Source organism: Delphinus delphis, chromosome 14, assembly GCF_949987515.2.
Source record: "Delphinus delphis chromosome 14, mDelDel1.2, whole genome shotgun sequence".
Taxonomy (NCBI): Eukaryota; Metazoa; Chordata; class Mammalia; order Artiodactyla; family Delphinidae; genus Delphinus; species Delphinus delphis.
The window spans coordinates 26,269,958-26,342,046 of record NC_082696.1 but is presented as its reverse complement, the minus strand read 5'-3'; the positions used below and the strand labels follow the sequence as shown (position 1 = coordinate 26,342,046).

The window sequence follows — 72,089 nt, the reverse complement described above, 5'->3', positions numbered from 1 at the left end:
AAACAAATATTTATTGAATACCACCTTCTAAGCACTAGGCACTATTTTAGGAGCTGGGGACACAACAGTGACACAACAGATAAAATTCCTGTTACAGTGGAGCCCACATTCTAGTGTTCAAACAGAGATTAAAATCTTAAGCTAAAGGGAGATCACACAATTGTTTCTATAGATGTCAACCAAGTAAGTGGAGGTGCATCTGTTCTTCTCATCACCGAGAAGGTGGTTTGATAGCTCACTGAATAAAAAAGGTTCTACTGATTGCCACCACATGCCTGTATAGGCCACTCCAACGGCTTCTGAGAGCCTGCTTTCTTCATATCCATTTTTGCTCTCTCCAATCTGTTCACATAGCCAAAGAGATTTTTTTAAAAGCAAATCTTATAGTAAGAGAGAAAAACAAATCTGACTCCATGTTGGCTCTGTTTATTTAACTTATCCTATTGCTTTTGCTACAAGTTGATCACTAAAGGGATGTTGCCTAGAGCTTAAAGTAGACATAATGGCCCATCTCCAGGAGCCCTGCCTCCTATGCCTGAGCATTAAGCTAAAATATCTTTGTTTAGATCACAGAAAACATGCTGACCAAGCCCACCTGTGAATGGCTCCAGGAAAGAAGAAATTAACACATCCCCTCCAGAGTCTGGCAAGAAACAGAAAATATTTGCAACACCTTATCACCTTTTTTTTTTTTTTTTTTTTTACTATACCTCCTCACCTCCTCCTCTTTGTTCTATAAAAGAAACTAGCATCCAAACCCAGGCAAGATGGTTCTTTGGGACACTAGTCCGCCATCTTCTCAGTCTGCTGGCTTTCCAAATTAAGTCGCTGTTCCTTGCCCCAGCACGTTGTCTCTCAATTTATTGGCTTCTGTCGTGCATACGAACTTGGATTCAGTAATATTATCTTTTAGCTTTCTTGCTTCAAACCCTTCAATGATTTATCACTGCTCTTAAGATGACAACAAGGTCTTTACCACGGCTGAGACTTATCCCCTGCCTATTCCTCTAGGCTCACCAGGCGCCATTCTTCCCCTTGTTGCATTTCCACTCTCTAGAGATTCATTTCCCAGTTCTTCTCATTGCCAGGCACTTTTGTGCATCAGAGCTTCTGTAGATGCTGTTTCTTTTGGCTGGAAGTCTCTTTGGTAACCATCCCTCATTCCCTGTCACACACACACACACACACACACACACACACACACACTCACCCTTAAGTTTGGCTTGAACTCCAATCACTTCTGCAGTGAAGTCAGTCCCACTGGATTAATCAGGTTTTCCCTATTCCATAGTCCTGATAATGATGCTGTCCATGGTACCTCTCAGATGCCTGAGCCTGTGCACTGCCCTGCATGTTATCCCATTCAGTTCACCACCACTGGACATTTTGACAATTGACTGCTACAATGTACCAGGTTATCAGTTCTCCACATATGACTCTTTGTAGGGTCCTCATTACCAGCCGGCCAGCAGGCCACCTATCTCCCAAATCCCAAGTTAGAGTCTTATTCTTAGGACCATTTCTGTAACCAACTGTCTTTGGTTGGGTCCCCCGGGAACAGCTCTGAAATGGAGATTTATGGGTAGTGGTTAATTGGTTAGAACTCCAAGGATTAATAAGGCTAAGGAAGCAAGGGAAGCAGTGTTGGTGGAGTGAGGTTAAACTTTTGTGTAGTAGCTGCAACAGGGGTTTCAGCCAATCCCATGAGGAGCTCTGGATCTGGGAGGGGTTATCCTAATTGAGGGAAGAGGCTGATGGGCCTTGTAACCTTGCATCCATCAGTCACTGGGTTCCAACTGCTCCAGGAGAGGGGAGCACAACCTTGTGTAAGGCAGCTCTGTTTAGCCAAGGGCAGTTCCCTGGGAGGGACTCAGCTGTGACAACCAACACTTCTGGCAGCTGGAAAAGAAACGCCTCAGTCTGAAGTGGGGATGCGAGTGGTGTGGAATAGCATCCCTTACGGCAACCCAGCCAGGTTTTCATACGGTGGGGTTCAAGAAATTATCGATGGATTATTTTCTCTCTATTAAAACATGAACCTGCTACCCTGACCCTACTTTGCTACTTGCTCTGCTCTCAGATTTAATCTTTGTTGACTCATTATCTCTGCCTTTTATTCTTCCAAACCTAAAACACACGTTCCCTTGGCAGAAAAAAACTTGACTAGAAAGCTTACTATCTATCAGGCACTGTGCTGGGTATGCCCTTTTTCAAACACTAACCTTTATTTCTGTTCTCTTCCAAAATTTGTTGAACACTGAATTCTACCTCTTTGTTTTACCTTTTTATTTCTGAGATGTTCATAAAATTGTTCTGAAGCTCTGTTTCTAAATGAAGACTTATAGTGATCGTGTGTGCGCTAATTGCAGTGATAAAATGAAAACTAGACAAAAACCGAAAAAAGTTATTTCCACAGTAGTATTTAACTATATTATGAGTTATTTTATTGTTTTTTAAGTTGCTAAAATGGATTCATCCTTATTATTTAACATTAACTTCGAAAGGCAAGAGCTTTTAATAACTGTCTTATAAATTTATACATGCATATGTTATCTGTAAATTTCTGCAAACAGTAATTGCAAACAAGAATGGATTTTTAAAAGAATCATTTCACAGCTCTCCACAAGCCCCCTAAATCCTATATTGTGTGCTTTATAATTCTTTTGTGTGTGTGTGTGCTATGCGGGCCTCTCACTGTTGTGGCCTCTCCCGTTGCGGAGCACAGGCTCCAGACGCGCAGGCTCAGCAGCCATGGCTCACAGGCCCAGCCGCTCCGCAGCATGTGGGATCTTCCCAGACCGGGGCACGAACCTGTGTCCCCTGCATTGGAAGGCGGACTCTCAACCACTGCACCACCAAGGAAGCCTTATAATTCTTAATGAGATATTTATTTCTAGTCTCTTGAAGCCCCAACTATATAGTAAAAAATGAAATAAATGTCACTTAGATTGCCATGATATTCTTTTATCTGTTTGACCTAATGATCTCTACAAACCTTAGATTATTATATTTTCATCTTAGAATCTTCTCACTGTTTTGACCTTCTTCCTCATATGGTTTTAGCTATCCCAATATTCATTCTAGAGAGATTAGCACAATACTAGAAGTAAAACAGACTGTATTCTAGAATGAGTTTTAGTTTTCTTATATGTGAAACAGAATTAATGTTAGTATATTTTGCTGTGAGAGGGATTAAGAAAATCTATGTAGAAGTGCACTGAAAGCAGTAAGATGTTTTAAAAATAAAAACATTTTTACTAAAAAGAGAAAAATATAGGAAGAAAGAAACATGAAAGACATTCATTGGCTGTGCACTGTGTTCCAGGTGCTTAATATAGGTTATTTCACAACTGTGCTGTGAGGTAGGTATTGTTATCCCTGTTTTAAGGATGAAGACACTGAGGCAGAAAGAGGTTAAATAACCTCTTAATGCCACTGGCTCGAATGTCTGAGTCACGATTCACACCTAGCCTTTTGGATATTCCAAGCTGTGCCTTCTTTTCACTGCACCAAAGCTGACTCTCACTTAATTGTGTATAATCCATGGAGATTAGTTTACTACAGTCCACCCTCAGTATACATGGGGTGATTGGTTCAGGACCCTCGTGGATACCAAAACCACGATGCTCAAGTCCCTTATATAAAATGGTGTGGTATTTGCATATAACCTATGCACATCCTCCGTATATTTTAAGTCATCTCTAGATTACTTATAATACCTAATACAATGTACATGCTACATAAAGAGTTGCCAGTGCATGGCAAATTCAAGTTTTGCTTTTTGGAAATTTCTGGAATTTTTTCCCAAATATTTTCCATCAGCAGTTGGTTGAATCCCTGGATTTGGAAATTGTGGATATGAAGAGCCAACGGTATTGTGCATTTTTCCCTTTATTCTCCCTCCTATCTCTTTCCTTGTCATCTCTGGTAGTGTCCCCTGGAATCTTAGGGAGGCAATGGATTATAATTAACACTTGTTTTTTGGCAGTTCAGTTTATCTTGTTTCCCATGTTTGTTTTAGATGAAGAAATCTGAACTTGAAAATACGTGCTATCACTGTGAGCTGTGTGTATTTTTATATATCTAATTTTAATCCTTAAAAGGAAGAAATTGTTTTCAGGATGCATCTCACAGGTCACTTCCAGAAGGTCAGGAGGTGCAAATGAACTGAGCTGTTGATTCAGCTGAGGTAATATTGATGAGCACATACTTGCCTGTGGTTCTATAATGTGGTTCATCTCCGTAAAATTCCAAGCTTTATGGGTTTGAAAGCATTAACTCATGTTTTAGGAACATTCCACATAGATTATTATAATTCTTGGTGTGCTGCCTGACCATCTGCTTACCTATAGGAATTACAATCAGATAGAATGGCCCCATTCAAATCTAGCTCAGAAAAGAAATATGAGAATACCTGAGTCTTTTTCTGTTTTGTTGAAGCAGCACAATTTTTTTACACTCTGCCAATCACAATAATAAAAGTACAATAATTTGTGACTTTTCTTGCTTCAGGGTGATTAGAGTAAGAACATAGTTATCTTTCCTCCCTCCTGTGGTTCTGTGAGAATGTATCAGTGATCTCGTGCAGCATGCCTGCAAGTTAATCATACTTAAATTCTTGCTGCCTTGCATCCTGTCAGGACTTCTCCTCAATTTCAGTTTGCAGATTTAGCTAAATCACAGCAGAAAATATATGGCAGCTCTATTGGGTCGCCTAGTCATGGCCTGAATGAAAGAGAGGGAAAGTGTGAAGCAGAATGACTAGATTCCCTTTATTAAACCAGACACATTATAGATAAAGTATTATTTTCATATTACTGATGAGGAAACTGAGGCTCAAAAGTATTGGTGTACCTAGTTTAAGATCTCACAGCTAGAGATTTGGTGTGGGTAAGAGGGGAACTGGAATTCAAACCCAGACGGTCTGGCTCTGAGTCTATCCTCTGAACCATTAAGCAGCATCTCCATAAATGGACCTCCAATATGTCAAAAGCCAACTTCTCACCATCCTGTTTTGTTTTCACCTGCAGGCACCTTCAGCTAGGATGTCATGTGACAGGTAATTTATACTAAGCCCAGATACACTGAAAATAAAGTCTTACAGTCAGAACGGCCATCATCAAAAAATCTACAAACAATAAATGCTGGAGAGGGTGTGGAGAAAATGGAACCCTCTTGCACTGTTGGTGAGAATGTAAATTGATACAGCCACTGTGGAGAACAGTATGGAGGTTCCTTAAACAACTAAAAAGAGAATTACCATATGACCCTGCAATCCCATTACTGGGCATATACCCAGAGAAAACCATAATTGAAAAAGACACATGCACCCCAATGTTCATTGCAGCACTGTTTACAATAACCAGGTCATGGAAGCAAGCTAAATGCCCATCAACAGATAAATGTATAAAGCAGTTGTGGTACATATATACAATGGAATATTACTCAGCCATAAAAAGGAATGAAATTGAGTCATTTGTTGAGACATGGATGGATCTAGAGACTGTCACACAGAGTGAAGTAAGTCAGAAAGAGAAAAACAAATATTGTATATTAACGCATGTATGTGGAACCTAGAAAAATAGTACAGATGAACCATTTTGCATGGTAGAAATTGAGACACAGATGTAGAGAACAAACGTATGGACACCAAGGGGGGAAAGCCACAGGGGTGTGGGGATGGTGGTGTGATGAATTGGGCAATTGGGATTGACATGTATACACTGATGTGTATAAAATTGATGACTAGTAAGAACCTGCTGTATAAAAAATAAAAATTAAAAAATAAACTAGGGATAGAAGGAAAGTACTTCAACATAATAAAAGCCATATACAAAAAACCCCATAGCGAACATCCTACTCAATAGTGAAAGGCTGAAAGCTTTCCCTCTAAGGTTAGGAAGAAGAAAGGAATGACCACTTTCACCACTTTTATTCAGCATAGGAAGTCCTAGACAGAGACATTAGGCAATAAAAAGCAATAAGAGGTATCCTAATTGGAAAAGAAGAAGTAAAATGATCTCTGTTCACAGATGATATGATCTTATATGTAAAAAACCCTAAAGATGCCACAAAAAAATTGGTAGAACTAATAAATGAATTCCACAAAGTAGCAAGATACAAAGTCAACACACAAAAATCAGTTGCATTTCTCTACTAAACTTCTCTACTAACAGAAGAGAAGTTCCGAAAAGGTAATTATGAAAACAATTCCACATACAATAACATCAAAAAGAATAAAATACTTAGGAATTAACTTAATGAAAGAAGTAAAGCATTTATACAATGTTAATTACAAACCATGACTGAAAGAAATTAAAGAAGACATAAATAAATGGAAACACATCCCATGTTCATGGGTTGGAAGAAATAATAATGTTAAAATGTCAATATTACCCAAAGTGATCTATGGATTCAATGCAATCCTTATCAAAATCCCAATGACATGGAGTATTTTTGGCTGAAAACCCATCCTAAAACTTATATGGACTCTTAAAGGACCCAAAATAGGCAAAGCAATCTTGCAAAAGAAAGAACAAAGCTGGAGGACTTGAACTTCCCGATTTCAAAATTTACTACAAAGCTAAAGTAATCAAAACAGTGTGGTAGTGGCATAAATACAGACATATAGGTCAATGGAATGGAATAGTGAGCCCAGAAATAAACTCTTACATATATAGTCAAATTGTTTTTGACAAGAAGTCAAAACCATTCAATGGGGAAAGGACAGTCTTTTCAACAAATGGTACTGAGAAAACTGGATATCCATATGCAAAATAATGCAACTGGACTCTTACCTAACACCACATACAAAAATTAACTAAAAATGGTTTAAAGGTCTAAATGAAAGACCTAAAACTATAACACTCTTAGAAGGAAACACAGGGCAAAATCTATGGCAATGATTTCTTTGATGTGAAATCAAAGGCACAGGCACCAAGTGACAAAGTAGACAAATTGGGCTTTGTGAAACTTTTAATGTAAAATGGTACAGCCAGTATGGAAAATAGTATGGCAGTTCCTTAAAAAATTAAAAACAGAATTACCATGTGATCCAGCAATTCCACTTCTGGGTATACACCCAAAAGAATTGAAAGCAGGATCTCAAAGAATTCATAGCAGCATTACTCACATTAGCTAAAACATGAAAGCAACCTAAGTGTCCATCGATGGATAAACAGAGCATGGTGTATACATACAATACAATATTATTCAGCCTTAAAAAGGAAGGAAATTCTGACATATGCTGCAACATGGATAAACCTTGAGGACATTATTCTAAGTGAAATAAACTAGTCACAAAAAGACAAATTCTGTGTAACTCGTATTAGATGAGGTACTTAGAGTAGTTAAAATGATAAAGACAGAAAGTAGAATGTTGCTTACCAAGGTTTTGACAGAGAAGGAGGTGGAGAGTTATTTGTTTAATGGGTATAGAGTTTCAGTGTTACAAGATGAAGAGAGTTATGGAGATGGATGGAGATGGATGGTGGCACAACTCTACAGGTGTATTTAATACCAGCGATCTGTACATTTAAAGATGGTTAAGATGGTAAATTTTATGTTATGCATATTTTACTTCAATGAAAAAAAATGAAAAAAAAAACCAGGTGTAAGTATAAATCGTGATATACCCATACAGTGAAATTCTACTCAGTGATAAAAAGGAATGGATTACTGATACACAAAAATAAGTTGATGAATAATTAAGCTGAGTGAAAGAAAACAGGCAAAAATAGTGCATGCTATATGATTATATTTATATAAAATTTGATAAAATACAAGCTAATGTATAGTGAAAGAAAGCAGATCAATGATGCCTGGAGACAGAGAGGTGGATAGAAGTGATGGAGGGAGATAATACAAAGGGACATAATGAGACTTTTGTAGATGATGGACATGCTTTGTATCTGGACTGTGGTGATGGTGTCATGGGTATATACCTTTGACATAATTTATCAAACTGTACACTGTCAATATGTGCAGTTTACTGTATGTCAGTTGTGTGTAAATAAAGCTATTAACTTTACAAAACCTTGCTAACATTTCTGGGATACTTGTTTGCTGCTGTGGGTGTCTGACAGGCGGTAAGCACACCTAACTTAAAGGTCAAAGGTGGCATGGGCAGCCATCACCATTGCCACTGTTGCTGCTGATGGCATTGTTCCTACGACGACCTGGGGATCCTGGGTGATAAGAAGTACAAATGAGAGACAGTGGACAGAGTTACAGCTTCTGCAGTGTGGGGATTCTGAGTCAGATCTCTTTTCCCACCTGGTCCTAGGTGCTGGCCACCCTGCCAAGGGCCTGGAGGAACTTCTGTCATCAATTCCCTCCTTCCTTCTCCCCATTTCTCTCCAGGACTGTGCACGGGCTCCCAAGCCCCACAGCTCAGGTTCATTTTCAGCCTTCACCACTTAGGAGCTGTGTGACCTTACACAACCTAGGGCCACCTAACAAAGTACCACATACTGGGTAACTTAGAATAACAGAAAATTATCATCTCACAGCTCTGGAGACTAGAAATCCAAAATCAAGTGTCAGCAGGGTTGGTTCCTTCTGAGGGCTGTGATCTGTTCCAGTCCTCTCCCCTAGCTTCTGGTGGCTTGCTGGCCATCTTTGGTGTTCTTAGCTTGTGGCAACATAACTCCAGTCTTTACACGGCATTCTCTCTGTGTATGTGTCTGTCTCTTCACATGTCATTCTTTTTATAAGGACACGGTCATACTGGATTAGGGGCCCATCCTCCTGCAGTATGACCTTCTCTTAACTAACTACATCTTCAATGACCCTATTTCCAAGTAAGGTCACGTTCTGAGGTGCTGGGTATTAGGACTTCAACATATGAATTTTGGGGAGACACGATTCAACTCATAACAGCAATTTATTTAACTTCTCAGTGCTTTAGCTTTGTCATCTGTAAAACGAAGCTATTACTAATACCTACACTGTGGGGTTGATATGAAGATGTAATCATTAGAGCACGTAAAGCATTTTGAGATGTCCTGTCCCCAGCACACGGTGAGCCGTTGTTACGTATCAGCCGTCACTGTTGTTCTCTTTTCATACGTGTGCAGATTCCAGCCCTGGAAAGATTTTCTGCTCTGGGTTTACAAACCCACATTCCCTCCCACCCAGCAACCACCCAAAGTTTTTACCACACACATGAGATAATACAAAACAGCATCTGCTAAGTACTAAAGTCTAGAAGGAGTGAGATTTCTGTGGGCCAAATAGTCATAGGAGCCTTCATGGAGATGTTAGCAGACCTTGGGAGGAAGATTTGAATCCTTTTCTCAAAATCTGTTTTTATTCATCTCACTTGGGGTGGGGTTGGGAGGAATTACTGATCTTTGAACTTAAACTTCTCATCTGTAAAATAGGCATAACACAATTATTGCACTGATTAAATGAGACAATGGAGGGCAAATGTTTGTCAGAAGGCCCAAATAGGAAAGGTGCTCGGTGAATATAAACAAACAATACAGACGTCGTGCTGTGGGTAGAACTGGGCGAATCCTCAGGATGTGGGCTGTGGCTTTCGAGCAGAGCAAAACTGGGCTTATTAGCTCAGTGATTCCACATGCCAGTACAATGACAACCAGTTTCCCAACGATGACACAGGAGCACAGGGACCATGGCACTCAGGGGACCTCTCCTGCTGTTGCTGTTTGGCCCTCAGAAGCAGCTGGGTTTCAGTTGAAGACGGCACTTTGAAATACGGCCACAGGGGGTCAGTAGTGTTCTGTGAGGTCACCAAGAGGTAAAAAACTGCACCTTCTCTGCTCTTTCATGCATAGATTCCTTCTTCTTAACGAGGAGCATCTGTTCCTTCCATACCTGCAGATAGATTGATAGAGTAGCTTGAGGAAAGTATGTTTGCAGCTTATAAAATAGCAGAGGCACTAATCTCTTCTTAAAGATTCATGTACTACGATACCAGTGTGTCTGAGGAAATGGTGTTCTATTAAACCTATGTTTTGGTTAAGGGTGTTACCACCTGGGTCACATTTAGATCACCACTGTTCAAAGAAAATACATTCTGTATATGTATAATTGGATCACTTTGCTGTACACCTGAAACTAACACAATGTTGTAAATCAACGATAGTCCAATGTAAAATAAAAAGTTTAAAAAACCCAAAACATACACAAACACATCTATCATTAGAATTAGAGTATGCATAATTTCAGATTTCTTTGATGTTTGGGATAGCACTTCAGTACCTTGGATCTCATCCTAATGGACACCTGAACTTATCTGAGCCTCAATTTTGCATCTTTAAAAATGGGGATAATACAGTTATTGTCATAGTTAAATGAGACAATGTAGGTAAAGTGCCTATCATAAAGCCCTAAAATTTGTGGCTGTGGGTGCCCAGTGTCCTTCCTATTTGGGGAGAATCCAAAGATGGATGGGAGACAGGGCTTGCACAACCCCAGTGGAGGCCACGGGAGGCAGATCCATTTTCTACTCTTGACCCCTGACTGCTAGAGCATGGGTGGGTGGCCAAAGGGTGGCCAGTCAGATGCTCTCACTGGGAGCATCAAAGGCTTGGGACCACTTAGATATTATTTGTAATGGCAGCTGTGAGGCTGGTGGCCCGGCAGCGAGGACCTAGGAGGAGCGGAGTTCAGCAGGACGTGGGCTGGGCTTTGCTGACCTTAGTTTCTGCCTAAACACAGTTCTCCCAACAATTCCATGAAGTAATTTATAACCTTTGAGCAAATGCCTGTTTAAATTAACCAGAAAATTTGCTGTTGTTTGCAACCAAAAGCACTGAAGGGTGTGAGCTTCAACTTTAATTTTACAGGAAATATGCAAAATTACTAGTTAAAGAAGGATTCTGGTTAGTGGATTGTTGAGTTTCTCCTGAGTTTTATTCCACAAAACAATCAACGATTGTGAAAGAAAAGCTGGATAATTCAAAAGAAGCCTAGTTTCTTGATATTCCAATATAAAAAATATTTCCTAGGCACAGAAAGCAGGGTTTCAACCATACTGTAGAAAATTGTCTGAGAAATAGAGTCACAGATGTAGAAAACTAACTTACGGTTACCAAGGGGGAAAGGGTGGGGGGAGGGATAAATTGAGAGACTGGGACTGACATATACACACTACTCTATATAGAATAGATAACTAATTAGAACCTACTGTACAGCCCAGGAAACTCTACTTGATACTCTGTAATGACCTATATGGGAATAGAATCTAAAAGAGAGTGGATATATGTATAACTCATTCACTTTGCTGTACAGCAGAACCTAACACAACATTGTAAATCAACTGTACTCCAAAAAAAATTAATTAAAAAGTAAAAAGAGAAGTTGAGGATGGCTGTGGGTACTCATCCTGAGCTGCCTGGATGAGTTAGCTGGATCCCAGGTGGCTTACCTTTCTTCCAGATCAAGGGGCTGCACCCAAGCTCCGTTTCCCATAGAAGCAGCGACTTCCTCTCTCATTTCCCCACCCCCACCAGACCTCAAAGAGACTGAATGGAAATACCTCTGAAATCCATTAGTAAGAGGGCAGCAGAAATATTGTGTACGCTTGTGTGTGTGACATGCCTCAGTATTAAAACACAGATCCATATGGCCACTAGCCATTGTATCTGAAGGTAACTATTTACCCTTCAAATGATGTTGAGGGTCATTTGTTCAGTTTTTTGTTTGTTTTTTGCGGTAGGGCCTCTCACTGCTGTAGCCTTTCCCGTTGGGGAGCACAGGCTCCGGACGTGCAGGCTCAGCGGCCATGGTTCACGGGCCCAGCCGCTCCACAGCATGTGGGATCCTCCCGGACCGGGGCACGAACCCGTGTCCCCTGCATCGGCAGGCGGACATTTTGAGACACTTCTGTTTGTTGCAAGTGTAGGTAACAGCTGGGTCACATTTATAGCATTCCACTCAAAACATGCTTCAGAGTCCAGGTTTAGAAATTCAGATTTGCAATTTATAGGCATACTTGCCTCCAGGTATCAGAAGACTTTGAAGTTGGATAAAATCATAGCAAACAAGGTATATCATTCTACTGCAAATTTTTTAAACTCTTTTTTTTATGCAAGTCAAGTATTACTATTAGTATGATAGCTCTTTTTCATATTGCTTTAATTTAGAATAATCTTAATATCTTAAATCCTCCTCCTTCCTACCAATCAGAGTCATTCTTAGCCATTTCTTTCTATACCTACCCCAAAGTACAAAATGCAACCCTGCAAACAATTGAAAACAACTTTTTAATGTGGAATATTGTTGAATTTTATGATGAGTCTTGTTGAATTCTCCAGTCTTTGGAGCAGAATGTGTTGAGAAAAACATGGTCTGTGGATTCTGACCCACCTTTGTTCAAACAGTAGTTCAGTTAGATATCCCTGCACTTGACCTCAGTGAGCCTTGTTTCACTCTTTCATGAAATGGGTAAAACAATGCCAACTTTACAGAGTTGTTTCAAGGATTAAATGAGAATGACAATAATAGCTAAGATTCATGAAAGAATTTCTACATGTCAAAAACTGTTGGGGAGGAAAAACCTTTCCTCTATTCTCTTAGGTTCTGTGTCTGGGGGCCTGTGAATTTAACTGATAAAAGACAGATTAACAAGAGAAAACAAATACACATTTATTAATATTTTTACATGCACAGGAATTCACAGAAAAGAAGTGAAACTCTTTTGTTATGTAACATTTTAACTTATGTAACATTTTAACAAACAAAAGAGGGTTTGGACTTCAAGGGACTATAAATTGTGGGGAAGTAACAAGGAAATGTATGAGGGAACTAGTGGAAGATACAGGTTATTTTAGTAAAGTTTGTTTATGCAGAGTCACCTTGGTGTTGACTGTCTCTCGTAATAAAGGTCGCTTTCCTCATTCTGGAGCAGGAACATGGGGAGAACTTAAGCCACCCCTCACAAAGGGAAATTTATGCCCTGCATGTAGGCAAGTAAGGGGAGGGCAGAGAAGTCTTCCTGTGTCTGTTGATTCTTAATTTCCTCTAGCTCAAAATAATCTTTATGTCAAATTGACATATCTGGGGGTGGTATACCTTTATTCCTTTCAATACTGTGTGGAAAGCTTCACATAGGCTGGACACGATGCAGATCAAATGCCCATGGAAAAGGTGCCACATTAATTAGGCCAGAGAAATGTGAATTTATTCCCCCTTCCTATGTCATTACAAATTCTTGTAAGAATGATTTTTAATGAGAACTTAATAGCCTAAAGGACACATCCAATATACTTTGCCATTTCCCCATAGCTGAAGAGCATTTAGATGGTTTCCACTCTTTGTTTTGCTATTAAACTTACACTGTAGTCAATATCACTGTGCCTGAATTTACACCTGCATTTTGAAATTTTCACCCTTAGTACAGAGGCCCAGAAATAAAATTTGAGTCAAGGGATCTGAACACTTTGAAGCTAATTGGTTTTCCAGATTGATTGCCCCATTTATCGATGTCATCCCATCCTTGCTATTATAATTTAATCTTTCCTAGCTGATAGGTGTAGAATGGTACCTTGTTTCAACTTAAGATTTTAACATTACTAATGAATTGTGCAAAACAAAAATTTACTGACAATTTGTATTTTCTCTGTTGAGAACTGTTTAATTCTGTCTTTTTCTTATTTATCTGTTGCTTTGGTGTTTTCCTTGTTGATCCCTAAGAGTTTTCCATATGTTAAGATTATTCTTTGTTCATTATCTGTTGCAAAAAAAAAAAAAAGAAAATCACACCATGCTGTTTGTCTTTTAATTCAGGTTGTGCTAAATTTGGGAATTTAGAAAATTTAAAGTTTTATGGGATAAAATCTATCAATCTTTTTCTATTATAATGTCTTCCCTTGTTTTTATAATCTAAAGTCCTTTACCTTCCAGAGATCAGAAAAAATTGTTAAAGCATTTTCTTCTAATTTTATTTTTTGTTTAACTTTTTTCCATTTAATTCTTTGGTCAATCTAGAATTTGTTTTGATGTGTGGCATGAGGGGAAGATCGGAGTATTCTTTGGGCTGCACCACAAAGATGGACCACATAACTTGGGCCACATTAAAAATAAACGAACAAAGACATTTAAAGCCAAACACCCAAAGCCAAGTAATCAATTAATGGATTTTTTTCTTGGAAAAACTGTCTTTACAAAAGAAACTTAGAAGACTTTTTTAACCTCAGATTTAGCTCAAGATTTAAAAACACAAGAAAGCCTCTTTCCTTTTTATCTTAATTATTCAAGGCATATAAAACATTACTTCTACCTTATTCTAGAAAATCCATATCTTGGTATGTAAAGACTTGGAGGCTTATATTTCTATATCTGTATCTATATCTGTATCTATATCTATATCTAGTCTTTATTATCTACATACATGCATGCATTCCTTATTTGGCCACTACTCACCTTCTAAACCTTGTGAAAATAAAATGATCCTCCAGATGAATGAGGAACTTATAGTCATGATACAAAGGACTTGCTGGGTTAATTCTCTGCCACGCTGCAAGTTAGGACCTCAGGAGGGTATCCTGATTGAGACTGAAGCATATACATAAATAAATCCCTAGCCAATGCTTGATTTGAATAGATATATGGGAGTTGGGGACGGAATTGACCAGATGCTGGACCATGTGATAAACACAGAGGGTCATGGTGTGGTATAAAAACTGGGCATTTATATGGTACAGCTGGCTGTGCATAATCTTCTACTAATTTATAAGGCAGGAGCATCTGGTCTCTAGCTGCCACTCTTTCCAATTTTCTAACGGCCTTCTCCTTGAGTCTCTTGTTTAATCAAGCAGCCCCCCTGAACGTGCTGCAGGAAAGAAGGGCGGGCGGTCACAACACGGAAAAACAACATGGTCCTGAAGCTGCCTTTCAGAGAAGAAAGGGAGAAATATCTCCAGGAATATTCTTGGTCTCATTCTAAATAAGACTTCTTTCTAGGATGGTGGCATTTTGAAAACGGTCTTTTAAATGGAGCATCTTGGTTGCCATCATTGGACCAGGGCTTTCTCTATAAGGAGAAATTTCTCTCTGCTGCTTAATCTATTAGAGGAGAATTTAGGCTGAATTAAAGCCTCACATTGCTTTCGGACAGAATTCGTTTCTGTTTAATATGAACTGACTAGCATTACTGGACACTATGTAGGTAAAATTGGGAAGCAGGAATTGGGATGGTCTCCTTGCCCTACACCTCCCCTCAAAAAATACCTTTGAGGGGATTTGCCTTTCTACTCACTGTTCTTTCCTTCTGTTACCATTTTTCTTTCTACTTCCTGCCAGGGTGTGGTGCGGTTACGGTAGTGGCATATGCTTTGTTACCTACTATAGTAGACCCAGCTTTCTACTACCTCTCTACTTAACTCCACAGATGTATTAGTTGATGGAGGCTTAGAATATTTTTATTTTAAAAATAAATAAAAAAGGAATGAACATCTTCATGACAGAATTTTTGTTTTCTGGGATACATGGATAATATAATTTAAAGAGAAGGAACACTTTACCTTCAAATAATACTATTTTGGAAGAAACCCATTGGTCTAGGGTATAGAAGAGGCTTCAGTTCTGATTCACAAATAGCACTGTGATGTTGGTCATGTCACTTAGGCTCTCTGAGTCTGTTTCCAGAATGTCACAGTGGGGATAAGATCTTCAACTCATTTTACAAAAAATGCCTTTTAAGATGTAAGGCATTAGACAAATATAAGTGACTATGACTAGAATTATGGACGTGTGGAATTTTAGAGCTATATGTAATTTATATAAGTAATGTAAGTTATTAAGCCAGGATACTTTTGAGAGAGAATGGGGGTGAGGACTGCACAGGAAACTGAGATAATAGTAAATTGTCCGGGGAAAACCTGGAAATATGGTCTCCCTGGCCATAAGAGGCTTTAGAAGCCATATGCTCTAATGACTCATAAGACCAGGTTTGTCCCTCATGTAAGAGAGGATACAAAAGTAAATAAATAAATAAATAATAAAAGGCTTTTCCATTGATGTGTTGTTATATGTTAGGGAAAACCAAGCACATTCAAAACACTCAATGAATGCTGCATTTGATGACCTTCCAATATTGCTCTCTAACCCTGTATCTATCACATTTTGGCCATTTGTCCTCCCTGGAGCCTCCTGCCCTTCCCATCCAATAGTACTGGTAGAGTAGTAAAGAAGCATGCCAAGTGGTTGAGATGATTTCTGCAGTGCTTTACACCCAGTGGGCAGGGGTCAAGGCAAAACTGTGCCCCTGATGATCCCTTCTCATCCCCTCCTTCAGCTTTACCCATTTCTTCTGGGGCTGCATGCTGTCCTTGATTGTCTGTGATCTCCCCACCATGCCCTGCTCCAACCTAACACCATCTTCATTGATGGTCCCCTGAGTTTTTATGCAATGAATTTTCTTAAACTCCTCTGATCATAAGAATCACTTGGGGTGCTCTCCTGGTGCTTCTGAGTTAGGAGGTTTAGCGTAGGGCCTGCTGATCTGTATATTTAACCAAGTTCTCAGGTGATTTTTATCACCACATGAGTCTGAGATACATGGATTTCGTATTTAATAAATACGAAAGTAGAAAGATGTCCTCAAGATCCTTTAAGCCAGTGGTTCTCAAAGAGTGGCTTTCCAACCAGCAGCATCAGAATCACCTGGGGACTTGTCAGAAATGCCAATTATTGGCCCTCTGTTGAGTAGGAACTCTGGAGGGGGACTCAGTAACTTGTGTTGTAACAAGCCCTCCAGATGATTCTCACATAGACTGAAGATCCAGACCACTGACTTAGACCAACCCTTTCCTGTTGTCCTCCATTTTATAGATGAGAAATGTTGGCACTCTCGTCTCTCACTTTGGGACTTTGAGTGTTTAGGGAGGGATAGTGCTATAATCCCTAGATGATTGTGAACGGGGTGGGATGATAGAAGGTTAGGGAGCTATTGAGATGGGGCATCAGTGAATATGACCCTTAATTCCCTCTCCCTACCTCCAGAGTGAGGGGTCTTGCTCATGTTTGTCAAGGGGATTGCTGAAAGACACAAGCTTCTGAAGAGCCACGCCCCTGTGGTAAACCAGAGCCTGGTGTTAATAGTGACTTCCCACCTAAGAAATCCCCTGAGAACCCAGACACCAAGAAGCCCCAGTTCCCTCTAGACAGACATGTTTCACTCTTGCAGATGTTTCAGCTCTGCTTTTGGTGGTTAGTCTCTGCTCATTCTCAGGGTGGTTGATGAAAGACTTCTAATTAGTGCTGACTAAGAATCATCTGAAATTGTAACTTATGGGTGGACACTGATGTGGTCTGGTCACATATCTTCCCACGTCACACCGGTGAGAAAGAATGACATCCCTGGTAAGCTCAAAAGCAGTGTTCCTGGATTTCAGTCACTGATTACAATTTTCACAGTGTTTTCAATCCTCCAGTACAATATGTTCTATAATTTATTTAACATTTCTCATTTACTCAACTTTAAAAAACGCTTTTAAAATAGTTGTACATTTATAAAAATTTTATGAAGATAGTGCAGAGATTTCCTATATACCCTACACCTGATTTCCCTTATTATTATCTTACTCTGGTATTGTATACTTGGCATAATTAATGAACCAATCATGATACATTATTATTAACTAAAGTCCATACTTTATTCAGATTTCCTTAGTTTTTACCTAATGTCCTTTTTTTTTTTTTCTGTTTCTCGATCCCATTTAGGATACCACATTAAATTTAGTTGTCATATTATAATTGGGTCCTAACCCAGACCTATTCTTTTTTATAACTTATTTATTTATTTATTTTTGGCTGCGTTGGGTCTTCGTTGCTGCATGTAGGCTTTCTGTAGGTCCGACGAGTGGGGGCTACTCTTCATTGTGGTGCCCGGGCTTCTCATTGCGGTGGCTTCTCTAGTTACACAGCACAGGCTCTAGGCACGTGGGCTTCGGTGGTTGTGGCATATGGGCTCTAGAGCACTGGCTCAGTAATTGTGGGGCATGGGCTTAGTTGCTCCATGGCATGTGGGATCTTCCTGGACCAGGGCTCAAACCCACGTCCCCTGCATTGGCAGGCAGATTCTTAACCACTGAGCCACCAGGGAAGCCCCTAACTGAGACCTACTGAACAGTGAAACTGATGCAAAATGATGATACTCTGGCTAAGGCTACTGCTGTGAATGTTAAAGCTCTTTGTCTCTGACCCAGGAGTCTCATGTCTGCTGCTAGCATTGAAAAAATGTTGACAGGCTAACTTGTTAGCTTCTGAGCAGGGTAAGCTATCAGACCTCTTACAGTTCTTGACAACCTGTGTGTTATACAGTTGAGGTGTTCAAAAGGATATGGAATATATTAAATTTATAAATATCTAAAATCATTCATTTAAATTGTAAAAGCCCTCTTAAAAGTGATTGCTGAAAGTTGCCAGATTTATAAACAAGAGTAATAAGGTTTATGAGTTGAACTTAAAAACAAAGAATAACAAGGGATTTGAATTTGCAGTTTTCATAAATCAAGAATTAATTAAAAACAATCCCAATATCCCCTGAATAATTTTTTTCTGGCAAAAAAAGCCATTGCTAAGGATGCCATAAACCTCATATAAATAATCCCAAATTGTGTGATCTTGGGTTGCTGTCCTGTGAGAACCCATCCTAGAAATGAATTTACTCCATGAACACCAACCTCAACCCTATATTGAGAACTCTCTAAAATTCCTTGTCATCAAAGTGGGTATGTTTTTTCACATTCCCAATTTCACTCCCTCTCTCCTTTTAAAGAAAACCTGGGGCGGGAATTCTGGACATGACCACTATCCAAGGAGAGCAAACAATGCCTAGGAAGTGACACTCAGTTGGAGGAAGAAGCAATTACTCCAGAATAGCTCTGCTCAGAATTGCCCAAGACCTTATCTCTGCTTATCTCTGTCGTTGCATTTCTGTAAAGAATGGCTCACTCTCCCACACCAACCTGTGGAGGAAGATAGGCAGCAGATTGTACAAAGTGATAAGAAAAGCCTCCTCCCCTGTCCTCCTCACCAACTCTCTCATGATGTCAGTGGTTCCACTCTTGCTTCATTAAATTATCTCACAAATATTAATTGAGCATCTGCTACGCACTGGTTCTGTTCTAAAGGATGAAGAGACAGCTGTGGGAACAGAACAAAACAAAGCAAAACAAAATGACAGAACCGCCTTTACATTCTAGTGGAGGAGGGAAAGACAAACAATAAACAAGATGAACAAGTGAACGACAGTGTGTCAGGTGGTTTAAGTGCTGTGAGGGAAAATGAGGGATAGAGAGAGTCACAGTGGGTAGTTTGCCATTTTAAATCGAATGGTGAGGGAAGCGTCACTGATAAGGCAACCTTGCAGCAAAGACCTAGTGTAGGTGAGGGCGCCAGCCTACGGACTGCTGGTACAGCTTTCCAGGAAGCAGCTGGTAGAGAGGACCTCAGGCCAGAACATTTGCATTTGAGGGCCAAGCAGCAGGGTCAGTGTGCTGGAACAAAGTGAGAGTGGCCAGAATTAGGGACTGAGGCCTGAGAGATTAGGAGAAAAAGAATCAGATCATCCAGGGCCTTGGAGGCCATGGGAAGAACTTTGGTTTTTTACCTTTATGAGACGGGGAGCCAATGGAGGGTTAGGAGCAGAAGAGTGACATGATCTGATTTATGTTCAAAGCATCACCCGGCCACCCTGCTGAGACCAGACTAGAATGAGGCCAGAGCAGAGAGGGAGACCAGCCAGGTGTCTCTAGAAATCATCCAGATGAGAAAGGGTGTTGGCCTGGAATAAGGTAGGTGTGAGAAAAGTTATATTTTGGAGTTTAGAGCCAGTAGAATTTATTGACAGATTGAATATAGGATGTGACTGAAAGGGAGGAAACAAAGATGTCCCCAAAGCTTTTGGCCTGAGAACCTGTAAGAGTGGAATTGCCATTTGATCATAGGGCAAGATCAAGGAATGCCTGAAGTCCTGCTCAACACTGTTTGCTCTTTTCTGGTTGGAACTTAGTGTAGGTCTAAGAAGTCTAATTAGGATTTCATCTGACAGAATTTACAAGTCTATCCTTTAAAAAACCCAAGTAACAGATATGTCAAAATACAAAGCAAAAAAATTAAAAGATTTATTGAAATAGTACAATATATTCCTAACACGATGACGAATGTAACAGTTATCATTTTTTACAAAGTATTTTACTCTTGCCTAAGCATGAAAGCAAAAATAAAGTACAACAAACATAAAATAAAACTTGATGCTACCTAATAACTTTCATGAGGCAGCCATAACTGTTTTTAGATCAGTCTTCAGGACTATTGAATTTCAAAAACTTAAATGCTGTTGGCCACACACAATCCTTACTCCATACCCATCCCATTGCTCTTAATTCCCCCTCAAAAGGACAGCAAGCAAAAAAAAAAAAAAAAAACAGAAAAACAACAAACTGTAATTCAAAAACATAGATTAAAGTAATTTTTATCTCGAGATGTGTGCTCAAATTCATTTTTTTTGACCACATGGGAAAGCGGTGAAAATAATTCTCTAGCTCTTTCTCTGTCTCTTACTATCTCCCTCCACACATTTCTGAATTTTTAATCAGTTTATTATTGTGTATAATTGTATATAACTAGAAACACTTAATATATTTTTGTCACATTTTGTAGCAATGTTCATGAGGAATCGTACAAATGTTCTCCAATTCATATCTCTTCACAAAAAAGGACAGCCTTAAACACTGAGCCCAAGGTGAGGAAGGTAGCTTTCTGTTGCTACATGGAGCCTGAGCCCATAGACCTTCACTTGTTGTGGGTTGGAGCTGCTAGGAGATTGTTGGTGGGCTTTAACTGGCTCTACAGTCTCTGCCAGCACCAGCCCCTCTCTCCAATAAACCTACCACCCATGCTATGCTTTCAGCTGCAAGTCAACTTCTTTACCTGGTCCCCAACCATACCCTATGTCCCCAAACAAACTGTCATTCAAAAGATCGTTGTATGTAGAGATTATGAAGATGCCACTGGCAAGGGACTCTTCACCAGGAGGATTGAGTAATGAGTGTGGTATAAATTAGAGTTAAATGTTCTTTTTTACTTTGTTGCTGAAAAATCTTATACCTGACTTTGAGAATAAAGATACATTCTTCTCAGGCAATATTAAAAAACAAACAAAAACAGAAAAGAAAACCTTAATGTGAGTATGTGTTAAATGAAGGAAATTGTATTGAGTAGGCATCCTTTGGTATTTAGATGTTATTGCTGATAAACTTAACCTAGATATTAATCCAGAGATCATGAGAGGCTTTTTTTCAAATATTATTCTTATTTACATAGAATAGAATTTAAAAGAAAATATTGGTTCATTAAGTAAGAATATTATATAATAGAAAATGAATGTATGGAAAGTATATTCATATAAAATAGAAATGTATGGGAAAATGCTCATTCACATAAAAATTCCACTTATGTGAAAGTTGAAATATCTATGTCAAGTTAACTGTCAATAGATAGTGAAAAAGGATTGCATCAGGATTGCTTGTCTGTGATGCTATTTTAAAAAATTCATTCAACATTTAAAAACATGCCTACTGCTCCTTGGTTCTTTAATTTTTACTTAGCTGACTTAGAAGAATGGAGATTATGTTAGAGATGTTACAGTCAGAAATAAAGTTCTGTATTTCACAGAGCCCTTTGTTTTCTGCCTCTTCTTTAATTCTAATTTTTTTTTTTTGCGGGGGGGAACTGCTTAAATTTAGTTTACAAATAAAATATAAAGGAAGAAAGAATGATTAAACAAAGAGGTCTGTGAAGTATAATGGTGAACATTGCATTAAGAATATATAAAAACTAACTAGCACAACATTGTAAATCAACTGTATTTCAGAAAAATATATATATATAAACAACTTTCAATGAGATTCTTCAAAACGAGCCGTCCTATTCTCAGAGAGTTTGGATTGCCACTCTGCAGAGCACTTCAAGGACTTTCCACACATCTCTCTTGGCTTCTCTGACTTCTTCTGTCTAATGTGGGCTGATACATTTCAGCCACTATACAGTAACCAGTGTGAGGTGTTAGTGCTTCAATTTCAACAACTCTGTGAGCTCCTTCATATACCTTTTGCTCCTACACACAAGGGGGAAAAATGAGATGAAAAATGGTTTCCAGTAAGTCATTGACTTGCTCTATTTTTGATAAAACTAAGTTGTTCATGACAGTTTAGATGGGCTGTAGGGTTTCTTCCGAGACACATCCTCCTTCTCCAGAGTCCTAGCTCACAGACTGAGAAAGGGACAGGTCACATGGCTGTGGAGGAACCACATGACTTCTCCCTAGTGATGCTGATTGATTGACCCAGTGGTCAGAGTCTCTTTTTTAAGAATTTGAACTGTGCAGTGAGGAGAATGGAGTAGATTTGGAGACAGTTGTAGACATGTGGCATGTGACCACAGAGAAACAGAGTGAGATTCTTTACAACTTGCTTCTCCATTTCTCCTTTCCAGTGACTGCAAAGCCTGGCAGCACTTTATTTCTTGCTTCTGGCTGTTGTAAGATTGATCATTACCTCTGAGTAAAAATCCTCCTCTCCCCTCCACTTTTCTATTTGAACCAGTTTGAATGGGTTTCTGTTTTCTACAGCCAAAGGAACCCTGTCTTAGATGGACACACAAAAAAAGGAACATTCACCAAACCAAAATAAAGTCACCAATGGAGGATTATAATATCAGAGCAAAACTGGCACTAATATATAATGCTCCGATCCAAAAGCCACTTTAAAATAAGGTGTGTAAAGTCCATAAAAATGAATATGTGTGACAATCAAATGGAATTAAATATTGTTAATACCAATCTTTAGATATGCAGGGAAAATCAAAAGGAAACCAGCTGAATGACGGAAAAGGTGCAAACACACGTACACACAATTCTGATGGCGATGGTAACCACTAATTGCTTATCAATGAGGGTGAAAATGAGAAGGAACTAAAAAACGATAAGGAAAAATAAGAGGGGATAGAGTAGCAAAAGACAGGACCTATTTTATGGCTAAAATGTTGCTTAAACAAAAGAAAAAATACCAAACTTATCTATTCATCTGAACTTACCTTTTCCAGTGAATTGTTAATTACAAAGACTCGGTATACTAGCCCATAGTATTCCATTGATACATTTTTTCTTTTTTGGTCCCTATATGGTAAGTTGGGAGCATGGAGATTCACCAACAAAGATCCATTAACTTGGGTTATATTCATGAACGGAGGATCTATTTTTGCTGAGGAAAAATAGGAAAATTTGACAATATCACCCCAAAATGTAATATTTCATATGGACACATTATGCGTAATAACAAATCATTATTAAGCTCAGGGATCTGGCAAAAATCATTATGAAGAGATATTGCTAACAACTAAAATATAAATATCTGAGAAGTTTCTTTGCAGATGATTCTTTATTTGCAAAGACATATATTCTGAATCAGCTTTAAGAGGACCTTTATCAATCATTTCCACAGCCTGCAGTGATTGTTTTGGAAAATGAAGTATAAAAAGTTATTTGGGTGAAGATCTTAGTGTAAGGCAAATATTTTGTAGGTCCTTAAAGATGTAAAATTTCAAAGCAGCTTGAAAATCATTTGAAGACTTGTTGCTATAAAATTATTTCAACAGAATTATGTTATATACTATGGAATAGCAGGAGAAGGATCAAGAGAATTTTTGTTTCTTGCACTTGATATCAATAATCAGATGACCGTTAACTAGGAAAGAAAACTAAATAAATTAATAGTCACTTTAATTTCCTCCAGATTAACTATGGGAATTCTAAATGATTTTATTCATTAATGGGTTTTGTTTTCTTGTTCGGCATTCATTATGTATTTTTAGTTTGTAGATACATATCTTTTATAATTCTTGAAAACTAGCCATGATCAATCAACTTAGAGATAGATAGAGATAGAGACAGAGACATACATGCTTTTATTCTAGAATTTCAGTTCAACATCTGTTAGCATTTCTCATTCGATTTTCCATATGTCATTTTCTTTTTTCCATCTTTTTTTTCTCAGTGGAGTATTCTGAAGGGTTTCTTCAGAGCTGTCTTCCAGTCCATCAGTTTACTACTTTGTCATGTCTAAACTGATCTTTAACCCCCAAATCAAATTTTTGAATTTCAATGGTTATATTTTTTTCATTTCTATGAGCTCTATTTGGGTCTTTTTCAATCTATTTGGTCTGAGTAACATTTTGTCCTTTGATTATGTTTTTATTCCCTCTGTTATTTCTTTAAGCCTATTTAATTTATTATCTGCTTCCAATATTACAAAACCTTGAAGCGCTGGTCCAGCCAGTACTTGTTTCTTCCAACCTTGCTTGTGTTGACCTGCTTCCTTGTGTTTTTATTGTGAACACATGTTGAAAGTTGATGCTTTCTTTTTTGTTGTTTAGTTAGAATTTAAAAATTTTAAATACACTTTTTATCAACTTATAAGATAGATACAGACAAATAAATCGTGAGGATATGGCTCAACAAATCTTTACAAATAAACACTCCTGTATAGCTACCACCCAGAACAAAAAACAGGACATCACCAACACCCCAGAAACCGCCTTCACATTTCCTCCAATTACTTAACCCTAGAGGATAACCACAATTTTCCTAACTTTTATTGCCATGTACATTCATTTTTGGAATCATACAATATACACTTTTTTGTGTGTCTGCCTTGTTTCACTCTTTCACTTTTATTTGTATATATATAATTATGGGCTGAATTGTGCCTCCCATCAAATTCATAGGATGAAGTCCTAACACCCAGTACCTCAGAATATGACTGCATTTGGAGATAGGGTCTTTTTTAAAAAAGCATATGGCTTTTTAAAAAATGAAGTCATATGGGTGGTATGGGTGGTCCCTAATCCAATATGACTGGTGTCCTTATAAGAAGACACATACAATTGAACACAGAGGGATGACCATGGAAGGACACAGCAAGAAAGTGGCCAAGGAGAATGGCTTCAGAAGAAACCAAACCTGTGGACACCTTGATCTTGGACTTCCAGCCTCCAGAAGTGTAGGAAAATAAATTTCTCTTGTTTAAGCCACCAAGTCTGTGGTATTTTGCTATGGTAGCCCTGGCAATCTAAAGTCTATACATCTATCCATGTTGCATGTATCAGGAGTTTGTTCTTTCGGGGCTTCCCTGGTGGCTCAGTGGTTAAGAATCCGCCTGCCAATGCAGGGGACACAGGTTCGAGCCCTGGTCCGGGAAGATCCCACATGACGTGGAGCAACTAAGCCCGTGCGTCACAACTACTGAGCCTGTGCTCTAGAGCCCATGAGCCACAACTACTGAGCCTGCGTGCCACAACTACTGAAGCCTGTGCACCTAGAGCCTGTGCTCCTCAACAAGAGAAGCCACCGCAATGAGAAGCCCGCACACCACAATGAAGAGTAGTCCCACTCATCGCAACTGGAGAAAGCCCGTGCACAGCAAAGAAGACCCAGTGCAGCCAAAAATAAGTAATAAAATAAAATAAATAAATTTATATATATATATATAAAAAAAGAATGCTATAAAAACATTTAAAAAAAAGAGTTTTTTCTTTTGATTGCTGTGTGGTATTTAATTGTATGAATAACACAATTCATCCATTGTGTTATTCACAAACTTTTAGGTTGTTTCTAGTTTTTGGATATTCTGAGTAAAGTAGCAGGAACATTCTTGTATATGTCACTTGGGAAACATTCATTTTGTTGGGAATATAACTAAGAGTGGAATTTCTGGGTGATAGAGTTTATATGTGTTTAGCTTTTGTAAATTCTGCCATTTCCCCACAGTAGATACACCAATTTATATTCCCTTCAGCAGTGTATGAAAGTTCCCATTTTTTTCACATTCTCTCTAATACTTGGCATTATTATTTTTAAAAAGTTTAATTTTGGCCATTCTGGTAAGTGTGTAGTACCAATTTATTGTGTTTTTAAGTTGCATTTCCCTGATGACTAATGGAATTTCATATGTTCATTGGCCACTTGAATATTCCCTTTTGTGAAAAGCCTGTTCAAGTCTTTGCCCATTTTTTAAATTTGTTGCCTTGTCTTTTTATTATTGATTTGTAAAAGTTCTTTGTACATTCTGGACATAGTCCTTTGTCCCAAACATGCACTGTGAATATTTTCTCTCTATGGCTTGCATTTTCAACAGGGTGCCAAGATCATTCAATGGGTGGGGAATACCTTTTCAACAAATGATGCTGGGACAACGGGATAGCCATATACACAAGAATGAAGTTGGACCCTTACCTCACATCATATATAAAAATGAACTCAAAATTGATCAAAGATTTAAATGTAAGAGCCAAAACTATAAAACTCATAGAAGAAAGCTTAGGATAAATCTTCATAGCCTTGGGTTTGGCAAAGAATTCTTAGATATGACCCCGAAAGCATGAGTAGCAAGAGAAAAAATAGGTAGATGGGACTTCACCAAAGTTAAATACTTTGGGGCTTCAAATGACACCACTGAGAAAGTGAAAAGACAAATCACAGAATGGGAGAAAATATTTGAAAATCATCTCTCTGATAAGGTAATGGTGTCCATAATATACCAAAAAAACTCAGTAATTAAAAGACAAATCATTCAATTTAAAAATGGGCAAAGTATCTGAACAGACAATTTTCCAAGGGAGATATACAAATGGCCAATAAACACATGAAAAGATGCTCAACATCACTAATCATCAGGGAAATGCAAATCAAAATCACACGAGATACCATTTCACATGCACTAGGATTGTTATAATCAAAAAGTGACATAGTGGTGCTAAGGATGTGGGGAAATAGGAACCCTCATACACTGCTGATCGGAATGGAAAATGGTGCAGCTGCTTTGGAAAACAGTCTGGCAGTTTCTCAAATGATCAAACATACAGTTACAGGGTGACCAAGTGATTCCACTTCTAGGTATATGCCCAAGAGAAATAAAAACATGTCTACACAAAAACTTGTACATGAATGTTTATAGGAGCTCTATTCACAGGAGCTAAAATGTGGAAACAACTCAAATATCCATCAACTGAGAAATGGATAAACAAAATGCAGTATATCCGTGTACTGCAATATTATTCAGGCACAAGAAGGAACGAAGCACTGATACATGCTACAAAAGGGACAGACCTTGAAAACATTATGCTAAATGAAAGGAGCCAGTCACAAAACATCACATATTATATGATTCTATTCATATGAAATATCAAGCTGAGGGAACTCCTTAGAGACAGAAAGTAGATTAGTGTCACCTAGGGCTGAGAGGTTAAGGAGGGAGAGAATAGGAGGGTGATAGCCAAAGAGTATGGAGTTTCTTTTTTGTGGTGATGAAAATGTTCTAAAATTGACTATGGGTGATGGTTGTACTTATCTGTGAATAGAGTAAAAAATTATTGAATTGTACACATTATATGAGTAATCGTAAGGGATGTGAATTTTATCTCAGTAAAGCTGTTTAATAAATCTAGGTGGAGGCAATGCCCATACACTTGATCCTTAATTCTTCTGGGTTATAACAACAATATTTTCAAAGAATTGGAAGTTGAGGCTGCCTCCTGAAGGTTGGGATCTCTTTATGCCATTTAACCAACAAGGAGGAAATGCGGTACTTCTGTTGTCTAGGGTGACTGGTTCCAATTATCAAAGGGAAATAGAATTATATGTACAGCGGGGTCAAGTATGCTTGGTATCCTTGGAGGTGCCTCTTAGAACTCCTATATTCAGTGATAAAAATTAATTTAAGACTATGTTAAGCTAATATGAAAAAGATCAAAAGGACTCAAACTCCTCAAAAATGGAAAGTTGAGATGCTGGCTGAAAAGAAAGAGAACGTTGAGTTAAATCATGAGAAAAGCAGTTATAAATATTAACTACAGCTTCATGACTAGTTGCCATTGTGAGGACTGTAGTAAATACCCATGTTTTCTGTCTTGTTATGCATTTCTTTGTACATATACATTAAACTTTTTTTCTCATACCTTTTGTCTATTTTTTTTTTTTTTTTTTTTTTTTTGCAGTACGCAGGCCTCTCACTGTTGTGGCCTCTTCCGTTGCGGAGCACAGGCTCCGGGTGCGCAGGCTCAGCGGCCATGGCTCATGGGCCCAGCCGCTCCGCGGCATGTGGGATCTTCACAGACCGGGGCACGAACCCGTGTCCCCTGCATTGGCAGGCGGACTCAACCACTGCGCCACCAGGGAAGCCCCTTATATAAGGTCTGCTGGCAATGGCTCCATTTATAATTTACATCATAGATTATAGTATATTATTCTGACATTATGACTAAATTAGAAGAATATACATCATTGAGAAATGGATACAAGAGAGCACTTTTTGTCTCCTCTTTTGGACAGGTGACTAAAAGTCTTAATTTCCTCAATAGAAAGTTTTTCTAATGTGTATTTTCAAGAACCTCACCGTCGTGCTTAGGAATAACCCCATATGGCTCCTTTTCTGCTATCTAAAAATACTTCTTTTTTCTAGCAGGCAACATCCTGGCAGTGGGATAGAATGTCAGCTCTGAATCAGAGGCAGCCAAATTTGAATTCTGAGACCTGGGCTACTACTAAAGTGTCTGTGCCCTGACTTCCTGGGCTGTAAATGAGAATAGTAAAAGCCATCTGTAGAGCTGTTCTGAGAATGACATCAAGTGAGACGATGGTGTGGACCTCACCAGAGCACAGGGCCTGGTAGCTAGCTAACCATGCTCCATGAGGGCTATTCAAGGGCAGGAAAAGCAAATGCAAAGAAACTCCATGGAACTCACTTTCCCACCAGGGAAAGAACCGCTGTGTCATGGTCCAGCCTGAGTGGACCCCAGCCAGGGTCGTCCTCACTCTCCCGTAGTAAGGTTCCCATATGTCTGACGTTTCATTGGTAAGGTCACAGAAGAACTCTTGAATACCCCAGCAGTCCTCTTTATCTTTCCATTGTCTCTGTCCATACCTACAGAAGGGAAAAGACAAAAATCTGCATTCCTTTATTCCATTGAAGGAGTTTTCAGTTTTTTCAGTCTATTCAGTTTTCAGACTGGCTGAAATTTGTCCTCCAATATCAGCACCACTGTGAAAGCTGACAGCTGTTCTTAAGTATCTTTAAAAGTTTTAAATTAATTGAAGTGCTATCAAAGTGCTATCTCGTTGAAATATAAACTCAAGCTTGATACCTTCTGTAACACTAGCATGAGGGTTTTTGGATTTTTAGTACTTAGTGAAGTTTTCCTTCTGGGGTCTGAACCAACTTCCATTCTTGACTACGAGCTCTCCATGTCCTTCAGCCTCCTGAGGTTCAACACTTTGTGGTTTTCCTCACTTCTTATCAGCTTGCTGTTGAGTAACGTGGCTGATTCTGAGAAGTTGCTACCACTTTTCATCTCAGGTGACACCCAACACATAACGTCAATCTCTTTTTTGACAACTGAACGAGGGTTGTAGGAAGGGCTCTTTAAGGAGTTTTGTAATTAGAGGCTGGCAGAGAATGGGGAGAACCCAGGAAGAAAAGGTAATGAGGCAAAGCACCAGATACGTTGATTCAGCCTAAGACTGTGGGATGGTGTAACAGCAAAAGGGAGGATTAATGCTTCCCTTCCTTACCAGTCACAAATCAAAGAAAATGCAATAAGATGATGGTGGGAACAGAGCAGGAATTAGAGGCTGGGGAGAAAGCTACCAAAATATTTGTTGAAGGACTTGAAATATAACTTTTTAGCCATATAATGAAGAGCATTGCTGATGTCTGTACTCTGTAAACTATATGCTGACAGCAGTTTCATTATATCAGAAGACACCATAAGAACATAACCAACAATATATATTAAGCACAATTTAATGTTTTCTAACTCTTATTAGACATTGCCTTTCCTAGCTGAATTTAGCTGTGATGACTGGTTTCTTTTTTAGTGTAATACTTCATTTTTTGTCCTGTCCTACATGGGACAAAAACTGTCAGTAGACCCATGAGAACTGGATAGACCCAAAACGAAAGATTTTGAAAATATAAATCTGCATTGTGCTATTGAAAATATCACATAGGTAGGAATGGATCCAGGTATTCTGAAATGTATACAAATTTAAGAGCTCTATTTAAGAAAACGTATTACAACTATGAAATGTTTCCATGGGGCCCTAAAGTTTAATCTTCATTAATTTCATGGAAAAACAACATCTAATCCACTGTTTATGTTGAACCGTAAATAGACCCACTTTGGATATGTTTATACTGCCTACAGGGGAGAGATAAAAAGATCACCAATCCCCACTTCCTACAGGGAAGCATTTCCAACGATGCACACATCTGTTTTGGGAGTGGAGAAATCTTTATTGTAAAGATTTGTGAAGTTTACAGTTGCTACACAAAATATGTTGAGAAAAGCAGCAGTTAAAGACTGAGAAACTTCTGGAAATAGTCCTTCTGAAGTTAGTGAGAGCTTGATAAACGGAAAAATCTGACTTTAGATCTACCCCATGCTGGAGAGACATGAAGGAATTTATGGCACAAAAATTGCTACTTTGGTCCATAGCTACATCTAATCTTCTGAATTTCTGAATAGAAAATCATAAAAGCTAAACTATAATATCTCCTGTCTCATGTTCAGCCGGAATCTCAATCTACGTAAGAGAAGGAAGCGCTTCAACTCCTCTCTGCATACTCCCACCCCAGCCCCCTGAGCAGAGATGTGTGAAGGGGAAAACCTGCCATTTGCAAATCAGGAGCTTCTGTTTCCAGGCTTCAATTCAGGAAAGGAGTGGGTTATATCTGAGTTTTGGCAACGATCCACTAGAATTAGTCTCAAGATCACACAGGAGGAACATGCCTCAGCGTGTTCCAATTTGCATTCATGCTTACAGGAGGCGTTCATTTTTGAAAGGAATTTTCTAAATAGTAAACCCACTCTAAAGAAATGAACTTTAAATTGAAAATGTAGTTTACACACTCACATCCATGTGTCCCACAACTTCTTTTTCAACTATCAATAGCGTCGATTTAATTGAGGACCTATTAGGTGCTGAACAAGTCGCTTCTAACATTCAGTTGGACAAATGTTTATTGAGAGTCTCTGTTGTGAAACCAAAGGCTGACCCTGTGAAGCCTCAGTGCTGGGTCTCTGAGGGATGAAGTATCTCCCGTCACAGACTACACGTCATCATGCATTTTGTGTCACCTTCAGGGAAGACACACTCCTGCCTCCACCCCTGCTTCTTCTCAATCCTTCTGAAACTGACAAAAGTTCAGATCCTAACACTCCATCGCCTTCTAGAACATGGAATCTTAGTGGCCATCTCTACTAGCTGGAGGAAGCTCAGACTACTTACGTTTTATACTGCACAAAATAGATACTGCTGTTGCCGGGACAAGCCCGCCCAGGCTGCCAGTGCAAAATGTTGTGAAAATTTTGGGACTGAAAATGTACTCGTTGAGGTTTCAGAGACTCGTGGGCTGGCTGAGTTTCTAAAACAATAAGAAACAGAGCAACACTGAACATTGATATGAGCACCATCGTTATTAGCCATAAGTTTCAATGTAATAATACCTGCATCAGGATTCCTTGAAATAGTTGCTACAGGTGCAGATGGTGGAAGTGGAGCCCAGAAATCAACATTTCTGATCTTTGATGTGATGATTTTGATGCATGCTAAAGTGTCAGGACAGTGGTGATCCAGACTATAAAAACATACGTGATAAACTCCCACCCCACTCCTAAGCTGGAGAGGAAGTAACAGTAGTGAAAAGATAGCATTGTCCTTGATTCCACCCCTGGTGGTGATGGAATGTAATGACTGAGATGAAAGGCCTCACCAGGGCCACTTTGCCCACCTTCCTAGGAGACCCTGCGTTTCTGCTCCTCTGAGGCAAGCTTTTGCCTGGATTCTATTGTGCCTCCAGGACCTCAGCCTGGAACTCATTCCTCCTTTCTCTGTTTTTTTTTTTTTTTTTTGTGGTACACGGGCCTCTCACTGTTGTGGCCTCTCCCATTGCGGAGCACAGGCTCCGGACGCACAGGCTCAGCAGCCATGGCTCACGGCATGTGGGAACTTCCCGGACCGGTGCACAAACCCGTGTCCCCTGCATCGGCAGGCGGACTCTCAACCACTGTGCCACCAGGGAAGCCCCTTTCTCTGGTTCTTGCTTCATCTCTTCTTCCTACTTCATTGTCCCTCACCTCTCTCAGCTGACCTGGCTTTATTGCATGTAGGCCGGTTCCACTCCTGAGAGGATGCTCTTACCTGCCTGCATCCTGGTTCCAAGTGCCCGAGCATAACTGCTCAGGTGGAATGGTCCGGGCTGTGGAGGGAAACTGCCCAAGGGCTTGCCATGGAACCCAGCATTCCCGAGAAGAGTCTCAACAGGAGTCATGGCAGGAAGGGGGATAATTTCGCACTGGCATAGTTTGTGCTTTCTTGGTCAATTCATGCAACATGAGAACTCAATCTCACCTACATTCAGTCCACTGGAGGCAACAGACCTTTGACAAAATTTATTCTAGGGTCTGAAGGAAACCAGAATATATTACCCCCAAATATGCCTCTTTGACATAAAAATTATTTTGAGCTGAAGGCAATTAAGAAGCAGCAAATGCAGGAAAAGCTCTCTTGACCTCCCCCCTTTTCCGCCTAAAGGCAGGATATATAAGGCTGGCCAAAAATTTCGTTCGGGTTTCTGGCAAGCTCTTGCAGAAAGACCCAAACGAACTTTTTGGCCAGCCCAATAAAGTCTCCTTTTACTTTGCTGGAGACAGATTCTTATCAGCCCAAAGAAGGCACCAGAAGAATCTGCAAATGAAACTTACTCCATTAGTTTTCTCCCACATATTTACTTTCCCGCAGTTTCCTCCCTTGGAAGACTAAAACTGCTTTCCTCTGTCCTATCGTGTTCCTACAGGTGTATCGTGCTTTGTTGAAGATGCTACAGAAGCTGGAATTCTAAGCCGCTATTTTGAGTTTCTCTTCATATAGGATCCCCCTGGTGTTGGGCGCTGCACTCATTAATAAACTGTTTTATTAATCTGCCTTTTTGTTAAGCCGACTTTTTTATTGAATAAATCTGACATGTAACACTGTGTAAGTTAAAAAAAAAAAAAAAAAAAAAGAGTCCCAGCTGAAAACCTAAAATGGGCAGAGGTAAAGCTTTGCCTCTCCAATAGGCCCAAAGTTTCTGCTAAGGGATAGGTGGTGAGCAGGAGAAATGAGGAAGCACATCCCCTGTCTTTTTCTCATCTTCTACCACTTGCTCCCTGGCTTCTCCAGAGTGACCTCCTTTCTCCTGGTCCACCATGCTGGGAATGGCCCCATCCGAGGTCTCTGCCTTGGCCCTTCCCTTCTCCTAGAATACTCTTCCCGGGTGTCCCACATGCCTCATTTCTTCATCTCCTTTAGGTCTTTGCTCAAATATCAGTAAGACGGAAGCAAATTCTCCTAAGCCCATGGTCTCAGCTCTGAACATTCAAGATGTGTTATTTTCTAATGAATGGGGCTGTTTCCTTAGGTAGTTATTTTTACCAACCAAATAGTGTCATTACTGTTATTTGGTTTTTGTTTGTTTTTATTTTTATTTTTGGACCTCCTTCAGTGCATCAAGTGGTGATGTGTACTTGGAAAGAGTCAAATGCCACCATTGGTTTTGTTCACCCAGATCACTACCCGATCAATCGTATTTAGCACATAAAATTGTACTTAGCAGAAATTTTCAGGAGGTGACAAGCACGCACATTTTCCGGAAGATCCTTCCTAGAGTCGATTTGCTGTCCTGAACATAGATAGTCCAGTGTCCTTTACCTTGTCTGTCTTCAGATTTCTTCTCTCATTTTTGTAACACCACTGCTAACCTCCATCAAAGAAAATAGCAATCCCTCTGTAGCAGACAGAGAGGGGATTTTACCTGTCTTCACTGAGTCTGCCCAGCTCATCTGTGCAAAAGATATTATTGCGGTCTTCCTCTTACAGACCAAAATCCAAGTCTTGGAGAAGTAAAAGAGCTGGTGCAGCTGCAGACGGTGAGGTTGATTTTGTAACCAGGCTGTCTGGTCCTGGACCCTGCCTCTCACCCGTCACAGCAAACCCACAGAAGAGCCTCAGGAGAGAGGAGCTAATGGAGCAAGCAGAGCAACGAGAGGCTGAAGATATTCCTTCTTCTTTCCCTCCGCCTCCTCCCCCTGGCCGGCCTTCATTAATCACTGAACGTATTTGAACCTTAAATGTATATCAGGCCCTGTGCTCAAAGCTTTACACCTTCTTTCATTCTCACAACCACCCAATAAGGTAGGTATTTTTATTAGTACATTTTACACGTGGGGAAACTGAGGTCTAAAGAAGTTGTGTATCTTGTCCATATGGTTACAGGTCTGGTAAGATGCAGAGCCGAGGTCATTTGGGTACCACTTGAATTCCTGCCGTATTCTGCTAATGGAGTTCTTGGTCTGACCAAAGACCAAAGTCATAGTCTACTCAGATCCACATATTTCTGGGAAATGGAGGATTGAATTGTTGTTATGTTATCAGTCACTGGGCAACTGTACAGTCTTGTGAAAGTTACTTGAGACACTTATACTGAGAGGTATGCATCTGTTAACTGGGGGTCCTAATGACCTTGCTCAGAGGTATGTTGGGATGATACGATGCCCTCTGCTCTTGAAGAGTTCTCCATGAATACCCACAGCAAATTCTCACATGTTGTTTATTTATGGTCTATTCTGTGCTAGGCACTGCTCTAAGCACTTGTCATGTATTAACTCATTTAATCCTCACAGTGACCTACAATCCCCACCTTACAGATGAAGTAACTGAGGCAGAGGGGCTTTAAGCTAGTTGCCCCAGTTTTTCTAGATAATAAAATGGCAGAGTTGAAGTCCAGATTCAGGCAGTCTGGCTTAGGAGCTATGCTGGTAACCAGTATGCTATCTTGTCCTTGAAGGCGAAAGAAAGGCTAAGGAGACAGAGAGGGGTGTACGTTTGTCCTGTGCGAAGTTTTTGCACCCACAAGAGCGCCTCCTCTTTAGTAGCTACTCGTGAAGTCCGCATGCAGTTATTCAGGCTGCAGAGGGAAACGGACCCCATGTCTGTCCGGACCAGTTAGTGACAGGAGAAAGCTGAAATTTTTACAAAGCCCAGAAATGCACCACGGCCATGTCTGACAGTCCCCTTGAGCAGACTCAGATGACAAAGCTGTGAGCAATTAAAAAGAAATGAAGGACTTACCTACCACACCAGGCAGGAGGACACCGATGAGGAAGCCTAGAAAACAACATTTAGGTGTCATGGTTGCGAGTGAGACTGGTCAGGCGACCGGCGTTCCCCTCAAGGGGAGGACAGCTCTGGACAGGAGAGGAAACTCGAATCGTCCCACTCAACATCCCCTTTTTGGTTGTAACCATGGTTCTTGAAGCAAATACAATTTCATTTCGTTCATAAATTATATTGTATTATAATTTGGGGGTAATAAGTATGAAGAATCATTTCAGAAAACATTTGCTGTTAAGTCACTTTGATGTGGATGCTTGTTTTTTTGGGAGCTTTGCTAGCTGAGAAAAGGCAAAACACTGAGGATGGGTGGCCCAGAGGGCAGGTAGGGTGAGGAATTATGCAAGATGCTCGCAGGTGAGTGAAGGAGGCCTTCGGGGATTCTGGCAGAGAGGGCAGAGGGGCTGCCAGGGTGATTCTGAGTAAAGGGCTTGGCAGTTGCAATGATCAGGGCCCCTGGCAGCGGTTCAAGCAGGTGGGGTCTCTGGTTGATTCTTCCTTTTCTTGCTTTCATGGAAGCTCCTCGAATAACCTCCCTGGTGTAGACCTCATACCCTCTGCCCCCTCAGCCTCTCTGCAGGGCTCCCTCCCACACTCCACAGCCGCCCCGGTCAATGGGCCCCACTCAGCTCATGCTTCTTCCTTTTCCATTCCTGCCCTCGGTTTCCAGCAACCTAGCTGATAAAGATTTTGAGCCCGTCAAACCAAGTAATCCCTTAAAAGGATGAATGCGGGGGCAATGTTCATTTTGAACTACATTAAATCTTTGTCCTATCTTCTTATCTAATCAAACTAGGTCATCTGTTCTTTGCCCATGATTCACTACATCAGTTCTATTACCAAAAGAATTTTTTTTACCACATGATTTTAGAGACACTAAAATTATACATTAAAGCACAAGAAAGTCATAAAGATTGTTTTAAAGGGGCTTTTTGGGTCAAAAGAAGAAATATATGTTGGTTTCTTTTTCCTCTTGGGTAGTCAAACTTTCAAGTTCTTGGTAGAATAGCCCCTTTAGTAAGGAATAGTGAAGGCTGCTGAGCAGTACTAATTAATCAATAATTATTTAAGTATTAATTAATTAATTAATTAAGTCAAGAACATATATTTGCCGCCCTACCACGTGCTAGGCATTGTTCTCAGCAGCAAGGATGCAGCAGCAAATAAAATAGACATTACCCTACCTACCCAAACCAGACTTCTAAAGGGGGAAGTAGGCATACTTCCCCAGCAGGATGGAGGGTGTTTCCCAGTGCCGTTGTGCTGGGTCAGACTTCTGAATCCAAACTCCTTATCTCCTCCAGGTGAAGTTTCCATTGCTTCTAAGCTGGCTTAGGCTTTCAAAGAAGAAACAAGCAGCCTATCTTAGGTGCCCTTTGCCCCTTCTGGCGACTCCTTGTCTCCTACCTCCTCAGCATCGTCCTTCATCTCCTTGCTCATGTTAGCCACTGAACTCTAGACTTTTCATTCACCTTGGTTTTAAATGGGGAATAGAAATCTGGGTTTGAACTATCGATGTTCAATATCTTTAATGCCAATAGCTTATGTTTTGGAGCAACCAAATTGCTTCAAATTCCAGTTAAGAAAAAAAAGAAAATATCTTAATTTAAGGTTTAATAAGTAGCAGCAGAGAAGGAAATTGGGGTTTCCACTGGGTTCCTGATATTGTAGAACAAATAAGGGGAAATAGGGGAAAGAGAGCAGAGCCTCAAATATTCTAAGAACTGAATTCTCTCAGAGATGTGTGAGCTTCTGTGCTATGTTAAATTTCAGAAACCAGGGACTTCCCTGGTGATTCAGTGGTTAGGACTTCACCTTCCAATGCACGGGGTGAGGCTTCAACCCCTGCTCAGCGAGCTAGGATCCCACATGTCTCGGGGCCAAAAAAACAAAACATAAAACAGAAGCAATATTGTAACAAAATTCAATAAATAGTTTAAACAATGGTCAACATCAAAAAATCTTTAAAAAAAATTTCAGAAACTAAACTAGTCTTGTCACCCTTAAATGAGCTCACTGTGTGATATCAGAGTCTGCATAAAAGCCACACTACCAACTGTGACTCAAGGTAATGAAAAGATACAATTCAATTCTAAAATCTCACCAATTTGGAAGCAGAAGAATTTGTACAGAATTGTTTCAAATGAAATGAGATTTGCTTTGGGAAGTAAGAAAATTACAGATAATGGGAGACCCTTGCTTTACTTTTCTTCAGGCGTGAAATGCTGGCTTCAAACTTATTCCCTCCCCTCCCCTCTATCTCACCCCCCCCTACCCCTCAGCCATCAGACCCTCAGCACAAAGAGACCGCCTTGACAGTGACAGTGGATGCCTCTATCATGTTGGATCTGGAGAGAACTTACCTAAAGCCCTGCCTTGGACCGACTCGATTCTCTTCTTTTCTCCTGTGGCTTCCAGCCGACCAACAATTCATCTAATTAAGGAATCATTATTAATTTATTTTTAAGTGTGATATGGGATTTTGGTTATTATTATTGCTTTAGAAATAGATATTGAAGTATTATAGATGACATGACATAAAGTCTGGGATGTGCTTCAAAATAATCCAAGTGTTTGGGGAAGGGGATGACCAGCCATGAGCTGATAATTATTGAAACTGGGTATTGGGTGCACGGGGGTTCATTATACTCTGTACTTTTGTATATATTTGAAAATTTTCATAACAAAAGAAAAAAATTTTAAGCTTATCTACAAGATGTCATCTTTATAAAATTTCTTACAGCAATTTTAATGATGTTTTAGTGTTGATAATAATATCTAATAATTGTGGGGCACTATGATGGATTCTTTTCGTACATTATCTGTTTTTAAAGTTAATGAATGAATTTATTTATTTATTTTGACTGTGCCAGGTCTTAGTTGTGGCATGCGGGATCCTTAGTCGCAGCATGTGGGCTTCTTAGTTGCAGCATGCATGCAGGATCTAGTTCCCCGATCAGGGATTGAACCCGGCCCCCCTGCATTGGGAGCAAGGAGCCTAACCCACTGGACCACCAGGGAAGTCCCATTTTCATACATTATCTTACTTAATCATCACAACAAGCCCAGGAGGTCTGTATTATTATCCTGATGTTACAGATGAAGAAACTGAGACACAGAGAGGCTAGGAGAACCTGACTAGGCTCCGTAGCATGCAGGGACACAGTGAGGGGTGCAGTCAGATCTCGCTGCCCTCAGGGTATGAGGTTTATTATAAAATCATGTGTTGTTTTCACTTGTAATGTTGATTCCATAAAGAAAGATTTGACCATTCATTCCTTTCTTTATTCACTCAAACAAATCTTTACTGAGCATGTGCTGTGAGCCAGGCCCCAGGTTAGGCATCCAGTACTGAACAAGCCAGCAGAGCCCATCCACAGGGGGCCAACGTCATCTTCTTCATCCCTTCTTGGTAATGAAGGGCTACGTGGTCCTTATTCTCTTCAGAAAAGTCTACAAATTATATTTTCTTTAGAAGAGTGTGCACTTCATTTATGCTTTTAAATGTATTTGCAGAGAGTTGAGCAAATCATTCCCTTATGATGTATGCAATTTCCGTTTCTGTAGTTTCCCTATTATAATTTCCTACGTTAAGTAGTGATATTTTCTCCCTTGTTTTCTTATTTTTACTTAGGTTAGCTAGTTATGTATCTTTAAAATTTTTTCAAGGAACCAGATTTTATGATTAGTTATATATTCTGCTTTTTAAAAATTTAATGTCTCATTCATATCTCCTTCTACCTTTTAAAATTCCTTTCTTCTATCTTTCTTCTATTTAATCTGTTTTTCTTTTTTTTACAAAAAACTCCTTTTGTCAGATGTTTATTTCATTGGTTTTATTCTTTATTTTATATCAGTACAAGTATTTACACTAGGAATTTACTCTGGAATGTATCCCACAGGCTCTCCCTTTGGCTCTGAAATGTAATTTTTTTTCTCTATCTATTTCTTTAACAATTCTGCAATTTAGATTACTTTTTCTGACCCAAGGGTTTTTACAGAGAGAATTAAAAAACAAACCTTCCAAGTGGAGAAGCTTTTTCACTTCAGTTCTCATTGTTGTGTTTTCATGATTCCCAGGGAAGAAAAATATGCTGACTTTGGCAACCATTTGCAATTTGGAAATCCCCTTTCCTATTGTTTTGCTTTCTGGGAGTTGAAGGGCAGAGAAACAGATTAGTGTTCATTTATTATTCATGAGCAAAGGTAAAACATCCAGGCAATACAACAAGATGGACACTGAGCTTCTAAAAAATTTTTTTTAATCCTCATAAACCTGAGAGTAAGGAAAGTACCTTTATGTAAATGCCTTTATGTACTATTTTAAAATAATGCCTTTATGTACTATTTTACATAAAGTACTTTATGTACTATTTTATTATAGCATCATGAGTAACCATCGTAACTTATTCCAGTGTATTTACAGCTTCACTGAAGGCTGTACCTGGAGGTAGGTGCCTGTTGTCAAAGTTAAAGAATAACGTATATTCAAAGACAAGTGGAAGGTTTAGTGTCCCTTTGTTTACATAGGAAGCTAGAGACATCAGACCACAGTGGATAAAGCCTGGACTTCGGAGGTAAGTGAAACTCGAGTTTGAGTCTGAAATTCATTTCTCTAAGATTCATTCATTTGCAGCAGGGTCCCCATCCTGGTGCTCAAAGTCCTATAGGATGCCATTTTTATCCCCCTCCCCCAAGTGCCCAGACAAACCCAGAACACTGACTAAGTTTTGATTACTGGGGTCTCTGGACTCTTTTAAACATCCCATATTCCCCAAAATAGGGACTCCACCTTCATAACTGCAGAGGCCGTCTGCCTTCCCCCAATCCCTGGGGGAAGGGATGTGTCCTTCCCTCAGCCCGACAGACTCCCGCAGAGGGACCTGCTCAAGGTCATGCTGGGCTCCTGTCTCCCATATCCCAGCGCTTGGCTGACTTAGCCTCTGAGCTGCACCTGTCCCCATGCCCTAGCTGCACAAGGCCTCAGCCCTGCTGTCCTCAAAATTTCATTTACATTCTGAGTTCCTATTATATTCCCAAGGCATATCTCTGTGATTTCTAGTTTACCTAACAACTTTAGCTTTCCTGTGCCCCAGTTTCCTCACTTGGAAAAAAATGTGTAATACTCGCCTCACCAGGTCTCTAGGGGATCAGTAAGAGAAATTTGCCAAACATCTGCTTATAACAGAGACTTGATAAACATGAGTCCTACCTGCAGGCTGGGTGTGTGGGGACAGCTGTAGTAATGTTTCCCAAACATTCGGCAGGAGTCAAGTGGGAATCCTGCTATGTGGAACAGAGGATCCCTACAGATCTGGAGAGGGTCATATCTGGTTCCATGCAGCCCTGCACGACAACACTGGAAATGATGGAAAAGAACAGTTCTATAGATGGCATAACACAGGTGGAACTGTTGAGGTAAAATCAGTTCACCGAGTTTAGCACCCTGTTATGGAACGTGAAGATTGGTACTCTTAAAAAACCGAAGAGATGATTTTGGACTTCCCTGGTGGTGCAGTGGTTAAGAATCCTCCTGCCAATGCAGGGGACATGGGTTCAATCCCTGGTCGAGCAGCTAAACCTGTGGGCCACAACTACTGAAGCCCGCACGCCTAGAGCCGTTGCTCAGCAACAAGAGAAGCCACCGCAATGAGAAGCCCGCGCACAGCAACAAAGAGTGGCCCCTGCTCGCCGCAACTAGAGAAGGCCTGCGCACAGCAACGAAGACCCAACGCTGCCAAAAATTAAATAAATTAATTAATGAATTAAAAAAAAAGATTTATGCCCATTTGCATACAAATGGTATCTAAACAAAAAAAATAGCAGGTACAAATCCATTAAAAAAAAGAGCTGTTTTTTTGTTTGTTAGTTTTGCAAATTGTCTAGCTTTTCTTAGCATCTGACTATAATTCCACACATTTATGCCATAACCACCAGCCGGCAGCTGAGATCTACTGGAGAAAGCACTGGAAGCAGAATCCCCATTCCGCCACTTACTGGGTAAGTCTCTTAATCTCACCTTAAATGCGGACAGCAATTCCTCCTCACGGGGTGTTGTAAAGATGAGACGAGGTGGGTATTTTTGAAAACAGTTCAATAATTATACATGTGTTTTTGTTTGTTCATTCATTCCCAGCTGGTAACTCTAGTGACCAAAAGAGTCCAAGCTCCAGAATATAGAGGCATAGAAGGGGAGAATGTGGAAGCATAGAAGGGGAGAATGTAGAGTAAGTCCTGCACCTCATAAACTAGTCACCGAACAAACGAAGCTGGGATTTATGATTTAAGTCATCCATTTATACTCTTCTTAGGCATAAAATCCAGTATCCTAAAGGTGACACAGGCAGTAATCTTAGACAATTTAACTTGGCATGAAATGATGATGCAATGGCATGAGTTTTTGGAAAGCAGTAGTAATTTAGGGGAAAAATTAGTTTAAGAATCAGAACTGTGTCAGGAAGAGGATCCCCTTATTAGTTAATGTAAATGGAAACACTGATTCTTAGAGCCAAAGGTAGAGGGAATTTAATCCAACTCCCATGAGGCTAAGTGATTTACCCACAGTCACCAGCTTTTGACCAATTTAGTAGGTATGTTGCTCTAGAGAAACAGACTATTCCAATTTATCAAAGTTTGAAGACAAGGGAATAAAATACAAAGTACATTATTGGCAACAAGAAGGCAAGATGATTCTTATTTATAGACGACACAGTTGTATTCTGGGAAAACCAGACAATCAACTGAAACTTCATTAAAAGAAAAGTTTAGATGTTAGCTGGATGAAAAACAATCTGTAACAATAGTTTTCTTACATACAGTCATTTCGAAGTCATAATGCAAGATTATATTGCCATCAGCAACACAAAATATCAAGGACTAAATGTAAGAAATGCCATACACCTGTAGGAAGCATAAAACTCTAATGAGGGATATAAGACTTGAATAAAGAAATACTATATTCAATACTCCATTCTTGCAGAACATCAAATTTGGAAAGTGCTAGTTATTCCTAAACATTGTACAAAGTCAATGCAGGTTAATAAAAATCCCAAAAGGACCTCCAAATTTTGGGGGAAACTTGGGAAAAATTTCTACCACTCACCTGAAAGAACAATCATTTGCGAGAAACATGAGCAGTGAACACTGACCCAAAGTATTAAGGAGGGGCTCACAAGGTAAAACAACCCCAGTACAAAGCTGTAAGAATTAAAACAGTGTGGTATGGATACAAGACAAAACAATGAACAGTCCCGGGAATACTGAGGATCAGCACATGACAAATCTGACATCTGAAATCAGCACAGAAAAGTTGGATGTTTTAATAAGTAGCGTTGGGACAACTGAGTAATTTATAAGGGGAAAATAGATGATGAGTTGAATTGTGTGTCCTAAAAAGATATGTTAAGTCATAACCCTTCGTAATTATGATTGTGATCTTATGTGGAAATAACCTATTTGCAGATCTAATCAAATTAAAATGAGGTTTTACTGGATTAGAGTGGGCCGTAATCCAATGGTTAGTGTTTTTATAAAGAGAGACTTGGACACAGAGACACATAGGGAAGAATGTGACAAGAGAGGCAGAGATTAAAACAATGCATCTACAAGTCAAGGAACACCAAGTGTTGCCAGCAACCCCCAGAAGCTGGTAAGAGGCAAGAAAGGATCTTTCCAGGGAGCTGTCAGACAGAACGTGGCCCAGTCTCCGAAATGTGAGGCAATAAACTTCTGTTGTCTTAAGCCACCCAAGTTTGTGGTAATTATTATGGCAGCCCTAGAAACCAAGATAATAAAGCTGAATCCCTATCTCATGCCTTATATGAAAAAAAAAAAGAAACTAGACGGATAAAAGAATTAAAAGTAGAAATGAAACAATGACTCCCGAATAGTAGAAGAGAACATGGGTGAAAATTTTTATCTTCTTGGGAAAGGGAGTTTTCTTAAGAATGAAAGGAAAAATGAATTTGACTTTATAAACGTTTTAAACATCTACGTAGTAAGACTTGGGTGAAAGGCAAGAAATTATAAATGTGTAACTCATGGCAGACAAAGGATACAGTCAATAAAAAAGATGTACACAGCCCAGAAAGAAATGGACAAAGGACAACTTTAGTCATCACAGAAGTATAAATACCTAATATATAAAATATGCCCAACTTTACTAATTATGAAAGAAATGTAAATGAAGGCATTATTTTTTCTATAAAGACTGGGAGAAATGAAAAAGATTATCAGAATTAGCTAGGGTAAAAAGAACAGGTACTCTGTTTACATTTGGTGGTAATACCTATCACCTTCCTTATGAAGAGTGGTAACTATCACCTTATCCTTGGCTATATCCATTATTTTCATATTTTTGCTTTTTCCCATTCTAATGTCTACAGTTTTCATTTGCCTTAAAAATTTACTTCTTATAATTTTCCTACAATAGAGATTAGATTCTGTAAAGGATATGGATTTTTATGGGATGTTATGTGTACTCCTATACCAGTTTAAAAAGCAATTCATAAGACATTGCTTATGAGTATACCCCAAATGAGTATACTAGTACCTTTTTCCCAGTAATAAACCAGCAACGCGTTTCCATTTGCACTTTTAAATGAGGAGAAATATTTTTTCCATGGCTTAATTTACTCACGTAATTTGTATTTAACATTTTTTTTTAGTCAGTTAATTCACTTTTGAGTCTTAAAATTCCTATCCTCTTAGTAATTCCCAAGAACTTTTCTGTGGTATATAAACGCTTGGTTTGCCTCTGGTTGGGGATTCTCTCTTCACGCCACATGCTACTTAGCTCTTCCTCACCCACTCCTGTGGTTTTGACCACCATCTTTATGCTAGAGACTCCCCACGCTACACCCTCTACAGCTAAATCTCTGCTTCTCCCCCCAAACAGCTTGGGACACACAGCTTGTGTGTTCTGCACACTGATTGCTAAATATTAAGATACAGATATAAAAGGACCATTTTTAAAGACTAGGCTATTTTTAGGACTATTTTAAAGATCAGAGATGAATAATTAGAAAATGATTCTGTAACATTAATGGATGGAAACAAGCAAATGAATAAAAAATATTCTAGTTAACCCTGAATAAATGAATACCAAAATGAACTTTGAAGTTACTTTATTATAAAAAAATCCTTAAATGCAATGTTCCATAAAAAATATATACATGTTTTTATTTACACACTCTATTAACACTACTGATTTCAATTCAATTTTAAGGACAATTTTGAAAAGCATTCATGTTTTTTCTGAAAGTATTAGGAAAGACTATATACATAAACTTCCAAAAACAAATACCATGCTGAGGCACAGAAAGGAAAAAATCCATTTTATCTCTTGAAGTGGTTACACAAGACCCTGGGCATAACACCTACCATTATAGGAAGCAGGGTTATTAGAGACCGTTCACTGTTACTGTTCACAAATCTAGATGGAAAGGTTCACATGTGACAGTGGTTTTTGTTTTTTATTAAAGACTCTGCAGTTTTCCGACCAAAAGTGACAGTGTCAAACAGGCTCTTTACACTTTTATCTAAACCATGACACTCCACTTGCTTAATACCAAGAAGACACAATTTCTGAAATCATGATCTTTTCATGAAATCAAAGCAGAAAAACTGTTCAGGAAAAGCAGATCCTTCCAAGTTGGTGACCTTGGTTGATCTTATGAAAACTCTCTGGAATCTGCTGTAGGCCTATAACCAATCAAGGACTCTTTACCACCTTCATCTACAAGCAGATCCACTAACACATGGGGTTTGTCATAACCAAAGGAGGTGATGGTGTTTCTCAGCGTTATGGACTCTCGTCCTTCTGTCTTTATTTCAGTTTTATTACTTGGGGGAAATTCTGAGTCAGAGCAGTTTTCTGATACAAGGCCACCATCAGAACCATTTCTGGAGTGATACACATTTAAAGTGATGTTGCAGGTTTCAGACTGGTTACTGCTTGCATGCATAGAATTTTCTCCCTTTACTGGGGTCAGAGAGCTACCAGAGGCCAAGTCAGAAATGTTTTCTTCAGTCATCACCACTTCTGTTTCACTAGAAAGGTCTTCTCCATGCTCTGCTTTTCCTGGACTGTCCTCAGTATGCACGCTTGAAATTGTCCCTGGAGAGAGCTGCTCACTTCCTGCGGCAATTGGTTGGTAGGTGATGGGCGATATATATTTTGATTCAGATTTTGTCTCTGAAGAGGCACTTTTTACCACAGACAGCTAGGGGAAGAGAAATCAGTGATTAAAAATAATAAATTATTAAACTTAAGTGCTCATCCTCAAAAGAAAAATGGTCTAATGGTAATGGTTAACTAAATATACAACTGAATGGCATATTTAGGATAACAGTGTAATAGAATCTGATAGTTGCCTTTTCTTTCTTTTTAATGGAAATATATTAAGATCAAAAACAATATTTTAGAATTTTTAGAAAGTCACTATCTCACCAACCTATGTTGCTTTTTGTGTACTACCTTCGACATGTATGCATGTTACATTTGTAATGGGAGTACAGCTACTTACTTTATGTAGTATTTCATCATTTGTCTTCATAATTCTAATCTTCATGGGCTCAGTAATTTTACACTGATGCTTAAATAATTTCTCTAATACTAAGTATTAAGGTGTTCCAATTTTCACCATTTATAGAACATGCTGAAGTGAATATTTCTATACGTCTTTATTATTTATGAAATTATCTTTTAAGAATTCTTAAGAGAGGAATTACTAAATCTAGGAGTGTGGCATGTTTAGGATGCTACTACTCTGTGCACCCACTGTGTGCTCACCCTCCCCTCAGGGCTATAATTACTTTTTGCCAGCGTATACCAGTTTTATTACAAGGTACTAATGGATATTCAGGTTTATTTTTCCTTCTCTAGCGGGTGTAAAATAGCACGCTGCAAGGTTGGTTCGTGCTTAACTACTAGTAGTAAGAACATTATAATTCATAGGTGAATTGTCTACTAACTGTTGATAGTTCTTAACCCCGCTACTTAAAGATAATGTTTCCATAACACATTTAAATATGCCCTTTGCATATCACAGATATTTTGCCTGTCATATTTGATTTAAATAGTTATCATTCTGATACTTTTAAATGTTCTTTTCATCAGACAAAGACTTTTTTTTTTTTTTTTTTTTTTTGCGGTACGCGGGCTTCTCACTGTTGTGGCCTCTCCCATTGTGGAGCACAGGCTCCGGACGCGCAGGCTCAGCGGCCATGGCTCACGGGCCCAGCCGCTCCACGGCATGTGGGATCTTCCCGGCGGCATGTGGGATCTTCCCGGCGGCATGTGGGATCTTCCCGGATCGGGGCACGAACCCGTATCCCCTGCATCGGCAGGCAGACTCTCAACCACTGCGCCACCAGGGAAGCCCCAGACAAAGACTTTTAAATGTTAGGCATTAAAATGTCACACTTCTCGTTTAGACTCACTGTTGGGTCATCTTTCCTTCTACCCTCTAACCACCATGAAGAGTTTCTGTATTTACAGATTTTCAAAAGCCACGCTTTCCTGACACTGGGCCTTAGCACACACTGTCCCTTAGTACCTGGGTAAACTCTTATCTGTCCCTCAAGACTGTTCAGGCATCACTGTCTCTGGAAAAGCCATGACTAACCCTACCCTGCAAAAGTACAAGAAAAGAAGTCCTCACTGGCATGTACATAAACGTCTGTCTTTGAACCTATCACACTGGACAACCACTGAATACTTATCATTTTTCCCACTAGACTTTAAGCTCCTTAGCACTGTCTCACTGTGCCTTTGCCCCATGCATCAAAAAGCATAGTGCATAGTAAAAAATATGTGGCTTTGGATGTGTGGAAGACTCAGTTATTTATGATAGGTGACATGCTGAACATCATTCTACTTTAAAAAACAAATTTTAAGAATTATCGAAAATTTCAAATTAACATTTTAGTGTACATTTGACCCTTGAGCAATACAAGGGTTAAGGGCACTGAGCGCCTCTGGAGTCAAAAAATCCACATATGACTTTTGACTCTCCAAAAACTTTACTAATAGCCTGCTGTTGGCCAGAAGCCTTACCAATAACATAAATGGTCAATTCACACATATTCTGCATCTTATATTTATATCTACATCTATTTTATACATTCATAACATACCTAACTTTTTCTTAATTTTTTCAGTATTTCTCAACTATGTGGTTTGTCTGAGAGTTTTTTCAAATTCTCACAAATCTCAAAAAATTTCCAGCATATTCATTGAAAAAAATTCAAGTATAAGTGGACCCACACAGTTCAAATCTGTGTTGTTCAAGGGCCAACTGTATGCAATTAAAGAAAAAATATTTAAATATATTACCAAGGATTTGGGTAACATGATGTTTTCTCTCTTAAATGGATTCATCTTCTTAACAAGACAACATACAACTACCAGGGCAAGTACTAGAAAGAGTAGTAAAGCAGCAACAATTGGAATCCAAACAGGATCTAAGAAAAGGGAAAAACCACAAATTAGAATTACAATGGAACACTGCTATATCCATCAGATAGTTATAAAGTCTTAGTGCTATTCTTCAACAGATTTACATATCAGGTAATTAATATGGTCACAGTTTTAAAGAACACTGACACAGAAGTCAGGAGAGATGAGTAAAAAATTACATACCTGTCCTAGATATCAACATGATTCTTCCCAGCTTTGAGATCCTAAACTTTCTGCGACTACACTGTCATGATATGATGTGGCTAAAATAACTTTTTCATAACAATTTCCTTACAGCCCCAAATACAGAGTGTTTCTAGAGTTACGCTTTTCTCTCAGTTGAAGAGGCAAAAGAAAAAAATTTTAAATATATCTCTTTAGAAATAAATTCTGGCAATGTCTCTAACTCTTAAAATAATGTCGTCCCACCCTTCTGAATTCTTAAATTGTTATTTATTTAAAGATTACAAAAACTTATAAAAATACACAGGTGTGTACGTACACACACACACACACACACACACACACACACACACACACACAGGAAAGTTGAACAGGAATAAAGTCCCCCGAATGAAAACCAGATACAACGAATAATATAAAATTGGGAAGATCTGTTTCAGAGCACAAACATCTATAATCACGGTTGTATATTTTTCTCTAATGCTGCTTTTTATTTTCACAGCACAATCTTCAAGATTTTTTTTTCCATAGTCTTCTCTTCCAAATTAATAGTACTTGGGACTTCCCTGGCGGTCCAGTGGTTAAGACTCTGCACTTCCACTGCAGAGGTGTGAGGCACGGGTTCGATCCCTGGTCGGGGAACTAAGATCCCATATGCCGTGTGGTACAGCCAAAAACAAAAAAACAACAAACAAACAAATCCAAAACCAAACAAACAAACCAAACAAACAAATTAACAGTACTCTACATATTGTGGTGGTGTTTGCCCTCCTTCATAGCATTTTATTACCTTTAATTTCTATTCTAATAATGACTCTGGAAGTTACTCAAATAAATGCCTCTATCAATCACACCTGTTACAGGAGGTGAAAAAAATTATTACAATAGGAAAAGATAAAATAACTCCATAAGAAACACTGGCACGTTGCTTAGAAGCACTGAGCAGGCAGGTAGGGGATGCTGCTTATGAGCCACGATGGTGCCATCGTGTGGACACAGTATCAGCCCAGTTTGTAACTCAGGATTTTTTTTTTTAAATAAATCTAGGGCATTTATATTATTTCAAATTTTACGCATTGATGAGGATTTTCTTCCTCCAAATAGTATAACACAAACTGGTATTAAATGCACTGCATTATTTTAAGTCACCTATTTGAAACCCTCATATAATGGCCTAAAAGTTTTTAGTATTAATTTTAGGTGTTTGGTCTGATTCTTCAGCCTAGATTTCCATTCTTCAAAAAGAAATTTGTACTGTGTTATTTTTTGTACACTTTTTTAACCTAGAAGATATGTTCTAAAAACATCTGAACAATCAAAACAATTATATATACACCCAAAGACAATCACCAAAGCATGATTTATCAGCGAAAAATCTACAAGTAATCAAAAGTCCAAAAATTGAGGAACATTAAATAAATATGATCTTCATAATAAAATGTTCTAGAGATATTAAAAATAATATTAATAAAGTATGTAAAATAACATGGAAAAATATTTATAGCATATGCTTAGGGCAGTATACAAAGTTACATATACTACATAATATGATCAAGGCTACATAGCAAAAGAAAAAACAGGATGGAAAAAAACCACCAAACTGTGAGTAACTGAGTGTTTGTAACTTAGAACTACAGATAATTTTGTTTCCTTATAAATTATCTATAATGAACATTTAAATTTTGTACCATGAAAAAAAAGTCTAAATTTTTGTTAGGTACCTGCCAAATAAGAATGCCAGTTCTGAAGTTCTATCATATGTATCCCCCTCACACACACAGGAAATAATAAAATAAAAATAATGATTTTAAAATGTGTTATAAAATTGACGTACAATCCATCATTTAAACCAATCTATATTTATTTTTGGATGTTCATTTCCAATGCTTGTCCAGTTCACATATCACACAATTTTAGTCAATGAACATTGCGGCTTTTAGTTTTTAAACTTACTGTCCCCATAAAGAACATTTTAATGGATATATAACATCTTGTTATATTGGAGTAATAAACTAACTTATATTATTATGCATGATCCTGAAATGCAGACATTTATGCACATGGCTTTATGTTTTTGTTATATTTTTTCTTTCCTGGGTCAAAAGGTCATCACATGGCTTTCTAAATTGGTTGCTTTGTATCTCTTAATGCCTGAAAAATGGCCTTATTTTTAATTTAGAACTTCTCTGAAGAACGGAACTACTGAGTATTTTTTAAAAGAGCAGAGGTTTATTGAAATTACAAATTGCCTCTTTTTACATTACCCTATTTTAGTGATCACTCACTACATTTAGGAAAAAATGGCAAGAACTTACCTTCTGTGCTGTTATTATCAGAAACGGTAATACAAAGTTCTTCCGACTTCTCAGTTGTAACAGCCCACGTTTCTGAGACTCCTTCTGCTGAAACGCAGTACTCAGAATTCAGCGAGGACACAGGAATACTTAAGAAGCACTGAGTCTCATTACAATCATCTTCTTTCTTTATGTACATTTTATTTGTGGTCTGGAAAGAGGAAAAAAAACAATGAAAATGCATGACTCCTTTTAATTTGAAAAGAAAATATCATTCAATATGATGAATGTTGGGAACATGTCTGAAAATAGTGTTGATATCAAACAATAAGTCAATTTTTTACTTCAACATGGCATGGTGCTATATATCCATTAAAATGTTCTTTATAGAGATAATAAATTTAAAAATTAAAATAGAGATTATGAATTTAAAACTCAAATAGCAGTAATGTTCACTCTTAGTTGTCAAACATTTGTCAAACAAATGTTCATTAGTCCTATTCCTCTAGTGCTAGAAACTTAGCTGGTGAGAGAGAAAAGCATCTATCTCATGGTAAGAATAACACAGGTATTATACAAAGGCTGTAGGATCTCTTGGCAGTGACACAGAAGGGATTGAAGCAATCTCTGGGAGTTGATCATTCATTCAACCAGCCACACTGCATGGATCACTGTGCTAGGGCCTGAGAACACAAAGGTAGGGCAGTGGTGTCTGACCTCAAATAACTTACGATAGAGTGTGGAAGAGAGATAAGAAAGAAATGTAAGAGAGTCACAAGTACTCCTAGGGGACCACTCTATGGAACAAGGAACAACCAGACCACAGAAGAGGAAACAGTCCACCTTGTCAGAAAAGATTTCGAAGGAGAGATGATATGCCAGCTGAATACTGAAGAACGGGCAGAAATTTTCCAAAGTAGAAAAGGTGGAGAAGGGCATTCTGTGAAAGAGCAGTGTACCTTCAGGCAACTAAGAACAGGAAGCAGTTCACCAAAGCACAAACGAAAATGAATTGGAAGGAACGGGAGACAGGTAGCTGGAAATGATGCAAGAGGCCAAATCATAAAGGCCTTGCAGGCCGTGCCATGGAAGAGGATCTAGATATTATTTTGTAGCCGATGGGGATTTGTTAAAGAGTTTTAAGCAGTGAAGTAATATGGTCAGATCTGCACTTTAGAAAGACAACTCAGCTAGCAACCAAAGTGATGTTGTAAAACCTAAATCAGATGTCATTTTTCTGCTTAAATCTTTCCAGAGGCACAATGTCTCACTGAGAATAAGAGTCCAATCCCTCCAAAGCCCTTAGAGAAGTGGCCCCCAGTGAACTCTCTGACCTCATCTGCCCCCACGCTCTAGCCAGCCTTGCTGCTCCCTTCACATGCCTGGTGCTATTGCCAGGCTCTGCCTGACACACTCTTCCCACATACATCCACAGAGTTCACCTCCTAACCTCCTCCAGCCCTGGCTCCAGTTAACACTTCCCAGTGAGGCCTGGCCGGCCTGCTGGAAACCACTACTGCCCAGCGCTCTTCTCTGCTGTGTTGTTCTCCACAGTACTTATCACTGGAGTTCTTTTGTCTGTACTGTTCACGGCTATCTCCTGGTGCCTAGAAGGCACCAGGCGTGTGCTTAACAAATATTGTTAAATAAAGGAATGGCAGTGCTGTGGAGGATGGATGGAACAGAAAAAGTCTAGTCAACGTGTGGTCTGCACACCAGTGCTAGAATGTAATCGTGTCACACAGTAGTACTGTTGGTGTTTTCTTTCAAAAACAAAGATTCCAATTAGAGCTTCATGTTATTTCATATCACTACAAAACTACCAATGAGGAGGAAAAGATTAAAATTATCCTCATCTTACCAGTGGAGAAATGGAAAAACACAGGTTAATATCCTAGATTAGGACCATGCTATTAAAAGAGGCAAAGAAAAACTTAAAATGTTTTCACATGGCCAGTGTTAAAGATCAATGCCAGTACTGATTCCCTGCAGCAGCATTCATATATTTCTTTTTTCTTAGTAAAACTTACGATCCATGAGTCTTGCCTGAATATTCATGAACATTCCACTTTCATTACACCACATATGGAAACAACTTATGCCAGCAACAGAAAAATTTCCATTTTGAAAAAGATGAAATAGGAACATACCTCACTTCCATTTATTCTCACAAACACATTGTACGTGAATGTATAACAAGAATTTTCATCATCGTATATGGCTTCGGGTTCGTTTTCATTTACAGTAATTAGAGGGTGAAATATATCAACAATGATTTGGTCTTCCTTCTTTGTGATAACCAGTTTAGGTGGTCCAATTTTCCCTGAGGGGACAAAAAAGAAGTAGAACTTGTACCAGCCTTGGAACTTCACAGTGTATTACATATCACTACCAAAACTCAATCAACCTACTCTTTTTGTTCTTGTTGTTCTAAAGCAGGACCACATTTAAATCATTCCACAGATACCTAGAAGATATTTTAACTGTCCTTAGTGAATCTTGGTAAAAAGCCTTGACATAGTAGAAGCTCTATGAAGTTAGTTTTCCTTTATCTTTGCTTCTGTAGATTAAAAAACATTGAACAGAAAACAGAAAATGTTCTCTAAAAATCGTTTCAGAAAAGGCATTTTAGTTATCTTTGAATCCTCACTGAAACTCTTTGTATGTCCAATGCCTATGGATACCTGGAATGAGGCTCTATAAAAGTTTGCTAAATACATTCAATTTTTATTATGAAAATCAGAACTAGATATTCACTGATTCCACAAATATTTACTATATGTCTTTGACGTCTGGAACCTTGTAGGTGAACCATTTACCTATTCTTCACGTATTTATTGCACACCTACTGTGCGCCAGGCAGGTCTGTCTTTACTCACCAATGTATCCTCAGGAACTAGCATACTTTCTGGCACATAGTATGCCCTTGAAAAATCTGTGTGGGAAAAGTCTGACATACAGATGGTATAATTGTCAGGTGACAAAAGCATGGACTCTGGGGAATAAAACTACTTCAAGGGCAAGTAGAGGAGGGGCCTGTAGAAGAGAAAAAAGTAGGCATGATCCAAAAAAGAAGGAGCAGAACCAAGGTGGGGGCTGAAGCTGAACTAGGATGAAGGCGATTATGGAACTCTAAAATTTTTAATGTATTAAATTGGTATTAAAATTCCCAAAGGCCTTGAGGAGTTAAGGTAGAGGGGAAGACAGAGAGCAGCTCTCACAGTCCTAGTGAACGCGACTAAGGGAGGAGTGACAGAGGACAGAGAGAGGAAGGGGTGCAGAGTCCAGACCCACACTTGCATGGGATGGAAGTGTCACAGCTTAGAAGGGGCAAAGTGAGGGGAGCCTCTTAACCCTATTTTGTGGGGCTTGGGAGAAGAGAAGACAGGAACTCCCTAAATTCCTCCAAATGTTTCTGGGGCATTCTGATAATTTTTAGCAACTGCTTATAAAAGCAAATATATACAGAAGACATGCATAAGATTGAAATTTAGACATGTATACATTCCACTCACCTTCTTTGCATAAAATAAATTCTCTTGACTGTGCATAGACTGATTCCTCTTGTCCAAGCCTGGCTTTAACTCTAGCCCAGAGAGGACTTGATGGGTCATCAATTATGGAAAAGATATTACAAGAATGATGGGAGGTATTGCAGGCATCAATCCATTGCCCGTCCCTAAAATGAAGAAAAAGAAACACAAAGGTAATTTTTATTGTTAATACATAAACTTGAACCACCTCTGTCTGTGCTTTGCTTTCCATTCATAGCATGGAGCTGGTAGAAAGAGTTGAGTAAGAATAGGATGGAGAAGCTAGACAAAGTAGGAAACCTTTACTCTTTGGTTAGAAGGTCTATAGTAAATTCATTTACAATAAAGAGGCTCAATTCAAAATAAGACCTGTACAAACCACATTCCACATGTAATTTTTAAAAATCTGTTCTTTAAATGAATCGATTTCATTGAGTCATTACTTAATTACAGAATCCAACATATTACAATCACTCCTAACACTTGTCAAAAAAATTTTTTAAATTTTTCTTTCTATTCAACAGTACATACACTATAGGAAGCAAGAGGACTTCACTGTTTTTAATACAGAACTGTCACCTTTATTTGTCATGCCATAAAATGTCAGAAGTTAGTGATACTCCTCTACTTCAATTCTGACAGGAAGAAGAACTAAATGGCAGGAAGTATTTTGAAAAGAACTAATTTGCATCCTTAATTTGCATTACTTCTGGAAGTCTATAAGCCGTTCAGGAAGTTGTGCCACATGGGAAGGAACAATGATGGAAGGAAACAGTCATGAACCGTGCAAGGACCTAGGCAAAAACAGAATGAAAAAGATAAGAGTGACACTCACCTATAGGTCATCACCTGTACGGTAAACACAGGGCTCCGTGGCATAACTGGGTAATCCCAAAACAGAACAGTATTCAAGTTATAGGCCTCAATGGTAAGATTGGTTGGTGTTGGCACTGTAAGACGGATGGATGTCAGAAACTAACATTAACGTTAGAAAACCTCAATATAAGAAGCCAAATTAGCCAAATATGTACTTGAAGAAAAGAATTCACCGGAACAGATAATAAATGTATTTAAATTAAGGTATTTCTAAAAATTAATTTTATTAAAAAATGTATAGAAGTGTTTGAATTCATTTTAAATTACTGAAACAACATTGTAATGCAAGGGGAACACAAATATAGTATGAGCAATAAATTCCTAGAATGTTTGAGGAGTTTTTATAAATAACTGCACTGCCTGTTGCAATAATAATCCTCAACTCATTTAATCACTAGAATTTTCTATATTTGATACCACAGACTGTATTCAATGTCTAGAGAAGAACTGGCTACAAGAGGGATGGTCAATTTCACTCTAAAATACTACCTGGGCTCTCAACCCTCCACCCAGGACTATTACACACTTTTACTACCTTTTCTCTAGCACAGGAATAGATGCCTAATGATTGCCTGACGGAGCCATCAAGCATTCCAGTTTCATCAACATTTTGCTCTCTGAGGTGTGCATGGCTTTTTTCAAAACATACCCTATATTTCTTCCTGCTTTTGCTCTTCTAAACCAATTAAGAAAACGTTTGTTGAGAAGACATTAAAGTGTCACACAAGAGAACAGGCAGAAGTCATTTTACCATCTTATAATCAAACACTACCATGACCATAATCTAGTTACTAAAAGCAGCTATTTTTTCCCCTGCTCAGTGTAAAAGGTTATTGTCCAGCACCCCTTAAAAAATTGAACACACACACATCTCCTCCCTTCCTCTCTCTCTCCCTCTTTCTTTCCCTCCTTTCCTTCCCTTCTTCACGAATGAACATGAAGGTATAGACAGAGTTCGCAATATGACCTGGAATTTAAGCTTATTCAATCCGATCTATCTGGAAAACGCCACTAAACATGATGTGCTTATACAAATAAAATAAATGAATGAATAGCAATGTGGTCAGGTACAGTGGCTTCCAAACATAACTTATCATCCTAAAAAATTCAAAGAGAGCCAAAAGTTTATACTTTTTTAAAGTATCCCAGATGATAATGACGATCACTTATGTTTACACTTAGTAGACTGCTCTAATAAGAAAAATATTCCCTGGGTTGGCTATTAAGAAATCTGGGTTCTTTCCTTGCTATACTACTAAAGAGTTACTTCAGAATTCCTCACCTGTCAAGTGAGGTGTTAATTTCACACACATAGGCTATTTGCTTACTGTTGAAGAAAACACCTACTATATTTTTCCCAAAGTAAAAATTCCAATATTTGAACCTGAACTGGTACATTGTCTTAATTTACAACTATTTAGCACCTGTATTATCGTTTCAAAGCAGAACATGGATCAAGAGTTATATGGACTAAAGGACAATTAGATTCTACTGCCATTTTTTCCCTTTTTTCTGATTATTTTTTCCTTTATATCACTGGTTTTCCACAAGGGGTGATTTTGTCCCCCATGGACATCTGGCACTGTCGGAGACATTTTTGGTTCTCCTAACTGGGTGTTAGTGGTGGGGTGCTACCGGCATCTAAAGGATAGAGACTAGGGATCCTGCTGATATCCGATAATGCACAGGATAGCTTTCCACATTCTGGCAGTCCAAAATGCCACGAGTGCCAAACACTGAGAAACCCTGCTTTATTATAATTTCAGGAATCTTTTTTATTTAGGAGGAAAAACTAATTTAAAAACAGAATGCAATAAGAAATCATCTCACACCAGTCAGAATGGCCATCACCAAAAAATCTACAAACAATAAATGCTGGAGAGGGTGTGGAGAAAGGGGAAGCTTCTTGCACTGTTGGTGAGAATGTAAATGGGTGCAGCCACTGTGGAGGACAGTAAGAAGATTCCTCAAAAAACTAAAAACAGAGCTACCATATGACCCAACAATTCCACTCCTCGGTATATATCTGAAGAAAATGAAAACACTAACTTGAAAAGATACATGCACCCCAATGTTCATAGCATCATTATTTACAATAGCCAAGATATGGAAGTAACTCATGTGCCCATCAGTGGATAAATGGATAAAGAAGATATGGTGTATATAGACACAATGGAATACTACTCAGTCATAAAAAGAATGAATGAAATCTTGCCATTTGCAACAACATGGATGGACCTAGACGGTATTATACTTAGTGAAATGAGTCATAGAAAGACAAATACTGTATGTTATCACTTATATGTGCAATCTAAAAACAAATGGCAGACTATAGCAAAAGAGAAACAGGCTCGTAGATATAGAGAACAAACCAGTGATTACCAGCGGGGCGGGGGTGGGGCAAGATAGGAGTAGGGGATTAAGAGGCATAAACTATGTCTAAAATAAGTAAGCTACAAGAATATACTGTACAACACAAGGAAGATAGCCAATATTCTATAATAACTTTAAATGGAGTATAATCTATAAAAATACTGAATCACTATGTTATACACTTGACGCTAATATATTGTAAATTATACTTCAATAAAATAAATAAATAAATAGATAAATAAAACAGAATTTTTTTGATAAACCAGTACATTTTATGTTTCCCGCTCAGCGAATAGCTTTGGTTACTGTTGAAATGTCTAACTTCCGTATGACTCACCAAAGCAGCAAAATGATTTGTGCCTAAAGGTTGAGATTATGAAGTTGGAAGGATGTCTCAGATTCAAGTACTCAGTAAGCACAACATGCCCTTTGATCTGCAGCCAGTGATCAGATATCTACCATTTTTCTACTTACTCTTTCTTTCTGGAATACTGTTGATGGCTGCTGGTACTTATCATCTTTGGTTCTCTAAGCAATTTCCTTGCAGGTGAGTCAGGAAGCACTGGTCTTGCCAGATTTAGCCCTGGTTTTGGTGGAGTTCCCATGGCCATACACAGCAGGGTAGACTAAGGTCTCCTTAACAGGGTTCCTTTTTCTATGGTGTGTTCACACCTCAACTTCAGAACAACCATCTCAAACAGCTTACATTCTATGGTTGAGGAGGAAATTAAGGCACCCCTCTCCAGGTTCAATTCAACATTGATATCAAATAATAATCACACATACAAATATAATTTTGCAACTAGATAAGAAAGAGAGGTACCTGACGTTAAGCAAACTCATAATGAATCAGAACTTCCCTCAGAAGCCATTTCTTAATTTTAGCATCTTTTGCTTCTCTCATGGCTGAGAATTTACAAACCGTCAGGTCCTGGTTTCTTTTTGTTTAACAGTCCTTCCCTCGATTACTCTCTCTAATCTTATGTTTTACAAGAAACAAGAAGAAACCACGTGGCACCTGCAATCTGCTTGGAAACCTCCTTCACTAGGCCACTGGGCTCACCAGGTACATTTCCTACTTTCCCTGCTACTGAAGGTGATGGTGTTGCTAAGCTTCCTGCCACTGTGTAACAAGGATCCTCTTTCTCATTTCCAGTGAAGTTCTTCACTTCCTTTTAAGCCCCCTTTAAAAAAATTATTCCCAATAGGAATGACATTTTAACTGTATGTACTCAATCTGAGATTAATTTCTGCATTTGAGGAAAAGGCATATAGAAATCAATCTGTATTCTAGAATATCAAATAAAGTGCATTTAAATTTAAGAGGTTACTGAATCATACATTATAAAATACAAACAGCAATAGACTTGTGCTACATTAGATTAGTTTTTCGTGTGAGTCAGGTGATATTTCCCATAATTTAAGTAAAAGCTTGACATGGTTAGACTAGGATAAGGACTTAAACCATAGCTTCCAAAGCAATCAAGACAGGTGGTAGGAGAAGAGGTTTCAACGGAACTAGCAAACAGAAATTACTACTAGATTATAGGAGAAACTTTTGAATATTGACACCAAAGGATGTAACCTGTGGTTTTAACGCTACCAGAAGAGAAACCATGCGGTTATTAGACATCTGCCTTTGTCATCTTTGCTAAAATCTCATGATAAATTGACATGAGTAACTCGTTTTCTTAAGTTTCAGAATTTTATAACCTAAAGTTTACATGGCTTCATATTCAGATAAATAATTGAGGCTTACAGCAAGCTTCTATTCATAAAAAATTTACCCTATGTCAATAAAAATATATGTAGAAATAGAGTGTGGGGTTAAAGGAAAGATTCTACTAGGGGATTTCGTGAAGTAGAATAATCTTGCAGATTTCCCTAGCTCTTAAAATGCCGACAGTTTTCTGTAACACATGTTGTTTTTGGAAATGGGTTCAGAGTTATTTGGAGCATTGTATCTGCATCCTATCCAGAGTGAACTTTAGCTCTTTTAAGATCTGCTTCCCAGAACTCCTCTAGGAACTAGCAGCTGAGGATTAAACAAAACCAAACAAAGGAGAGAAGAATCACTTTTCACAACATTCTAAGTACAATGCAGACAAAAAGGAGAGTTCTGGTTGCAACTAACTGTTTCCTGGTGATAAATATGAAAAAAGACCAAGGCAGAGAACAGAAAAGACATATGAAGATCAGCAAGTGGTGAAGCAGTGCCGCTAGATGCGGCAGTGGAGATGTCACGGAAGCCCCCGAACCAGCAGCCAGAACAGCTCTGTAGTAATTACTGGGGAAGGCAGCAGAAGAGGAAGCAAACAGCTACAGACATCTCCAGGTTTCCTCTGCATGGACGGTGACAGAAGCATGGGCTGACTCCTGTGCTCCATCCCATAACCACCAAAAGTATCTGTGCCTCTACTGGAAGAGGCACAGCCTCAGTAGTTCACCGATTTTTACATAATAGCATTCGAAGACTAAATAAAAGATGCATGCATCTAAGGCCAAACAGAGCTCTGTACTCTGTAGACACCATGTGACTATGTGCTCACCAACCTCTCTATGGGAAGGACAAACTGAGAAGCATGAAGAAGTAAGGATACACGGGCCAGTAATTAAATCGTTTTGGAGGATTCTAGGTCATCTGACACTACAACTCAAAAACAAACACTCTAAATTAAAGCACCCAGACCCTTTACTGAATGAACAACTCTCAGAGAAAAGAGCTAACAACTTCCTCGTGTTAAAGATGAGGGGCCATGGACGTTTTCACAAAGGTCTCTTCTTATACTGCAAAATGAGAAATGGCATGAGAAATCCAGGCAGAAAAAGTGAAAAACATCAAATCCGGACTTTGGCATCTTTTTCAGATATATTTATGATTATGATCTATCTACTGAATGGTTTTATAGTGCTGATAAAATAACTTTTTCTTAATGCTTTCCAACTTTTTCTCTTAGCAAGTAGCAGCGTCCTCTAGATTTAAGATGAATAAAGACATTTAAGAATTCTTGCACATGGTGTTTCAAGCATTCATAGAAGTTTTAAAACTGAAACATATCAATATTTGGGGGCTTTGAAATGAATCATATCCATCACTTTGTGAAACTAATGGAAAAACGGTCCTTTTTCTACTTCCTTCTGTTATTTCCTTGTACCTTCAGAAAAAGAGTACCAGAACTAAGGGTTCATGTGAGGACATCTAAAATATTTCAGGACCATTTCACCTTCCATATGATAGCTCCTTAGCCGGGTCAAGACCCCTAGTATCCCTGCAGTCTTCTCTTCCTCCTGTCTGTCTTCACGTTTTACCATTCACTCTCTCTTTCTTAAATGTGGGTCCAGAAGTAATGCACCTGATGTGAATGAAATACTTTTCCTCCTTTTTTTTTTTGAAGAGATGGGCATATCAAAGAGTGGCTTACGCTGAACCCGTAATTAACTAAAATCCCCCCAGATCTTTCACTCAAATCACCAAGTTAGGGCTTATCCAAAAAACTTCTCCCCAGCCACTTTCCTGATCTGAAATGCAGGGTTCTATTATTGTTCCTGTTTATTCAATTTCATCTAGTTGGGTTGCTTGGCATGCCAATAAATTCTAATTGAACCAGATCCACCCAGTCCCTGAGAGAAGTCATTTCTCAAGACTAATTCCCTTTTGGACTAATTCATTCTAAGTTGAGAAATAGTTTAGGAACTGAAAAAACTAAAGAGGCCTTTTCAGTCTATGAAGAACAGGAAATAGGTGGAAGGAGTCAGCTGCTGAGCTTACTTTAAATTTTTCATATTGATCTGGATGAGTTTTTTTTTTTTTTGCGGTATGCGGGCCTCTCACTGTTGTGGCCTCTCCCGTTGTGGAGCACAGGCTCCGGACGCGCAGGCTCAGCAGCCATGGCTCACGGGCCGTGGGATCTTCCCAGACTGGGGCACGAACCCGTGTCCCCTGCATCGGCAGGCGGACTCTCAACCACTGAGCCACCTGGGAAGCCCTGGATGAGTTTTTTTAAAAGCTGACACAATTTCTCATTCATAACTAAATCAATTTAATATTTAAAAATATATTTGTGAAAATAATGATGCACATAATTGAACGATAGTCACCAACATATATTAAACATTTACTACATGACAAGCTACGAGCTCAACTTTGTTACGCATTATCTCAGTTAAGCACCAAAACCATCCTAGGAGGGAGGTAATATTTATCAAAAAGAGAAAAAAGGCTTAGAGAAGCTACTTAAAGACTTGACAGTGTGTGAAGTTTTGTTGTTTTTAATTAACAAAAGCTGCTTAAGCATCATTTCTATGATAGTTTAATAAAAGATGGGGAAAATAATCTCCATATATAAATAGGAACTGGAGATAACTGTTTCCTGATGACATCACAAGCATTTGCTTCAAGTAATTTTGCCTGATTTATCATACCATCACATCACATGACGGCACTGCAAAATCTGAACAATGTATTAAATTAAATTATTTATTTAGAATGGACATGATTGAAATGGATATCTATTGAATAGTATTGGGATAATCTAAAATACACTCCCTTAATAAGAAAATTACAAGTAAACTCATTCCTTCTTGTCAGGAACTCTCTTAATTCTGGTACGTCTTTCATTCTGATTCTTTGTCCAATTAAAATGGAAACATAAATTATCCATTTAGCTTATACAAAAATTGCGCTATTACTGTCAAATTGTATAAGACAGCTCTTTAAAGGGGTTATTTTTCTCTTCAATTCTTTAGGGTTTCTTTTATATAGAAGCAAAAGGTGGATCTTTCAAAAATCCATACAAACCATGAATCAGAATAAAATGAAAAAACTATTATTAATACCCTCTTCAATAAATATAATTGAAATGCACAGATTTAAGTATTTTGAATCTCTGAAAAACATACAGATTCCAAAGAAAATAATGAAAAATTTCAACACACCCAGAGCATTACCTAAAGTTAGGGAATGAAGAGTTGATAAGCAAGTGGAGAAGGCAAGTTAAGAGCCCCACTGCTGTGCTAAACCAGTATGCTCTTCAGATGATACCCAGAGTGGAAAAACAAACGGGAAGAAGGTGGCTGACACCTGTGTTTATAAAATGCTGGAGTACAGAAGCCACAGAAGATCTCCCTGTGGGGGGAAAGCAGGCAATCCTACTCCCAGGGCCGGCTTCAAGGACATACGAATTGTGTAGTCACGAGGGGCCCCATGCTCAGGAGGGCTCTGTACTCAGAAGGAAGGGCCGTGCACTTGGTTTAATGCTCTGCCCTAGCCAGGAACTTCGGTCACCCTCTTCCTCTCTTCCCACATCCAGTGAATCACCAAGTTATGCTGAGTCTGTCTTCTAATTTCTTCTTCTCCATTTAAACTGCCTCCTCCCCGACTTGAGCAGCAGTCTCCTAAGTGACCTCCCTCCTTTGAGTCTACCGCCAAACTATTTTGTAAGATGAATGGTCTTTCTAAGTGGCCTATCTGATCCTGCATGAAACCATTTATCTCCTTAAAATAACCCCACGGCTGTCCACTGACTTGAGCAAGGGAGAGCGAGCCTATTATTTTGTTGGCTCAGCACCTGTACTTCCTTCAGGAACATTATTGCTCTTCTTCTGGGAAGTCTCCTACTGCCACCACCTGTAACAATATCCTTCCCATGCAAGCTGGCGTCTGACCCAAGCTAGGCAAATCAGAGCCTTCTTCCAGGATCTTGTTATGGTGGAGGAAGCTGCAAGATGCCAAAACCCAAGAGTTGTCAACATCCGTGATTTCTGCCAAATCGAGAAGACTGCCAACACTGAGTCAGCAGTAAGAAATGGAGGGTCTGGGCACTTTTGAGTTCCAGGTTCAACTTCCTGAGGCCCAGCTGGCATCTGTACCTTTCTGTTCAACTCTCACTTGGATTCTCTGGGCCAATAAATTCCTTTTTTTGTCTGTGAGAGCCAAAGCTGTGTTTCTGTCCTTTGCTGTTACACATGACAAGGCACTTCATTAACTGGTTCCTACCTCTCCACATATCCTTTCTCCCCTTATATCCTCACACACGTACTGTACAATAAAATGCTTAAATTATTCCACTAGTTCAACCTGCTGTTTCACAGCCCTTCCTCTGCACACACAAGTCTCTCTCCACCTCCAGTTCCAACTCTGGGGTCACCTTCTTTGTGAAGTCTTTCCTGATTCCCCTGCTCAGAGGCAGACACCCATATCTTGCTTCCCAGTAACCTATGTGTAAGTTCAATATCTTATCACAAAGGATTGCAACTGCCCTTGTGGATGACTAACGCCCTAGGTAATGGCAGAGTGCAGAGTCAAGAACTTGGACTCTGGAACCCAACTGCCAAGCCCCCCAGTGAATAGCAGCAACTTGGCTAGACCTCTCTGTGCCTCAGTTTCTCATCCATATTTGGAGATACAACAGCACCTACTTTATAGGACTTGTGGGAAATGGTGTGATAAGAACTTAAAATAGTGCCTGATAACTGTTAGCTATAAAATCACGATCCTTGAAGGCAGAAACTAAATAATTCCCATTTTTGTATTCCCAACACCTGGCACAATTTCTTTTTCAAGGAATGATATTTGTTTGCTTGAGTTCTAAACGGCAAGCCAAAGGAGAGCTGGATATGAATGGAGCACATCTAACAAGTTTCACTGAGGAAGTCATAACACAGAGGTGCAGACCCAGAGTTTGCCAAGGGTAAAGGAGGCTGGGTCTCCCTGACCCCTTCCAGGCAGCTGCTACCTGCCTGCACAGAGGAGACACTCAAGACTGTCCGGTTTTCTGAAAATCTAGGTTTATCCCTTTTGCAGAAAAACTACTGATTTCACTGGAGCTCTTAATTATCATTATACCTAGCTTTAGAAAAAACATGTTCTTATCATGTTTCCTGGGAAACATCAAAAAGCAGGCGGAGATAAACGAGGAACTAGGCTATGCGAGGAGACCTTACTGTCTGACAAATGGGCTCATGAGTGCACGCACTGGACCACCTCCAGACTTACACGTAAGAGGCGGTTACTGCCTTTTCACAATTCTCAGCTGGCGAAAGAACTTCTAAGGATTTGGGGCCTACCTTACGAATATGTAAGTCATGAGCTGTGGCCACAGTGTACAACTGCTGACCAGGGAACTCACTTATTTAAAAATTAAGAGAACGTATTCTGTTGTTTTGGTAACCACGGAAGGGGCCGGAGAAAGCGAAGGGAAGGCTGCAAACCGCGGAAACCCTGCGTCGCCTTCCCGGTGGCCGCCCCCTTAGGACCCGAAGCCACCGGGCATCAAAGACAAATGCGAGAGTCGAGGACAAATGCGGACGCGGCTCCTCAGCGCGGGGGAGGGTTCCTGGCCGGTGGGGTTCCCTCTCTCCCCTCCCGTCCCCACCCGGTCGCGGCGCTGCCGCGAGCGACAATACCTGAGGACAGCTTCTGATCCGCGGCGCCCATCTCAGCCCAGCTTCCGGCCTGCACGGTAAGGACGAGGAGAAGGAAGAGAGCCATGCTGCTCCGGACCGACTCCGGTGCTGCCCAGAATTGCGGGAGGCCCCCGGCGCGGCCCTCGGGCCTAGGCTGGCGTCATTTCCTCCACCGCAGACCATCCCGCCAGCGGGAGGCGGAGCGTGGACGGGAAAGTGGGGCGCGGACAGCAAAGCCGCCACCAGGACTGGCAGGCCGGCCTGGACGGGAGGCGGGGCCAGAGTGGGGGAGGCGGGCCCGGGGCGCGAGGGCGGGGCCCGGGGCGCGGAGGCGGGGCCGGGGTGCGGAGTTAGGCCTGAGCGTGGTAGTTAAGACGCGCGGGGTGGGTGAGGTGCGCGGGGTGGCGGAGGTGCCCGGGGAAGCGGGGCCTGGGAGGGGAGGAGGACTACAACGCGAAGGCCGCCTCTGTGGTAGCTCGGCGTTAGGGGCACGACAGTCTGTGGTCGCGACCTTGGCTCGCAGGTTTGTGAGTAACTTGGGTCCAATGGTCATGTTCTTTAAGCTTTGCATGACCTTCCGTGATGCATCTTCCTCTTTTTGCAGTGTTCTGGACTTGCAGAACTTTGCCCTAGGCCACAACCCAGCACAATGCTTACTTTATCTTATATAAGACTTCGGCATCAATGCGTCAGGGAACTTAGATTTTAGGGCAGAAATAGCCCTTACATGCCTTCTCTAATCCCTGCATTTGTAGCTGAGGAACCCGAAGCTTCGCGGGTGAAATGGTTTGTGCAAACTTGCATAGCCCAAATAGAATTGGCTCGGCCATGAACTACTTTATTCTTGGAGGAAAAATAACTTGCATTACCTTTTCAGCAATTAAATATCAAATAGCGATTTATTAAGCAGCCTCTCATCGTGAGATCTTTCCTCTCTGACCACATCTCCTATTACTCTGCATCATCTCACCTATTCTACTCGAGGCGCATTGGCCTCTGCCCTTACTAGAACACTCCAGGCTTGTGCTCAGGTGTGCACATGGCTAACTACCGAACCTACTTCAAGTCTCTGCTTATTATGGCCTTCTGCAAAAATTTGAAATTGCAGCCCACCTTCCCGTCCTCTTTACACTGCCCTACTGTTTATTTCGTGGCACTTAACCTTCTCTCACACTCTATGATATGCATATTGATTTTATTTTTCTCCCCCTTCTAGAATGTAAGCTTTGTAGGGCTGAAATCTTTGGCACTCATTTAGTATTTGTTGGATGAAAGAAGGCATGATTACACTAGCATTAAGTAAAAATTTTAGAGAAAAACCTTATGAAGATGCTGTACAAAATAGAGGCTTTATTTATATTATTTATATGAAAAATATTCATTTATTTGTATGAATAAATATTAATTTTACTTATATGAATAAATCCCTTAGCTCAGTATTTCTGAAAATCAATGTGAACCACCTGGGTTCTTGTTAAAATGCAGTTTGGATTTCGTTGTTCTGATTCAGGTTGGGCCTTGAGGGTGCATTTGTAACAAAATTCACAAAGAGTGCCAATGCCACTGGCACTAAGGCCACACTTTGCATAGTAAGGCTTTAACTCAACTAGACTAAGTTTTGGGAAATATTTCATTTCATGTATTTGTGATGTCCGCTCTCTTAGTCTGTTTGGGTTGCTATAACAAAATACCACAAACTCAGTAGCTTATAGACAACGGAATTGTATTTCTCACAGTCTGGAGACTAGAAGTCCGAGAACAGAGAGCCAGCATGGTCGGGTGAGGGCTACTCTTCTGGCTAGCAAGCTTCTAGTTATTTCCTGGCATGACAGAAGAAGGAAGGATCTCTCTTTTATAAAGCACTAATCCCATTCATGAGGGTTCCACTCTCATGATTCAAGCACCTCCCAAAGGCCACACCACCTAATATCATCACCTTTGGGAGTTAGAATTTCAACATATGAATTTTGGAGGCACACAAACATTCAGATCATAGCACTCACTATATAAAAGTCACCTTCTAATCATTGCAAGGATAAGTAAGAAATGATCGTTGCTGTTTGGGAGTTTATGGAGCATAACATTCAAATCAATTGAATATAATATTCAGTTTAGTTCAGTAAATATCTTCGTAGCAGACATCACAGGTTGGGTTACCCACGAAGTAGACTCTTGGGGGAGATTGATGTGCAAGACATGCTCTTGTATGCTCTTGGGATCGATTCCTGTGAAAGGGAGGTGGAGGGAACAGGATTGAGCAGAAGATGATCTATAATGCTATCCTAACAAAGGCCTCAGCTGACCCCTTGGAGCCAGGATGGCCTTCTAGAGGTATCTTTGAATTGGCACGAGTGGCTTTACCTTCAACTCCCAGCATTGATTAGTCATTGGATACAAACCACCCAGAGAGGGGACATGATTTGGGGTTGCCTGTTTCTTTAAGTAAGGCATTCTCCAACGAGTACTGGCAGCCTAGGGTGTCTGCCAGTAGCACTCCCAGCAGCAGGGCAAGGATGGAGCTAAATCTCATAGTCCTGGGCAGAGCTTCACAATCAGCATCCATTGGCGGCTCTGTGCTAGTCACTTGGAGACTAAAGATGTTTATTAATTCACTAAATATTATTGAGTGCCACTGTGTGTATCCAACACTGCTCCACACTGAGGTGTAGACCTGAGCAAGACAGACATGGCCCCTGCCCTAATGGAGCTTACCGTCTACTGAGGGATTAAGCAGATGTTAATCAAGCTGTTATAAGTACTGAACTTATAACTATTATCAAGGAGAGTCATGGATTTACAGGAGCATAAACAGGAACTTAGTCTAAGTTTTAAGGCAATTCTTTCTTTAGGTGGTTACAATTATGAAGGATAAAAGAGGATTAGCCTGAATAAAGCTGGGGGAAGGGAGAATCACAGAGAGGTAAGAGGAAGATCAGTAAAATAATTTAAAAATCCAATAAATAAATCTTATATAGTCACACAGAAGGCGAATGAACAGTGCCAGTTCCCTTGGTAAACATCTAATGCCTAATGGCCAGAGAGTATCCAAGTATATGTTGGTCCCCACTATATCCTCTGGTGAGTTTTTAAATCCAAAAAAACCCAGTGTGGGCTATGGGGTGGGTAAATCCAGGGCCAAGTGTAAAGAGAAGTGCTGCTCAGGAGCAAAGCTGCATTTTGTAGGCCACGTTCAACATGGCCTAGAGGAAGTTAAATAGAGGCCAAATAAAATAATTTAAGAAATTAAAACTATGTTGTAATAAGAACAGAGCCTGGGTGTACAGCACAAACCACACTTTGACTCCTGGCCCCGAGCATTTCCTTCCCCTTTTCTCTAGAGCAGAAATGTCTGCCGCTTTCCCTGTAAAGGAAACAGATTGAAAAGTTTGTGGCTAAAGCATTTATTTTTTCTTTTTAAAATAAATTTTTTTATTTTTTATTTTTATTTTTGGCTGTGTTGGGTCTTTGTTCCTGTGCACGGGCTTTCTCTAGTTGCAGCGAGCGGGACTACTCTTCATCGTGGTGCGTGGGCTTCTCATTGCGGTGGCTTCTCTTGTTGCGGAGCACGGGCTCTAGGCACGTGGGCTTCAGTAGTTGTGGCACGCGGGCTCAGTAGTTGTTGCACGCAAGCTCTAGAGCACAGGCTCAGTAGTTGTAGCGCATGGGCTTAGTTGCTTCACAGCATGTGGGATCTTCCCGGGCCAGGGCTCGAACCTGTGTCCCCTGCATTGGCAGGCGGATTCTTAACCACTGCTCCACCAGGGAAGCCCCTGTGGCTAAAGCATTTAGTTCTGAATTCTGATTGTTCTATAAATTAAAGCCGATACTCCCCTACCTTCTCACACTCTACCCTTGCCTCCACACTGCCCCTTACTTAACTATGTTTTAGCCATTATGTATCCACAAACACATACGCACTGAAATTGTGGTGATTATTGCAAAGAGAAGAGCAGGATTATTGGAGCATACATTCTCTCTTCCACTAGAAAGTAAGCTCCTTATTTTCTTCACTGTCATATCCCCTGCACCAGGGTAAGTGCCTATAATTCCATTAATATTTATTGAATAAATGTATGAATGGACAAAGCAAGCTTGTGAACAAAGCAAGCTTGTGGGAATGTAGCAGGTATAGTTAAACTTATGGTCGATCAAGCTATAATTGAATCACTGATGAGAATTCAGCCATGTTTGGATATCATACTGGTACCAAACCAAGTACTATCTGTTCTTGCCCTGCACACAGCCCCCTTTTGAGGAGAGCTCTCATGCTGACATCTGATCATATCAGATCAAACCCCTGACTCAAAGGCAGTTATCCATAGACTGCAGAGTCTTCTAGTAGATGGCTTGTTTTGGAGCACTGCCTAAGATCAATGCCACATGCTAGATTATGACTGTGGCAGGCATTGTTCATTGACTGACTGCTAATAACCTTTCTCCTTGCTTCCTTCCCACTATAGAGTCTATAAAGGCTCAATAGTCACTTTCCCAAGCTTCATGGCAGCTGCATAGTCATATGACATAGTTCCGGTCAACAGGGCGTAAGCAGAAGTCTGTGAGCACGTGTGTGTGTGTGTGTGTGAGAGAGAGAGAGAGAGAGAGAGAGAGAGAGAGAGACAGATGCAACAAGAGAGCTTGCTGGCTTTGACCCTTCTCTAATCTTCCTGCCTTAAAAGTAGGCACATGATGCCTGGATCTGCAGCTGCTATCTTGCAACCATGAGGAAACACGATTAAGGATGAAAAACCAACAGCTAAAAATGGAAGAATAGAAAAATAGAAAACCTGAGATACTGAAGTTAGCATTGAGCAGCTGAACCAATATCTGCAATCACCTACCCCTGGACTCTTGTCATAGGAGAAAAAATAAAGCCCTATTGATTCAAGCCATTGCCAGTTTGGTTTTCTGTTAATTAAGTTGACATTTTTTCACACTCAATGTCAGACCAACCTAAACAAATTCTCTTTCAGAGAGCTGGGATGTAAACCTCAATGGAAGGAAGGTTGGCTGAGGGGGGCAGGGAGGGGGGGGGAAGAAAGAAAAAAGAAGAAACAAGAAACTCAGGAACAGAACGTAGAACACTAGAATAGTAGGCAAAGAAGATCCCTTGTTGAGGGGAGAACAAGAGGCCCAAGTCTTGGAGCTGCAGCAGCAGCCAGAGGCTTCATAGCACTGCTGTGTACCCTGAAGAGTGCTCCCCCAGTGTGCTCCCTAAGGACCAGCTTCAATGGTGATTGTTTCCTCTTTTGACTTTCCCATACATTTGCACCAAAATTCCTTGTCACTAAAGGTAATCAGAGTGTCTCTGTCCCTTGCAACTAAAAGAACCCACCTAACATAATTTCCAGCCATGTGTGGTCAGTTCCATAAAGGACAGCTATCGTGTTCTTTTAGAAAACATTTCTCAATATCACACAAAACACAGGGCTGGATAAACTGTTGCTGAGCAGGATCGAAGCCATGTAAAGAAGCATGCAACTTGTCTCCAGTGCTTCGCACTTCCTCTTTCAGAGCTTCTTCCTCTCAAAGTGCTTTCCCACATCACACCAATGCCCTCTTGCTGCTTTTCAGCGACTGGGAGTCCTCCTTTGAGGATACCTAGAACTGCCCTGGGTCACAAGGCTTCAGCTTAAGGTTTCTCTCCACCTTAATCTTTGATCAACATTTAGATAAATGGTTCTGTAATCTGCAGGCAGATGCTTTTAGCTGGCTCTGAGTAAAGATGAATAACAGATTAATTTATAGATATCAGCATTTTGAAAGCCATTTTGGGGTTAATACTCCTACATATTTTAGCATTATAACTTTCTAACTAGCACAGCAATGAATTTACAACCATGACATTGGAGGTCTTGACAAAAACCGAGAGAGTAACGCATTTTGCTCTGAAAGAGGGGTCTTTTAGGTGCCTTTAAAATTATATGACAACCCACTTTCCAAAGGACAGGGCACACCTAATACCAGTTACTGCAAACTAGCCGCTCATGGACTAAAGTCAGCCTGTAGACATGTTTTGCTTGGTCAGCAGAGATAATTTTATTTTCGTTGGTTCTAGGTAGAGTATAGATTCCTTTTAAGTTTTTGATATTTATATTTATTAATATTATCCTGTACACCAATACTGGGTTTCTAGAGCAGAGCAGATTATTATTATTTATTTATTTATTTTGCGGTACGCGGGCCTCTCACTGTTGTGGCCTCTCCCGTTGCGAAGCACAGGCTCCGGACGCGCAGGCTCAACGGCCATGGCTCACGGTACCAGCCGCTCCGCGGCTTGTGGGATATTCCCGGACCGGGGCACGAACCCGTGTCCCCTGCATCGGCAGGCGGACTCCCAACCACTGTGCCACCAGGGGAGCCCCAGAGCAGATTATTATTTACTTACGGCAAATAATCATCCCGTCTCCCCTCTGTCCCGATTCTTATCCCTGGGCCATACGATGTCATGTTGCTTGCAACAGCGTCTCCTTTAGGGGAGCAAATCACTGTCCCCCAAGTCAGCCTACACATTTATATATGTCTCCCTTTCTGAGAGAAAAAGTGAAATCTTTTGCTCCCTCTTGTGAATAAATTCTCCTTGAGGACACAAAGGAGACGGATCCTGGGTTCTTACCCTTTGGGATGTGAATCAATTTATCCACATACAAGATAAGACTAGAGGCTCTAGCTTTACATCACAGAAGATGTCTGCATGGTCCTGCGGGGGTGGGGATGAGGTGGGGTGGGTGCGTGAGGGGCTTTCGTTGCTCTTTGACGCTAAAGAAAACAAAAAGCTCTAGGTAAATCTCTCTGGAATTCTCATTAGGCAATCACTCATAAATTCACATCCAGTCTTGTTCTTTTAGCTCAGATCCCCAATGTCAGTAAAATTTGCTCAGAAAATCATAGCATGAAACATAAAACAAACAATTTTTCTCTACAGCCTACCATTCCCCAGTTGAACCGCAGGCCCACTGTCTCATTCACTTCACACGCTGCTTATTTATGCTACCTTCTGGGTTCCTGTAGGCATTTGAGTTTGGGACCTCTACTTCATATCATTCTTTCATTTAAATTAACCTTTAATGAAAGCTTTCCACAAAGCTATCATGATCAATACTTTGATCAAAGAATGTATATGTCCTACCATCCAGACCTCTAGAAAGAGAATTGAAATACATTAAGTTTGTGTGAAAGAAGAATTCATAATATGATATTTTGGACTAGAAATCAAACCAAAATAAGAAGATAATTTCTTACTACTTGCTATAGACTGAATGTCTGTGTCCCCCTCAACCCCAACAATTCATATGTTAAAAATCCTAACTCCTAATGTGATGGCATTAGGAGGTGGGCCCTTTGGGGGGTGATTAGGTCATGAGGTGGAGCCCTCATGAATGGCATTAGTGCCCTTATAAGAGAAACCCCAGAGAACACATTTGTCCCAGAAGATGACAGTCTATGAGCCAGGAAGAGGACCCACACCAATTCTGCTGACACTTTGGTCTTGGACTTCCCAGCCTCCAAAACTGTGAGAAATAAATTTCTGTTGTTGATAAGCCACCCAGTCTATGGTATTCTGTTACAGCAGCCTGAACAGACTAAGATAGTCCTCCAAAGTATGTAGAGAACAATTTTATCTACGTGGAAATTTATCATGTGGAAGTGTGTTAATCTTGTTACAGAATCCAGGCTGCTGGTTAGCAGTGAGCAAGACAGTCTTTTCTTCAGTCAGTTCATCATCAGACATT

General features: G+C 39.7%; 2 protein-coding genes and 1 long non-coding RNA gene across 3 annotated transcripts; 1 reads left to right on the top strand and 2 right to left on the bottom strand.

Moving 5' to 3' along the window:
• Positions 1-21,940: 21,940 nt before the first annotated feature.
• On the bottom strand, positions 21,941-35,255 carry IL22RA2 (interleukin 22 receptor subunit alpha 2). The gene is made up of 5 exons (XM_060030513.1): positions 35,195-35,255; positions 31,316-31,451; positions 28,771-28,949; positions 23,068-23,234; positions 21,941-22,090 (listed from the first exon to the last, which is right to left on the bottom strand). The coding sequence occupies exons 1-5, from the start codon at positions 35,253-35,255 to the stop codon at positions 21,941-21,943; spliced, it is 693 nt and encodes a 230-aa protein (XP_059886496.1).
• A 9,089-nt stretch (positions 35,256-44,344) lies between these two features.
• IFNGR1 (interferon gamma receptor 1) lies at positions 44,345-64,528 on the bottom strand. The gene is made up of 7 exons (XM_060029904.1): positions 64,360-64,528; positions 54,542-54,656; positions 53,689-53,852; positions 52,324-52,496; positions 50,195-50,384; positions 47,574-47,701; positions 44,345-45,459 (listed from the first exon to the last, which is right to left on the bottom strand). Exons 1-7 carry the CDS (start codon positions 64,442-64,444, stop codon positions 44,908-44,910), a joined length of 1,407 nt encoding a protein of 468 aa, XP_059885887.1. The 5' UTR covers positions 64,445-64,528; the 3' UTR covers positions 44,345-44,907.
• On the top strand, positions 63,821-69,222 carry LOC132436897 (uncharacterized). Its single transcript, XR_009521917.1, has 3 exons — positions 63,821-64,031; positions 64,133-64,415; positions 69,036-69,222. It is a non-coding gene; the product is annotated as an uncharacterized lncRNA (long non-coding RNA).
• The last annotated feature ends 2,867 nt before the right edge of the window (positions 69,223-72,089 follow it).

Excerpts from the sequence above, each read along its gene's own strand:
- IL22RA2 (XM_060030513.1), bottom strand. The coding sequence starts at position 35,255 with ATGACACCTAAATGTTGTTTTCTAGGCTTCCTCATCGGTGTCCTCCTG. Across the intron at positions 28,950-31,315 it reads TATTTTGTGCAGTATAAAAC|GTATGGACAGAGACAATGGA; the intron begins GTAAGTAGTCTG and ends TCCCTTCTGTAG. Across the intron at positions 23,235-28,770 it reads GTTCTTTCCCTGGTGGGAAA|CAAAAATAGATCCTCCGTTC; the intron begins GTGAGTTCCATG and ends ATTTTTCCTCAG.
- IFNGR1 (XM_060029904.1), bottom strand. The coding sequence starts at position 64,444 with ATGGCTCTCTTCCTTCTCCTCGTCCTTACCGTGCAGGCCGGAAGCTGG. Across the intron at positions 53,853-54,541 it reads GTACAGGTGATGACCTATAG|GGACGGGCAATGGATTGATG; the intron begins GTGAGTGTCACT and ends TCTTCATTTTAG. Across the intron at positions 52,497-53,688 it reads ATTTATTTTATGCAAAGAAG|GGAAAATTGGACCACCTAAA; the intron begins GTGAGTGGAATG and ends TTGTCCCCTCAG.